The 58,216-nt window shown below is 31.6% G+C and overlaps 1 protein-coding gene across 1 annotated transcript; it reads right to left on the minus strand.

Annotated features, from left to right (window-relative positions):
- Nucleotides 1–22,660: 22,660 nt before the first annotated feature.
- Nucleotides 22,661–47,062, minus strand: LOC143083579 (uncharacterized). The gene is made up of 8 exons (XM_076259843.1): nt 46,877–47,062; nt 39,235–39,464; nt 33,299–33,607; nt 32,700–33,005; nt 30,986–31,206; nt 27,022–27,136; nt 26,360–26,447; nt 22,661–25,252 (listed from the first exon to the last, which is right to left on the minus strand). Exons 2-7 carry the CDS (start codon nt 39,434–39,436, stop codon nt 26,416–26,418), a joined length of 1,185 nt encoding a protein of 394 aa, XP_076115958.1. The 5' UTR covers nt 39,437–39,464; nt 46,877–47,062; the 3' UTR covers nt 22,661–25,252; nt 26,360–26,415.
- Nucleotides 47,063–58,216: the final 11,154 nt, after the last annotated feature.

Here is a 58,216-nt window from a genome sequence, read left to right on the forward strand (position 1 = left end):
CTTTCATCTGCCTTTTAAATTACAAATTTTTACATTAGCTGTTCTTTGTTTTATGTATGCAATTGTATAAATCAATTATAATACTTTTAATTATGAATCAACTGTTTACATCATGCCATTTGACTATTTGATGTCAATTGGTTAATTCATGAATAAAAAAAACATAAACAGAATATCTTCAGAATTCAGTATTCACAACGTTTTCCCGGATAGTTTTATGCAATGAAGATTTGTCCTTTTCACGATATTGATAAGAATAAACACTTTTTTCCGTTTAATATACCTTCCAGCAATTATATGTCATGCTGGCATTGGCAGCGTCTCCTTCTACACATGCTTTCAATTTCACACACAGTCACAATTGAAAATTGGACATAATTGGTAAAATTACAAATCAACCGAATTGTGTAGTGTATGTATCCAGACTAAGATTGGGGATTTTCATCGTTTTTTTTTGTGATTTTTACAGATGATAAAATGGCATTTTTCATATCAGACCCGTTATCAGCCCAAGACCCGACAAGCTTCAATGATGATTTTGACAATGGACTGATAAGATGTCTGATATGAAAATTGATATGTTATGTTCCTTTTATCATATAGGTAAACAGAAGATATACAGACAACGACTATTTTTAAATCTTTGAAACTACATTTATTGTATTATTTGTTTTGCATCTTTTAATAATATATTTTGCTGATTCCTAATATTTGTTTATCTATCTTAGTAATGTGTTTCACTAAAACATTCCATTAAGGCGAATTTTCTAAAATTTGCCGAATGACGTCGAAATGCCATACTATAATAGTCGGAAGCAGTTGATATAATTGATATAAACCGGAAGCAGTTGATATCAAAAGTCATATCACACGGCTCAGGCAGTTCTTCATATTTAATAAATAAATACAATTACATAAGTATAAGTACAATTATGCCACTATTTGCTATAAGTATATGATAATACAATTGTACCAAAAGAAAGAACGTGATATAAAGAATCGATATTGTGTAAAACATACAATCTTTAGATATCAATGTTTTATGTCATGGTCGTGTGGGAAGAAAACAAACAGCAAACAAAACATACTATTCAAGAAGAAAAACAAGAAATATAATAAATATAATAGATGCTACATTATTCATTTTTATTTTTTTCTTATTTTTATTTTTGTAAAACTTTTTCATTTAATATTATTTTAAACGAAACACATCTTTCCATAAACAATATTTCCTTTTTGTAATTTTTTTCAAATTATCAAACAGTTAGTTTGAATATGTTTTTATAACAGTGCAAGTAACAATTACTCTGAACACAAATGATGTCAAACGGACGCAAACTCTTTTCAACTATATGGATGTAATATAGTCGGATATGATTCATGTCTGAATAATATAGGGTTATTTCATGAATATTGGGGAATAATGTCTTGAGTAGAATTGCATATTGCACGAGCTTGCGAGTGCAATATATGTTCTACTAGGGACAATAGTCCCCAATATTCATGCAATAACCCTTTTGTTGTATAGCAATATAATATTTGAAAGTAAAAATTGGTTGAACTAAGATTTTGTCGTTATTGACGTCATGAATTTTGAAGATTGATTGCACTAGTGCAATATTAGAATTTATTGAACGCTTACTTTTTGTTACTTTCTGTGGGAAATATAATATTGCTATACAATAATAATAAATATAAACTTAGGTTGTAAACGTAAAACAAATATTCGACAAACTTTCTATTTGCAGTGTATATTATTTTGTCAGTCTCCCATGTCTATTTGTATGTCGAGACAGTTGATATTGATGTTCTATTTGTTCAAGTGAATGAGAAACAATTATGATTGTTAAATACTAGATTTACAAGACGTGTACATACTTTTTTTTATATTATGATAAATAAATAAAGATTTGAGGTAACCAGTATAAATCTGAAACAACTGATGTGTTTTTCTATTTTAAAATATTTGTATGCGAATTTTTAAATTTAAAAATAATATAAAATTGATAAATCATCAATGATGCATCTCTAATAACGAAATATTCATGATTTTTCCGGATGTTCATCTTTTATATCCAAATGCTTAAAGGTTTGAAAAAGAGACTTCATTATACATATCGTCAGATAATATCTCTTAACTTAGAAAAAATGCTTTTCTCGGAATTTGATGAGATTGTTGTACAAAGTGAGAGGTTTAGCACTATAAAACCAGGTTTAATCCACCATTTTCTACATTTGAAAATGCTGTACCAAGGCAGGAATATGACATTTATTGTCCATTCGTTTTTTTATAATTTTTGTCATTTGGTTTTGCCATGTGATTAGGGACTTTTCGATTTGATTTAATTTGCTCAGAGTTCAGTATTTTGGGGATTTTACTTTTTTTTAGACCCTTGATCTAAACATGATATAAAGTTAATAATAAGAATGCAAAAAAAAAAGAAATTCATGTTCTGTCAAAGCAGCTGTCACGTTTGATAAATGTATTATTGAAAGTTCAAAGCATACTAATTTTTATCAGTAGTTTAATTTTTTACCCGTGTTTTCGATTATTTGAAATTAATAATTTATTATCAAAACGAATAGTGTCCATTACAACATTCGCTTTAATCAAGCATAATATATTATTTCAGATCTGCTCATGGTACATAGATTTCAATTGATATATTGTATTTGAAAAATTATAGTCTTTATATGAATTTTTGAATAATTCTTTATTGTTTGTTTGATGTCTTGAACATTATTTCAATATTTAAATAATGTCTGCTCAACCTTTTTTGCAATATAATTGTTTTCTTTGTATCAGAGTCACACATGTGACAAAAGGAATGTATTATATGCATTATTTTGTAAAATATAAAACTTTCTACGTTTCATAAAGCGTACTTAGGTCCTGGCATGAAAATATGAATTTGTTTTATCCAAATTTGCTATTTTGGACAAAACATGAATTACTTTGAATAAAGGAAGGTGTCTCCTCATCCTAAAGATTTTACTAAGACTATCCCTTTTGTGTTATTTTTTGGTTTACTAACTCGTCATATCTTTAATAGCCTAAAGATTTGACTTAGACTATCCCTTTTGTGTTATTTTTGTTTGGTTAACTGACTCGCTATATCTTTAATAACCTAAAGATTTGACTTAAGACTGCCCCTTTTGTGTTATTTTTGGTTTACTGACTCGTCATATCTTTAATAACCTAAAGATTTGACTAGGACTATCCCTTTGTGTTATTTTTGTTTAATGACTCGTCATATCTTTAATAACCTTAAGATTTGACTTAGACTATCCATTTTGTGTTATTTTTGGTTATCTGACTAGTCATATCTTTAATAACCTAAGGATTTTCAAATATTTCTGTTTCGCTGTAGAGACATTTATTTGTAAAATTTCGAAATAGGAATTTTCTCACTCAAAAAAAAAAACAATCAAACCTTTTTTTTAAATGTTATGGGGGTTCGTGTTGCTTATTCTTTAGTTTTCTATGTTTTGTGTTCTATTGTTGTCTGTTTGTTTTTTTTTTTTCAGTTTTGGTCATGGCGTTGTCAGTTTATTTTCGATTTATGAGTTTGACTGTCCCTTTGGTATCTTTCGTCCCTCTTTTTTAACTATTGCATATGGCATAGTAGAAGGATTGCTCAACTAACTGTATTGTCCTTTCACGTCGAAGTATGGTTTATAATGTGTACATTGTAAGCTCTGATTCCTTTCACGGATTTGGCTATACTTTTTGGACCTTTTGGATTATAGCTCTTCATCCTGTATATAAGCTTTGGATTTCAAATATTTTGGCCACGAGCATCACTGAAGAGACATGTATTGTCGAAATGCGCATCTGGTGCAAGAAAATTTGTACCGTTAATTTTGTTACTACCACTGGGTCGATGCCTCTGCTGGTGGACTATTAGTCTTCGAGGGTATCACCAGCCCAGTAGCCAGTACTTCGGTATTGGCATGAAAATACGGATTTTTGTGTTATTAAAATTTGCTGTTACAAAATGATAGAAATTATTATAAATTAAGGAATGTATCTTCATCATGCAAAGCTCTGATTCCTTTCACGGATTTGGCTATACTTTTTTGGACCTTTTGGATTATAGCCCTTCATCTTTTATATAAGCTTTGGATTTCAAATATTTTGGCCACGAGCATCACTGAAGAGACATTTATTGTCGAGATGCGCATCTGGTGCAAGAAAATTTGTACCGTTAATTTTATTACTACCACTGGGTCGATGCCTCTGCTGGTGGACTATTAGTCCCCGAGGGTATCACCAGCCCAGTAGCCAGTACTTCGGTATTGGCATGGAAATACGGATTTTTGTCTTATTTAAATTTGCTGTAACAAAATGATAGAAATTATTATAAATTAAGGAATGTATCTCCCTCATGCAAAGCTCTGATTCCTTTCACGGATTTGGCTATACTTTTTGGACCTTTTGGATTATAGCTCTTCATCTTTTATATAAGCTTTGGATTTCGAATATTTTGGCCACGAGCATCACTGAAGAGACATGTACTGTCGAAATGTGCATTTGCTCCAAGAAAATTGGTACCGTTAATTTTATTGTAAATGTGTGAAATAAATTACTGTGAATTCCATTGTCAAACTAATTACAAATTTTCTACATGAATTAATGCACACTTTAGCAAAACAACGAAATCAAATATCCAAGAAAATAACAATATATCTTAATTCCACACAAAAGGATACCCTCGAAAACTAATAAATCCACATTAGTTGATAACTGAACACTCAGATATGATTATAGTGCTCGTAAATGTTCTACTACGAAAATAACAAGGAGAATTAATCATGTAAGTTTGAGACATAAAACCTGATTTTAAATAAAGGAAACAGTAGTATACTGCTGTTCAAAGGCATACATCGATTAAGGGAACACGGGTAATTAATCAAACCCGAATAAAACCACCATTTTAAAGAGGAAAACATCGAACAACAGAAACACTTAAGTGCAACAAAAACATTCCTGACTAAGTATAGGACATTTCATGAATTGTTGGTAGAAGTTGTTTTTATGAAGCCAAACCTCCCGCTTATATAGCAATGTTGAAAAATATCTTAAAATGACAACACTATCTGACAGGAATACTGTACAAACAAACGCACTCAGCAGATACAACAGATTCAAACAAAGCATTTGAAAAATTCTCGATAGAACTTTTAAGGTTTTCTCTCTCAACAAAATGCTTAATGTTAATTGTACTTGTGGGTTTCTGAGAAATAAAAACAAATTGAAGATAGATAATTATCGTTTGGGTCCAAAATGATCTGATGTAGCTGATAAAATTATTGTGACAAAAATATACCTTATTGTACATATTATATTGATTTACATTCTAATCATTTAAATAAAGCAATAACCATGTAAATGTGGATCAATAAATCATGTTTCGTCTGTAAGAAAAACAGTATAGTAAGACAAAGGTTAATCATCAGTTTGGATGTTATCAGAAATAGTTGATACATGTAGCATAAGGTAAATACTGCTTTCATATATCTTTTGTTGTTATTTGCGAGCATGCTTTGCATTATCTTTTTATTTGATTACATTTTTAAATTCTACTTGTCAAGAAAAAGTAGATTTTAAGAGGGAAACATCCGTAGCTGTCTTACATTAATTGTAGATATACAAAAAAGGTCATTACGTTTATACTTTAATCTGTTTACTGTTTGGAATTTATTCAACGTTTAATCGTATTGTTTTGTTGGTGATACGAGATGCAATCTGTGGATTTACATGTAGTATCAACAGTGGATTGTAGCTGTTGCTTAGGTAAGGTTTGTGCACTTTCTTCCTAGAATTCTGTCATTATAATAATTTAGCTCTGTTACATCTTGATCGTTGTAAAACTCTGTCATGTCATCTCCCAGGTTTTGTGTTGAAAAGTTTAATCACAATATGTATATTCAACTAATTCTCGTGAAATTCTACAAACATATTGTTTTATCTTTCACACATACATGTAGCCATAAAAAATAGCACATAAACGTATGCTTTTGTGTCAAAGACTACATTCGTGAAGGGATTATCTGGCATTATCAATCTGTTTTGAATATAAAACTGTTTTGATAAATTTTCCTCATGATGAGGCCCATAATATAAAATTTAAACTAATTTTGTAAGTTTTCTTTGCTGCTCTCGACAGAATATTATATCGGAGTATCTTTTAAAAGTAGCAGAAAACAACGTATCTAAAGTTAGAAAATATTTGATACCTACATGAAGCCAGGTTGAAACTTCCTGCCCGTTTTCTTCTTTCGATCCTATTTTAAGTTCTGATATATAAAATGCAGTTGAAGTGGTAATAGCAAGGACACTTATCACTACATCATTCATTGCATTGTTAAACTACATACATTGTACTTATACCAATTATAAAAAAGGTGGAACAATTGCTGTTTGTCAACTCAATAACGGTATTTGTATTCTGTTATTTGTCTTTGTAAATTATTACTTTTACTGTTTAGTATATGTTCGGTAATATCAATTTGACGTGGCTTAGTACTTATACATCCCGTCATTGTGTAATATCCATTTGACGTGGCTCAGTACTTATACATACAACCATTGTGTTATTTTGCTATGGTACAATTTTGTATTCCTGTATTTCGTTTTTGCTACTTTTTTTTTTTATCTATATGGCTTTTGCCTACCTTTTCTATACATTTGGTTTTAAGTTTATAAAACATTATTGACTACTGTACTCCAATATTTTACATTTTACCTGTTATCGCTGTTAAATTTGTCCATACATCAAATAATTGAATTTAAGAGAGAGGTATAGCTAGATTAAGAACCAGGTTTATTCCATCGTTTTATACCTACGAAAATACTTGTTCCAAATCAGAAATATTACAGTTTTTATCCATTCGTGTGATATGCTAAAGCGAATTTGGCATTTGCCTAAGAACTTTCCTAATAGATTTGTCCTCGTAGTTCTTTTTATTTTTGTAATTTGCTATTGACGATGAATAATGAAGCATGACGTGTTGACCTAAACATTGTAGATTGTCGGGTGTTATAATCATCATGGCAAATTTAATGCTTATTCAGCAAAATAACATATAAAATGTTACCTTTACAAGATAACATGCTGGATCAAAAGGTAACAGTTTGTAAAAACATATGTCTCATAACCATTACACTATACAATAAATAAAATGTCCATGTCTATGATTTTACCTGTTGGTCTTGCAAAGAACAGAATATTGCTGCAGATTGTGTACCCTTAATTGTTTATTTTCACTTAAATCTATTGAACAGTAAAAGAAACATAGTTTTATGTATTCAAGTTTCATGGTGTATCATATCATAAATAATTTACGATGTTTGCGCCATCTGTTACATTGTATGTAAACATGTCATTCTATTTTCATTAACCTCTGGATTTTCATTTGTTACATACCATTTTTTTGTGGATTTCTGCGGTAAAGGTTAAGTATGGAATTTTAAATGTGCAACAAATGACAAATTTCCTATAGGCGTAAATGCAGAGTTCAGCAAAATTTAAACTAGATATTAAAAAAAAAAAGCAAAAGACACCAGACGACATTCAAACCCAAGTAAAAAAAAATGACAACGCCATGCCTCTATAGAGAAAAGGCGAACAGACAAACAATAGTACACAACACACAATAAAGAAAAAATGGAAAACAAGACGGTGCAACAAAAACATATAGATTGATTTGTACCTAAATTTTATTTTAGCGTCAATGATGCTATGTAATTAAAATAAGCATTTGCCTGTATTGATTCTAAGTTGGTAAAAGAGACAGCCGTTTCCATTAGTTATGCATAGTGACCAATAGGTCATTTCAAAACTTGGACATAATAGAGTGTAATACATTGACTGATTGTGGTATTGATAAAATTGAATGTTTAAATGACCTCAAAAAAAAATGTTGAAAAACCTCAACTATGCCAAGTTTGTCATTATTTTTCGAGAAAACGTTTCTGTACAGGTAAGTTACAACATGTGGAAAGACTATGTTTAGCTTTCCTGAGCACCTGAGATCAACCCCAGTTTTAGATGTGATTTCTGACTTAAGATTTTTATGTTGTGTCTTGTGTACTATTTATTTGTCTGAGTTTATTCTCCTTTTTAACCATGCGTTGTCAGTTTATTTTCAATCTATGGGTTTGACTGTCCCTCTGGTATCTTTCTCCCCTCTTCTTTTACAACAAGTGAACAGTCAACGTAGAGCTGAAACCGATCATGGTTGACTGCAGGCAAAATGTTGGAGCGGTGCTTAGCTTAACACAGTTTATGCATCTTAACATGACTTTCAAACTATTTTTGTGTTCTTAGGTCTGAGACAAGTTATGTCGTCTTATCCATGTTATCTGTTTTGTTACCGTTAGTATCTTATTATTTTCTAGATTGTCCAAGGTTTACCCAATGTTTATTAGTTTGGTGGTAATGAGATACAAGGCTGTGACTGCTTGATCTGGTGATGCAACTGATTACACTCCATTTGTAGTTTATACAATTCCCTCAGTGTTTATGTTTTTTTTCAATTTATTGTTTAGCTATATTTCAGATGTATTTGGACGGTAAATTCTACAAGTGCATATTGCTGCCTTATTTTTATAAAGAGATATTGAATATTTGCAGTGTTCATAGTATCCTTTATTTCAAACACAATGGGGAAGATGCAATTCTTATATGAGAGAAAAACTAAAGACAAGATTGAGGTTATATGGAAAACTAAATGTTTGTTTAAGTAATGTAGACATATATGTATTTAGCTGCTACAAATATTTTATTTGTGTGTCAATATAGATGAGTGTTCCGAATGATGAGCAGGATCTGCCCACCTTTTCGGACCACTTAAGATCATCCCACAATGATATAACTATATCAAAATGTCTGTTAAAAATGAAATGGTCACTTGAATATGTAGTTAATTATCATGCATTCTTCATGAATTCTTAGTCTATAACGACTTCGATTGTTTATACATGTAGGTGCGATTAAATCATCCATACACCGTACAATATTTCTGTCAGCTTTGTTACAGATTTACATGATTTGTAATTAGTTTTATAAAACTGTCAATACTCTGGTAACTTTTGTAATACATTTGTACGCAGATGTATTTATTAATAATTACAACTGTTTGATGAATTGTTCAAGCCCTAAATGATACTAAATAATTGCAGTAAGCAGTTGTATGCAAGCAATTGTCATGATCATGTATGACGACATCAATGTGCTTATTTTTTACAGTTGCTGTTGAAGATTTCTTCATAACAACTTGATGAATACCAAATTTGAGTAAATATTTGCTAGAATGATAGAAAAGTTGTTCCTGCTTTTAGTCATACAAATAGTAATATTTGTAATATTTGTAATGGAGAAACCAGATCTCTTAGAGTTACACAGCCGTAAAGAACACAAACGGAACATACTCTTCTTCGAAAGTGGAAAATATCTGCCTTCAATGCAAATTGTTCGTAAATATCCAATAAGCTGTGCCAATATTGATCAAATCAAAATTATTGAAACACATACCGGATCTGGAAGGTCTAAAACGTCCAATATTGGAATTTTCAATGGTTCAAAAGTTGTAATTAAGAGGCTTTCTGATATTCAGAACGTAATAGGGTATGACACAGCACATATGTATTTCATGAAAGATATCTTAATGCGTGACCAGATAGAACATTCCAATTTGATACGTCTACTTGGGTACTGTTTACGACATTTACACCGAGAACACCAGTGGTGGAATCATGGTGATCTCACAGCCGTTTATGAATACGGTGAAAAAGTCACAATGGAAATGCTTACATCGGATATGAAATCCCGTTTGAGACATGCCATGGATATAGCTGATTTTCTCTTATATTTGAAACTTTCTCCTTTGGGACCTCTGCGATGGGGAGATTTGAAACTTGAACATGTTCTGATGATTAACAATAAAATAAAAATCATTGATTTCGATTATTTTAATAATATTGAGAAGGGATGCAGTAACATTGCAACAGAAAAATTTCAGAAATGTGAATTCAATTTAACTTGTCAAAAAGTTAATGAAAGGAATTTTCAAATAAGCGAATGTCATTCTGTTGATGACTGTAACATTGGTATATGCATTGGTTATAATGCTAAGCAGAACATATATTATGCCAATAACATACTTTTCAGGCATTTACTAGAGCCGGATTCATTTCCAAGGGAGGTTAAATTCGACATTCTACAGCTAAGGAAACTGCTAGACGAAAATAGAACTGATGCAGAAAATATAATCGGAAGGTTGAAATATATACATGATGCTATCCATCTGACAAACAAAGATACTTTGAATCAAGATGTCCTTTCAGATCCGCATTGATTATCATGTTCTACATTTGTTTCAGTAAATCAAATGCTACATTGCTATTGTAGTGTACATTATACCTCTCATCGTCAATATAAAAAGATAGTTTTCATATATTAACAAAATAACGCATCATAACATTGGAGTTACTATATTTGCTTCCTTGATAGACTAGAAAATAGTTAAATGGACATTGCATGCCTCATACAATTGACAATCTAAAAAAAGATCCCTTATACCATTAAGCATTTTATAGCCAATTACAAATAATGGTATTTTCTGTCAGAACAGTCGTAATAAAAAAACATCTGAGACACAATTTTGTTTAATTAAATGACAAGCCTGTTAAATTAAAGTATTCGACATCGCAAAGCATTACAATTATATTTATATAACAATGACTAATTTGTTGATCAATTGGTGGTAGCTCGACTATCTTAGGAAAGTACTAAATGCGTTCTATCATGCACCAGCTGTAGATTATATGAGAAATCCTAGATGGGCACATTATGTTCTCCCGTTTAGTAAAGAACTTGCTGTTATTCCCACGTCGCCACAACTGCCAGATACATATACATTAATGTCTTCTGCATATCGAAGGCAAGACATCAACAAATTATATATAGATGTAAATATTACTACATTGAAATGTAGCCAAGCCCAATCTACCTGCTCATTTCTTTTTAAAACTCCACCTGTGAAAATGGAAGTTGAAGGTATCATATATATGTATATCTATTATGAAGTTGAACTTGTAATTTCTAGGGAAAATTCAAGGTTACACCCAGCATACATGTAATGATGAAAATAAACAGCGAGCCGGCATATTATATGCATATCTGAGACACGAAATTATTGAAAGTAACTTTGTAACTAATGAATATTTAACTAGGCATGTTCAAAATTGACATCTTTCGTTATCTCGTTCATTCAGTAGTCAAAAAATATGTCGCTTAATCTTGGCAAAATACAATTAATGCAAATATCCACGTCTATTAATTGTTTAACTACTGTCATTGTATCGAACATAACAACCTTGTATTGCCCAATTTTGTGCAACCTCGTTTCTCTCTCTTTTTAAATCCATCAGGTCCATCGAACAATTTCTCTTTTATTTATAGATTCTTGAGAAAAAGACATTCAGTGATTGACTGAATGACTATAACCAACTTTTTCTCTCCATAATGCAAAATATTATTATAGTAGGGAATTGCATGGGAGTACCACTTTTATTTTTGCCTAGCTCAGCAGTGGTCACCTTTTCTTGGCCTGTCTTACCCTCAAATCACCAAAAGCTATTTTTCAAGTTCAATTTAGGTTCAGTTAGAACCTTCTTTAATTAGTCTTATGCTGAGGTTGGGGAGTGTGGAATCAACATATTTTTGGTTAATTGCAATAGCATAATGGTTCCACAAATTTTTGCAAATGTTTACTAGTACCAAGCAATCGTACTTCAGATGTGTGAAACTATACAAGAATACATTCACTATCAGAATGTTAACAACTATTTTTGAACTATTCAGTGACAAGGTATTTTTAAACGTTTATCAATCTTTATCGAAATAGTCTACATATTCTAAAATTAACACTGTACCTATACATAAGTATTATTTTGTTTTAAATATGTATTAACTTCAAGTATGTTTTTTTTCATCGAGTCCGATTTTTCAACAGTTCTATACAAATCAATTGCGTTTTTTCATATATAGTGTCCTGCAAAGTTATCCAACGTGACCCGTTGTTGTCTACATTTGTATTGCTGTTCAACGTTGCAAATAGATTTACGGGAAAATTTATTACAGTTATATACGCTATTTTATTTCTAGATAAGCTATATATAATTTATTTCACGACTTAGTTCTGTAATTCATAATTGGCGCAGAATCATCATTTTGCAAATATTTCCATAGTATAAGTCTCAAACTTGAGGTGAGAGTTTTAGCTCCGTTTAGAATGCTTCATAATAATTTGGACAATATAAGGACCTTCCTATGCTGTTTTGTGTTCTTTTTTTTATTTTGCATATAACACTTTTTGACATAGAAATGATAGATTGATAGCAAATTTAATTTCGACAATTTCTTTTTTAATACTGAATTACTATCAAAGCCTGGAAGATGAAACTAGATTTTAATTAACCATAATACACCGTTTCTTGTATCAAGTGTATAAGTGAAACTGTCATAAACCCTTTTTGTACAAAGGACTGTTTTTCATAATTGTTCGTCTACAGAACAGACATTCAAAACAAAATGAATACAGTTTGAATGATTGCTCCCGTCTTTTTTCAAAGATTAAACTCCTCAAAAAGTTACGTGTATCCAAGATAAAATACAAGAACTATTGATCTTGTATGTGTGTGCATGATTTTTTAGGTGGATTAGAAAACAAGTATTTAAATCCATTGGGGAGCATGGTTTTAAATAGTAACTTTATAAATTAATAATCTCATTGGCACTCATACCACATCTTCCTATATCTCCTTTGTTTTCAAACTACCATCAACCCAATTTTATTTTTAAATCTTACACATTCGAAACAGTTTTTTAAAAATGAGACTTTTTAGGTGTGCCTTACTATTTGTTTTATTGCCTTTGTATGATGGTCTTCCATTCCAATATATTTTTTTTGTTTATTGTTGTCGACAGTTTTGATAGTGTTTAAGGTCAACGTACACACTATTAAAGAAGATCAATTAAATATTTGAATGCCAATTTAGCATGAGTGAACTACATGATATATTTCGTGGTTCAATCAGGGTTTTTTTCTTCTTATTTTACTTAACACATACAGACATATTCATCTTTCATAATTTTGCGAATTCAAACTATTCTATTATGTCAACTGTCCAATGTGAAGCATCATCACTGGATATAGATTCCTTATTTGACCTTTTCGTAGATTTTTTTTATCGTATGTAAGCTTAAACAATACTGAAAATGATTGGAATCCACACCCTTATACTTTATATTTTGTTGCGTTTCATATCAAATGCAAATTTATAATCTAAAGATTGAGTCCCTAGGTGTCTGCTTAATTCCTGCCATTGAAAATGTTGTACACAAACTTTGATTTTTTTTTCAGATTTTGATTAAAATGTTACCTAACATATCACTTCAGGTTGGATCAGCATTTCTAAGCTAGTAAATAATAACATCTTGTTCTTTATGATTTCTAAGATTTTTGTGTGTGTGTGAGGGTGAAAGTGTGGGCAAAACATAATTCTTATTGAAAGACACGTTAATGCCAGACATAAGAAAATACATTTAGTTCGAAAACGATTGTAGAAAAAATATATTTCCTTTCTACGATAAAAAATGCTGTGAAAACGAACAGCATATCATCCCCGCTTTTATTAACTAATTTGATACAATAATTTACTGACAAAGTGACTTGTATTTTACATACAACATAACAATTCTAACATGTCTTGCTTCATGTATTTACAGTAATACTATTATTGAAAATACGTTTAGGTATTCAACATCCAATTTTTTATGTGACTATTAAAAACAAAGCACAAAAATGTCTTAATTCACTTAAAAGCTAATCAAACCTTTAATCAGATTTATTTACTAGTAGTAGGGTGCTCAGTGTGCAAAAACATGAAATAGTCCTCTAGTGAATGAGTTTTAGCTATCGGTTAACACATGGCTACTTGTATTTGTACATTTCGTAGTTTTATAGGGTACCCTAGATCTCGAATTATACGGGTAATCTTGAATACGAATTGTTGGTGGTTAAAATAGTAAACTATAGTATAGTCAATATATAAAACAAATATTATAGTATATCACATAAATAAAGCGGATAGTATTTAACTGATTTTTAATAAGACTAAATATGTATTCGAAATTTCATCGCAGTTAAAGACAAAAATTAAGTTAACATTTTGGCATCGGTTAAACACGAATTATCTCGTGCCATAATCATTTTTTAGCTTACACTTTTAGGTTATGTTAACAAGGACAGTAATCACTTTATTCATTTTGCTTGTTTTGTGGTTAATTTATTTCTTTTGAAAAGCTAGTGCACTATGTAGATTTTTTTTCTGGGGAATATGTTTGTGTCTGTTTTTCAAAACTTTTTCTTTAACTGGATAGTTTTCTAATAATTGTATTATTAGGATTTTATCGGCCAGTTTCGTTTCAAACCAGGAATATAGCATATCAATGTATGGTTTGTTCTTGTATGATATTTTGTACCTAGATCCTACTTTGTATGAACAACAATAAAAATGTATCACTGATCGTGCTATGAATTATACACCAGAAGACACAACTGTGCATTAATTTTAACGGTGAATTGGCAATTGGTTTGTCAAATCAAACTCCTTCGGCCAATGACCTACATGCGCCCAGCATACATGTTCAATCGTTTTACCGTGTTTCAAATAGGAATGTTTTGTTATGTATATGATTATGATACAATTAAAAAAGATAAATAGTTCAAATTATAGGATCAGCTATCAAAGGCACATGACAAGAAAAATTGTGAAACAATCCAAATGTAAAAAAACGAAAATGTAACAGACAGCGAAAAACGACAACCACTGTATCACAGGCTCCTGCTTATGAACAGACACATACAGAATTGGTGGGGCAAAACATGCTGGTGATCCTTCCACCCTCCACTTACAAGGACAATGGTATAACAACACAACATACGAACAATTTGCCAAAAAAAACTGTTGACAATGGCTGATTTATCAAATCGTTATGAATCATAAAAAACGACTCACATTGAGACGAAAAACACAAAGTACCGATCTATAAGTACTCGCCGTTCGGATGAGACCCTTTTTATATCCGGTTATTTGGGACTAAAAGGGGGAGACACTCGCGGCAGGACATTTTTTTTTGCTGATTGACCTTTCTTTTAATTTATTTATGTGCATGTTTATTTTGTCTGCGGCTTTCTGTGCGAATATTATTTTCACTCTTGAACACATTTAGATACTCAACTACCATGCATTTTATTTTGCAGAGTATTCATTTTATCCTGTTTTGTGCAAAGTAATTTATTTTCGTTTCTCTCCAGGAAGTGTTTCATTTTCAACATCCTCCTCCACTCCTCCCTTTCGAAATCAAGTCGTCCTCCCCTACCGAAAGCTTTCGAAAGGATGTCATCAATAGTCGGAGAAAATATGATCATACAAAAAAAATACTGTAAAAACTGGGATCTACTGGTACAGCATGTTTTACTAGCCGACTGAATTATGTAGAAATTCTTACGGAAAAACATTGTTCCTTCTTATGTCTGTCCAAAGACAGGATCGAGTCGGTATTTGGGTGGCTGCCGTTGGAATAAGCCTGTCATATTCATTCATTTTTGTTAAAATCGTTTTGTTATTAATTGGGCTACTAAATTGCTCAAATGCAGTGATTCAAATTTTGCAAATCGTTACTCTTTCAATCCGAACATACGGTATGAATTTTTCTCATTGTTAAAGGCGGTTCAGTTGCCTAAACTTGTTTACTTCGACATCTCCTTAGTTCTATATTATATAACGAGATTTACTTCAAATTAACTTTATCAGTGTTACATATAAATTAGGTAGGTATTATGTATGCCCTGCATTCTGCAACTTACTCCGAAGCGATGAACAACTGCAATTAGCTCTCTAACCCAAATCTAGTAGGTAGGCTTCCAACTTAACAGTAGACAATGAAACGTTATAGCTACTCCTAGCTTCGGCTATTTTTCTATGTTGTTTCAATCTGATCAACATTTATTTTAACTATCATGCAGTTACGATACTGTTGTCAGGTCATTAAAGATTGCATATTTTGGCGTTTATATTGATTTACTTATAGGGTCTTTGCATCGGAACTAAACACATTTATTCAAAAACCAGTTGTTGGCATGACACGGGTTATGTTCTTCTCATATATGTTATGATGGTATGATACTAAACCCCTAACTGGAAGGATTGTGCCTGATGTTCATATGATGAAATCATAATCTTTCAGTCAGTTTAATTGAAGTCTGGAGCGGACATGTCAGTTAACTGCTACAATGGGGACAAGGACGCCATCAATATTTCGAAGGAGCTTGTTTTTTCTCTCCATAATGATATTAAAATGCAGCCATGTTTTATTCTCAAATCGATAAAATTGTTGACTGATCACCCTACTAAAGAGATATAGTTACGATACAATTGTTACAATAAATAAGCACATTTATTCTAACACCAGTTGTTGGCATGATATGGTCATACTTTTCTCGTATGAATCATCCATAGTGTGTTTTCATTTCGTTTAAAAAACCAGTTGTGGGCATAATACAGATGTTCTTCTCGTATGATTCGCTTTTAGAGTATTTTCATCGGAGGTATACACATTTATTCTAAAACCAGTAGTTGGCAAACGGGTTATGCTATGTTCGTGTAATTTATAATGGCATGATACTAAACCCTTAAGGGAAGATATTTTGTACCTGGCTAGTTTCCAAGTTAAATTAACAACAACAATCAATTATTATATTTCCCTGTTTCGTGAGGACAAATATACATCAGTAAAGATTGAATACGTAAAGTTTCCAAAATAAAACGATTTTAAGTGTTTAACAATGAAATGTGTATGTTTTTCCCAATGACGTGTTCGTGGTCTTATTTATTTTTGAAATAATTCTGTTTTATACGAAAACAAGAGAAATATTTCTGGTGTTTCACTTTCGAATATCATAATTATTTGTGAAATAATCTCAAATAAAACTTGTAAAATTTGAAAGAGTTCTACCATTTCTAGAATTAATGTTATTTAGGAAACTATGTGTTTGCCAACATTGCATATGGAGGAAAGTTGATTTTTTTGTTGTTTAAGAGAATTTCCTCATTTAACAAATTAAACAACTTTTTGTATACATGTTACATCAATTTCAGGACCAAATGAAACATTGACTTCTTAAATTAGCGTATTATATAATAACCAAGAGAATGGAAACAGGGATTGTGTCAAAAAGATAACAGTATTCAAGACAGTAAGAAAATTCGACCCGGGGCCAGGCTTTAGCTTGCCCCCAAACAATAATGTATATTATTTCTAAATGGACACCATATTAAACTAAAAAAATATATAAAAATATAAAACATAGACAAGAGGTTCCTGGCTTTAGACAGATGCAAAAATGATGTTGAACATGTTTTGTGTGATCTCAATAAACAATAACAAGCTATACCCAAAATGAAACTCAGTTCAAAGAAGTTCGAGTCTGATTTTAGAATAGGTAACAGAAAAAATAAGCTAAATAGCAATGATTAATATAAATAAAAAGGACTATCATCAATTAATGCAATGTCAGCTCCAGACTTAAAGTCAACTGTTCGAAAAATTATTTCTTCATCATGAAAATTCAAAACATGCCGTCCCGTTGAGGGCATATCCAACAGTTTCAGGGGAGGTAATAACAGACGTAAACGTCGTCTATTGTTTCCCGTAATTTAACGTTGTTTCAACCACGTCATAACGGAATCACCATCGGAATTGCTATGGCCGTCTGGAAAGGGCGGGTTCTTTCATCAAAAGAAAGGGCACGGCGGGAATCGGCAAAAAACTCATACAGAATATTAACAGAAATAGAACTCAAATCTTTAAAGATATCTTTGTCGTCTTAGTCTATTATAAAAGAACCGCAATTATCTTGATCATTATAGACCATATTCACTTAAGTTTCCGTTTTATTGAAATTATCTTCAGTACAGTAGAGAACAACGAGAACAAATGCGTAATGATTTATTTTTGCATTAGAATGCAAATTGTAATTAATTCTTTAACAAACTTTTCCAAGATTTTGTCATTCAGGATAGAAAACTCAAAGTTTGGTTTAACTTAAGAAAGATGAAAAAAAAACTGGTTTCTTGAAAAAATTAGATACAGCGTAAACTAACATTTATCATGCATCTAGCTTTGCGTTGAAGTCCTAATGTACAGTACATACATATAGTAGATCTTTAAATGAATACGACCTTTAACTGGTAAACAATGTAAAACAAAAAATGACACTGTAATAAAAACAAAATTGAAATAGGAAAACATTGTAGTCAGGGTTTCCGCTGGCGGTCGCCATTTTCGCAATTTGCGAAAAAATAATAATTGTGGCGATAAAAATTCGTCATTTGCGAAAGAATTTGGCGAAAGAAATATATCAACCGATTTATTTTCCTCCATCTTGTTTATTGACTTTTTTTCGAGTTTCTCAGGCTTTACCCGATCAGACAATACTCGGAATTCACCTTGACCTCATTAAGATTTAGACAGAAAATCAATAATCAGCTGATTGCATTTTATAGCTATCGACAACAAAGGACTAATTAATAAAGGTGTTGATTGAATTGTTTCACAAAATGATATGGTCAAATGGCTTCCGCTATAAATGTCACATACAGAAATTTTATTTACATCTTTGCGACGCACGTGTTTGAAGCAAACTTTTGACATCTCTCCCTTTAAAGATAGTTTTGAAAAGAAAACTGTTGTTGTGACGAAAATTGTTCAAAAGCAAGAAAAATCTCCGATTTAAAACTTTAATACTTTTATCCTTTGACTTTAATAAAGTCGTTTGAGTGACACATGCACGTGTTTCAAGCATAGTTGTACGTCTCAACTTTTTCATTTACGATGGTTAAGAAAAGAAAACTGTCGTTATGAAAAAATCTATCCAAAAGGCTGGGAACAACCCCTCGAATGAGAGTAACCCTTCAATGTAATGACTACACATGAAATGAGGGACCAATTTCATGTGATAAAAGCTTTTGTTTTGTTGTAAAAATTACTTCTTAGTACAAAAGGGCACAACAGGTAAAATATATTTATGTTACTTGGCGAAAAAAATAATAAAGTGGCGAAAAATATATTGTTTTGGCGAAAGAGGTGGCGAAAAAAATAATTGACCCAGGGGAAACCCTGATTGTAGTATATAAATATACACTGACATACACGTAGAAAAGATCTGACGATTTTGATGTTTACTTATGTAGAAGAAAACAAATATAATTTAGCAAAAAAAAAACGGTGTAGGTCTTGACTAATAAGACACGCTCTCATAAATTCAACGGGTCCATAATAGGATAGGAAAAAAAAACAGCCATCGAAATACCATAATTTAAAATTGAGGAATAAAGGGGGGGGCTAATAGCTTTACTCACGATTTTGAGTTTATTCAACTTTATTCTAGTACGGCATACGTTATACCGCTAGCAAACTCTTTATCTTAATAATGTATCAATGATTTACTTCAGATCCACTTTCGCCTCGTCCTAATTATGTGTGATATATTTGCCACGGGAAAACGGGAGCAATCAATTTATCAGTTTCATATAGTGATGCATAATCATCAGTTTTCAACGGATAGTTGTCTGAAACAGGGTTCCAGTTTTGGTATTTTATTTTTATTTACATTTTGTTTTTAAACGAAAATTTTAGAATTTCTTTCCGCATCTTTCTCTTTGAATTCATTTGTTTGCATAATCAAAAATAATATAGTAGTCTACATCAGTGGTTACATTGTATGCAGTCAAACTAGGTGGAGGGCAGTAGAACAGAAAACAATCTCCTTTGTGTATATGCAGTAGCTCATATATTGAAGAGTAAAACAACGGCAGTCACGGTCGTTTTTCGGCCCTTTCGTTTATTATCAAGCTTTTGTCTTACTGATCTGGGTTTTTTTTTTTAAATAAAGCTGTTTTTTTTTACCGTCAACTGCTATAGGCACAACAGATGTGTTAAAATCAGCCATGTGACTTATTTGAAGATTCATGTGATCTTTGTTGTTGTTTAGAGATTTTATTCGAAGTTCGTATATCCCTTCAACCATTTATTTAGATGTTTTTTTAATGTATAGATAGCGCGAAACTCACTGCACTATGCATCGGATATACATTTTTATTTCGACTAAACGAGGCTGCAAATTTATACATCCAAGCAGCTAAACGGCCGCACCAAATTTTAGCAAAGATATACTGTCGGATGGGAGACGTCCAGAGATGTGAATATTTCTATACTCAATCAATCCTTTTGTTTTGAAAAAGATTTTAAAGGTATACATTAATACGACAGCAACCCAACGACCCATATAATTCAAAACACTAAGAGTCAACATACAGATTTTTGTTATAGCTAGAAGCCTATAAAGAATAAAAAGCCCGAAATTGCAAAATGAATTAATACGGAGTCATTGAGGTTTTCACTATCAGGTTTCCCAATTTTGACAAACACAATTGTAAAACTATCTGAATTGTTATCTCGTCCAGATACTGGTTCATTATAAATAAGAAAATGCGATACGATTGCTATCGAGACAACTATCCAACAAAGTCAAATTGTATAACTACATTTGTCTACCACACCGTCGCACTGCCTTTGAAAAATTAGCGGGGAAATATAACGTTATTTTCCGAAACGTCTTAATTTTTGGTGCAATTTGTGAGGCTTACGGGAGGGATTGAGTAAACAGTATATATTACTCAATTTTTCTCAAAAACGAGCATGGTGACATATATTTTTCAAAACGTTATGAAGTTCCATTTTTTAAAAAAAATAACATATCTCACTTTTGCCAAATCGACACCGTTAGAAATATTTCAAAAAATCAAAAATGTGCATTTCAAATGTTCATTACTTGCCGTTGTTTGGGTCCACCATAACGTTTTGGCTTTTATTTGAGTAAGAATTAATGCTTTAAATGGTAAAGTTAGATTTTTCTAACCATCTTGAATTATTTTGCATCAATTTGAGCCCAATTATATAAGTATATGTTGATTAAAATATCATATTTATTTTTTTCAATAAAAAACGTTTTTTACTCAAAAATTGCAAAAAATGTTCAATTTTCAGCAGTAATTTTTGCAAAAACGAAATCGACAACATATATTTTTTTTGGCAAAATTCGATTCTCTGTCAACTGAAGAATGAAATATCTTAAGGGGGAAAATTTCTCACCGTCAGAAATAAACTGTTGGATATGTCCTTAAGTGTTTAGTATCACACCTGTTTTAATTAACGACGAATGACATGTAATTCACCTGTATCATGCCAACACCTGGATTAAGAAAAAAATGTGTTCTTTTCCGATGCAAAGAACCTAATATATCAATTAAAAAAAACTTTAATAACAACAGTATCGTAATGGAAAATGACATAATTGTAGAATGTGTATACAATGGGTTTTACCAAATACCTTTAGTCCGTTCATGTTTTAAAATTGAGTTCATGGTATTAACCTACTTGTCATCCAATATTAATGGTAAATGGATAGGACATAACAGCTGCATTGAAATAGTTTTTCGCGCTTTTCAAAAAAAATGCAAATTTTGCAGGATTCATTTTTCAAAAACATAAGTTTTGAATAAATACAGATTTTTTACGCATTAAACTCTGTCAGAACTGTTTGAAATGCCTTGTTTCACACACATTTTCTGTGTCAGATGTTTAGTTTTCTGTAAAAATAACTTTTATGAAATATCGGTATAGAAGACAAGACAAAGCTTGAATAACCTTTTTAGTACAGCTCTAATGATGCGTCTCTCTAGTCTTAATTTTGCATGAAATGTAAATTAATAACACAAATTCCATTTTAAACCATAAACGGATTAAAAGTATTTGTTTAAACCCAAATTATACACATTCTACAATCATGTCATTTTACATTGTTTTCAATGAGAGTGTTGCAATACTTTTTTTCCATATGTATATGTCATTTGGTCTCTGGTTGAGAGTTGTCTCATTGGCAATTAGACATTTTCGTATTATTTTTTTTAGACAGATTTTAACTGACTACAAGCGATGTTTCTGGACAGTTTATATCTTTATCTCACATCTAAAGATTACCTGTCCTAAGTCAGGAACCTGATGTTAAATGATTGTCTTTTGTTGATGTGGTTCATCAATGTTTTTCGTTTCTTCCTTTTTATATAGATAAGACATGTTACTATAAACGTATGAATGGTTTTAGACTAGTCATTTTGGGAGCCCTTTATAGCTTGCTGTTCGGTGTGAGTCAAGGCTCCACGTTAAAGACAGTATTTTACAAAAGGCGACATGAATGGAAAGTTGTTTCTTTGGCACTCATACCACATCTTCTAAAATGTATTAAAGACTGTGAGTGGACTGCTTATATTGTTTAGTATTTTGAGACCTGTACAGACAAAACAAAAACAATTCAGTTACAATATATCAAAACTTGATATATTACACTGAATTGATATATTTGTTTAAACAGGTTCTGACTAGTTATGATTTTTGTATGTATATGTTTTTCGACAAATCTTTACGAAACGCATTACCAGAGATTTGTTATGAAAAAATTAACTATGGCATGGTGTTCAAATATGTTTTTAAAAATAAAATTCAAAATGTTCAAATTCAAAATTTTCAAAATAAGACCTTGAATATTTCGAATGGAAGCGGTTCATCCGCACATGGTATAATGGTAGACAATATGTTCAGTTATTGAAAAACGATGTATGCAAGAACACATGATATGACAATTAAACATATACAAATAGTTGAAAAGAAGGCAATGCGATTCCTCCAAAATGTGTATGTCCACTTTGGTCTTATGCTTTCATTAGCACCATGCTCTACCAATAAAACAACAATTTTACGGTGTCTATTTTGTGAAGCTACAAAAAGAGGTGATCTATGAAACGAATCGATTATATTAGGGTCAGCATTATTTTGCAAAAACATTTTTGCAAGTTCATATTGTCCTTTTTGTGATGCCAGAAACAAAGGTGATCGATTGTATTTGTCAGTAGTATTTACTAGAGCGCCATTGTTCAAGAGCAGTTCTACAACTTGACATTGTTGTTCTTTTATGACTTTAAATTCAATCTGACGAAATCCTTGTATTGACGCTCCATGCAATGGTGATTTTTTTAATGTATCACAAAGGTTAACATTCGCTCCATTTTCTATTAGATATCTAGCGATTTCTAGATTGCCTCTCTCCGCCGTTCTGAAAAGTGGCGTCGTATTGTCACTTTTACCTTTATTCACAGAAGCACCGAATTCTATTAACATTCTAACTGCATCCAAGTGGTTCAAGGATACTGCTGTGAACAATGGAGATGATTTCCCATTATTACCATAATTGATGTCAGCGTTACCATCTAGTAAAGCCTTAAGAACAGCCTTATTTCCAGAATATGCAGCATTTAAAATTGGCACATGTCCTAACTCATCCATTTTGTGTACGTCAGAACCCATCTCTATGAGCTTCGAAATGCATCTTGATGCTACGCCAACATCCATGTAGGCAGCCGTGAGTGGTGTTTTGCATCGATGTTTGTTTCTTTTCTTGGTCTCAAAATCCTCCTTGGTCTGCAACAATGTGGCATTTAGACATTCATGCTTTACATTATTCAGTATTATATCTAATGTAGCTAGATCCCCGCTGCAACATCCCAAAATTAGAAGTCTGGTTTGTTCACTTGTTGTTTTACCAAATATTTCGCATGGCGAATCATTGTGTTTCAAAACGAGATGTAATATGTAGCGTAACAGATTATTGTGACCATGGAAAACTATCCAACTTAGGACTCTGATATGATATGTGACCGAACTATCTTTATTTATTATTTTGTTCATTAGTGTGTCCTGGCTTCTTGTCAAGGCCCTACCTACGAACACATCTTCTGTATTTAATTTTTTGAGCAGTTTTTCTCCTTGATCAACAATGTTTGTACAATTTTTCTCGGATTGATTTTGAAGAAATATATCTTTTATTTCCCTATATGGTTTGTTTTCTAACATTTGTTTAAAAATTTCAAAAAACTTAATGTACTTTAACGCCGTATTTCTAAAAACGTAATTCAATTCCATATGCTGTATGTCGTTGTATATTCTCTCGGCTAACAAATGATACTCATGTTCTTGCAGCTGAATACAAAGAGTAGTATGCGCTTCTCCTACGGTAACCATGTTTGCGATATAACTGGTTGACGAATATTTTAATATTTGATCCGGATACTGTATCCCGTAGTGATAACCTATTACTTCGAATAAACTATCATGAATGAATGAGAACTGGTTCGCAGATTTTTCAGTGTATGTGCCAATCAATTGATCTAATGCTTTCAAAACGGTGGCACGTGAGGTTCCCTCATCTATTTCACAATGCTCATAAACGTCTTCTTTGATTACAGTCGGAGGAAAATTTGTCATTGAAAGGTTGCCACCATTTATCATGCACATAACCAAAGCTGCATAGTGTACTTTACTTCTTTCCTGATTTTTTTTAAGTTCGTCGAGTAAACACTCGTAAGGATGAGTAAAAAATCGAGCGCCAATCATTTGGTATGTTTTGTTGTTTGAGAAAAGCTGACATAATAATGGAAACATGATCACAGCAGAATCCAGGGATAAGGAAGCATACATGTCAGGGCTTACGCCTTCTTTCATGCAATGACTTTCTAGAATTGCCTTCTTGTCCTCGTTTGATAGCTTGTTTTTTTCATGATCTAGATCAAACGCATTTCCCGCAACTAGCGATGTAGTTAGTGTTATAGTATTGAAAACAGCTTTTCTACATGTCATGATAAGTTTTGAACCACTAGTCTTCAATAGGTTGAAAATAGCATCAGCTGTGGATTCTAAATGGTTAATCTTGCTCATATCAACACCAAAAACGCCTAAAATATTGTCAATTACAAACACTTGTTTTGATTTAATTTCTCCATACAGTAATATCGCATCTGCACTATTGATAGGTACAATTTGATACTTCTCGTTTTGAATTAACTTTAGTGCAACATGGCGTGCAATTGAAGTTTTTCCTGACCCTGGACTGCCAACAATTGTTATTTGGCTTTTTTCCTTTACACTTTGCATTATTCTTTCTGTTGATTGAGTAACAGAAAAAACCTCATCATTTCTTTTCCATTCATTTATAACAGCATAATGCTGTTCTGAAATGTAGGAAATACTAGAATATGAAGTACTTTTTTGTGGTTATTCAGATTGCCCCATCTTCACTATCATTTTCTATGTTCAGTTGACCGTGAAAATGAGATTTAATCTCTAATTTGGCATTAAAATTAAAACGATCATATCATAGGGAACATGACTGAACTTCAACTTCATCAAAACTACCTCATATATATTCTTGATACTGATGTTGTGCATCATCTTAATAACGTTTGGTAGTGTTTTTTTTATTTGTCTTTGTATTATATATATTTAACCTTAACTGTTAATCCATTTTGGTGTGGTTCGATACTTAAACATCCCGCCATTATGTTTATGTGCTATGATTAATTTCTGTATTTTTGTCAAATTTATTTCCTTATGTACCTTGTCTTTTTTCTGTTTTTAAATAGTTATTTGTTTTTATCATTATGAAGACTTTAACACAATGTTATGTCTGTTTGATTTGCTCACACATTGTGGTAAATTTGATAGCATTTTATCAGATTGTGATACAAGTGAGACGTTTAGCTAAATATAAAACCAGGATCCCGCCTCATTATTTATGTATGTGCCTGTCCCAAGTCAGTAGCCTGTAATTCAGTGGTTGTCGTTTGTTTATGTGTTACATATTTGTTTTTCGTTCATTTTTTTTATATGAATGATGCCGTTAGTTTTCTCGTTTAAATTGTTTTACATTGTCATATCGGGGCCTTTTATAGCTGACTATGCGGTATGGGCTTTGCTCATTGTTGAAGGCCGTATGGTGACCTATAGTTGTTAATGTCTGTGTCATTTTGGTCTCTTGTGGACAGTTGTCTCATTGGCAATCATACCACATCTTTTTTTTATATTAATCTACCATGTTCTATATAAGGAAATGCCTGTACCAAGAAAAAAAAAGTAACAGTTGTTTTCCATTCTCATATGTTTGAACTTTGTATATTTGTCATTTTGATAAAGAAGTTCGCGTTTAGAATTTTACTTTGAGTTCAGTTTTTTTGCTATTTAAATGTTCAATTCTACTATATAAGTACACAATTGTGATACATGTACAATGTCAGAACTCGTTTCTAATATCAACAAAAGCAATTGTACGTAAATTTTACCTCTGATATTTTTCGGAATTATCATTTCCTCCTCAAGTTTCTTTGTGATTTGTCTGCTAATGCTTGCTTTTCCTTAAATACATGAGTTCTATAATGCAACATTGTTTTATGTTGATATTCATTGGATAAGTAATAAATATCGCGGTATCAGTTCAACGATTTATGGTCTGCCAACGCGCTCGCAAGTGTGACGATTTTTTAAAGTTTTAAAGATGTATATGAAGCTAGGTTTTCTCTTATCTTGCATTAAAATGAAGAAAGCAGAAAATATATTTAATCACTACGACATAGCCTTGTTACGTTGATGCGACATACGGCAAACATTAACTTTAATTTGATATTGCGAGTATCAATTTTCGATATGCTGGTTTACCAAATTGCTTTGCCGTATAAAATTTTTAATTTGCTGCTGTAAAAAAAAGAACAAACAACACAGAAAAAAGACACTGAGCAAGGGACAACTGATTTAAAGAGTTTTTTATTGAGACAATGTTGACTTGCAATTCTCACAGGACTTTCTGACAGTTTTAGAGTAAGGTCGATGCATGTAAAAACTGACAATTTCTTCTTTTTTTTTATATAATCTATATTATTTATGTGTTGTTGTCTGGGTTAATGTTTTAGCAGTGTCTTGCATGTTTATACATTAGACTGTAACTTACGTTTTTGCTTCTGTATTTTATCCAATAAACAGTTCATCTCATTTACGCAACATGATTTCATGAAATACTTTTTGCAACTTCGTTTGACATCTTCTCCACCAAGTCTCTGAATGATCTAAGTTAATAAAATAATTTCGAAAATATTATCTTATTAAAAGCGGCATGTCAAATCGAAATAAAATATGTATGTAGACTTAAATCTAAGGTAGGTGTCAGATCTATAGCAAATTACAAATCTATGGTAAATATGATGTCATGCCCTCACAAACCAATGGCAGATTTGTTTAAATCCTAATCGATGGCAAGTTTTGTAATTTCCTAATCATGCTTATCTACGATGGATTTTTATTGTGTCCAAATCTGTGGCATTGTTTGTGCAAATGTAGAACAAGGCAGTACAAATACAATCAATGACTTGTCATAGATTTGGTGAAAACAAAAATGTGCTATAGATTAGATTTGTTTGGCGTTGGTAACGTAATATTTCCCATAGATTCGGAATGATACAGCTATCCAAAAAACTTCAAACTAAGTAGATGTAAGCAATTATGGGCAACCGTACGGCCTTCAACAAAACAAAAAAGACCTACCGTCTAGTCGACCAATATACAAACGAAAATACAGACGAAAAACAACCACGACCACTGCATGAATTACAGTCTACTGACTTGGGACGTGCACATAAATAATGTGGTAGAGCTCAATCCTCCCATAAATGGAACAATGGTGTAATATCAGATATTGAAAAAGTACAGAACCGTGGAAGTGCATATTTGTAAATTATTTTAACCGTGCCACCATTTGTATGTGCCTCAGCCTGTAATTCAGTGATTGTTGTTTGTTTCTTTGTATTATATTTGTTTTTCGTTCATTGTGTTGTATGTACACCACGCCGTTAGGTTCTTGAACTGTTTTACATTTGTCATTTGTGGGCCCTTTGTGGATGATTATTCGGAACTATTTTTGTTCAATGTTGAAGGCCGCACGGTTACCTATATTTTTTAATGTCTGTGTCATTTGGTCCTTGTGGAGAGTTGTCTCATTAGCAAACATTCGCATCTTTTTATCTGGGATGGTATTTTTATTTCTGGTTTCGGTAAACAACATCTTTGTTAAAATTCATTATGTGCTATTTCATGTAAAATAAGGTACAGTTACCCTTGCAAATGCAAACCAAATCTTTCTATCTATTGAGAGTTGTCTCATTGACACTCATACCACATTTTGATAGTTTAAGTATTTCATTCCTAGGGTGTTTCTATTAAAGAGATCACAAAGCAGTCAACAATCAGTTGTCAATCAGTCAAGTTCATGTCATCAATCCGTCAGTAAAATTCGCGGGAATAATCAGACTGATCTGACGAAATGGTATATCTGCCGAATATTCCTTGACTGACACGTGCTGACCTCTTTTAAATTACTTTATCGTACTTTTCGTTTCATTTAATTATTTTGTTTTTGTTTTCAGCAGTTACATATTCTTTTTTAATGAATGACCTGCTTCGTGCAGTTCTCGAATGCTGTGACGTTCCAAAAATTTAAAGCGTTTGGTGAAATGGAAACTGTATCACTACAAACCAGTAAAAGTCTTCAATGGCCTATATCCGTTTTTGACTGTACTGATTTTTACTCGACCAGTCTGAATTGGTCTGCAATTTACTTGATAATACTCGACTGTAGTCTGAACCACACTTAATAGTCTGAACTTGTACTTCAACATTTAAACCGAGTCTGAACCATACTCCACCAAGTCGTAACCAACCTAGACATATTTTGTGTGTCTATACATTGTATTTAATCAATTTAGGAACTATAAGTTTGAACAGTAATTTCAAATTACAAATGTATTCATTACAGCATTTAACCCAAAATTTCACATAAAAACATAAAATTACTTTAACATATTTATCAACAGTTACACACATATATATAACCTTTAAAATTGAAATAAAACAAGCTTATCAAATTATCTCAAAACTGAATTGTGACTAATATTTTCAATGTTGTTCAAACATTTTATTCTTTCAGATGTATTTTATGGATACTGGACAATTTTAATCATTTGAACTTAAGCTTAGTATGGATTTAGAGTGTCAGTTGAGTAAAGTAAATAATGCAGTGATTTTAAAAAAAAAGAAAATTCCGATACATGTAAAATAGTATATAAAACAACTTAATCAATTTAAAAAAGACATCTTTGTGTGTAAACCATGCATTTATATAATCATTATCATTAAACTTCCACAGCAATCCTTGATAACCTTTTAAAAAATAAAGTAAAAAAAAATAAAATGTGTCTTAAAGTTGCAGTAATTTAAAACAAAATATATTTGTGTCATTTAAATTTAAATATTTTTTGTCAAAATTAAAGACTTGACTTACAAGAAGGACTTAATAAGATTTAATTGCATTAGTACTTGTGTGTTTTACAGGTAAAAAAAACTACTTTTCTTAAACTCGTGTATTACTTATCTAGTGAATTCAAAAGCCCTTGCGATTTAAGTTGTACAGGATGTTGCAATTTTGTATGAATGTTATTTAGAATTCAATACTCTGACTAAGTGTGATCTGTTTAATGAGTTTGCCCCAAGCAGGTATTAATCTATACACTAATCAGAAGAACAATTTCATTAATTATATTCATTTCTTTAATTTTTTTATTCTTTTTTTCAATTTGATATATATCCCAAATGATGATGAAAGATATATTTTTAAATTAAGGTTGAACAATTTAAGTGATTGTATTGGCTGTTGCTACATGTACCTCATTAAAAAGATAATTACATTACTATAGTATGTAACCATGAAACCTATGTATTTTTTTTTTAGATATTTTGGAAAATGAAGAATTAAAAAAACCCATGCCAAACAAGAACAGATTAATAAGGTTTTATTACCCTCAGTATAAGTGTAGTTTTTAGGTAAAAGAAAATCTTTTATTTATCTAAACTCTAAAACTTTAGAATTAATGAAATTAAATTATTATATAAGCTAATCTGATGTAACCTTCTCGTATTGATAAATCATAGAATCATGTAAGGATGTAAAAATCGTGATTTTATTTATATCCTTGTTTTATTTTTGCTGTTGTCATGCCAGTTAAAAGAAATTTATTTTAACCGTAAAAATTTAAAAAAGGTTATTTGGTCAAGTATGGATCAGACAGGTCGAGTAATGTTCAGATCTTCGGTTGAGTATGCTTAAGACTGAAAAATATAGATCGAGTACAGGCCGAGAACGGGTAATGACTGTTTCAGACTGGTCGAGTAATACTTCAAACTATTTTCAATATCAAAGATAAGGGTCAAGTACAAATCAGTACAGTCGAGTACGGTTAAGACTGGGGTCGAGTAGTGTCAAGTAAAATTCAGACAAGTTCAGACTGGTCGAGTAAAAATCAGTAGAGTCAAGTACGGATATAGGCCATTTCAGATTGTTACTGGTGTGAAGTGTATATGATGCTAGTGGGAAGTTACACAAGAACTATTTCGTATCTGATAATTACAAGATGAGTACAAAAAATAATATATAAAATGATTCTGTTGTCTTATATTTGCAGTAATACATCAAAGATAAACATTCACAATTGTAAAAAAGGAATGTTATTGTACATTGCTTTAATATTTTAGTATTTATAAAATGTTATTATGCTACATGTACAACTGTTGGTTTCTTCTGCTGAGCATTTCATTTTATCAAACCGACAACAGATTATATATGACCATAGTTATCAATAAAATAGAAGTGATATTAACGCGTAAATAAAGGCAATATAGGTATACCACAGTTGAAAAGTCATAAATCGATTAAGAGAAAATTATTCCGTATTACAAACTAAAACCGAGGGAAACACATCTCAACTGAACGAGGAAAACAACGGAACATTATAAACTCATATCTCCAACAAAAACAACCGCTACGACATACAAATCAATCAAACATTTGTTATAATTCAGATACTTACATCTGTTAACTCAACAGCCAGACGACTGTATTTTTCTTCGCAAATTTCCTCTTCTTCGACAATAAAGTTCATGTGTTCCTTCAAAAGTGTCAGGTCTTCCTGAATTATATTATTTTCTTTGATTGGTTCAACCTTTGGTAGCTCCGCTCTGCCAATAGCCTCACACAATGATATCATGATGGACAATCCTAGACTGGTACCAAAACTTTGATGTTGTGAAGCTAACATACAAGTAGAGGTTAATTTGTAATCCAAAAGTATAAAGGAATTAAATTTTGAGTAAAATGGCAGTAATTTTCACATGAAAATACATAGATAAAGGGTACGTTTTAGAAAGGTTAAAAGACACAAAAAGGATATCACATTTTTAAAACTGGGAAAAAATAAAATAAAGTAAAAATTTAAGAAGTTCAACTACAGAAATGGGGTATGATAACGTGCCCTTGGGATGTCAGTGATACATATTTTTCTAATTCTTATGACTTTTCCTACTTCTGAGGTGTAAAATTTGAAGAATTAAAACATTGCACTCTTTTATTAATCACCTTTATGACAACAGACTTTCTTATATAAACATGCTTTATCTGTAGTGTAGGACATAAAAGTATAACAAAAAGCTACAAAAAGTATAAAAGAGTAGACCTGACTACATCAAACAACAACTACTGGCTCTTTCCGGAATGTAAACATACTAAAACAAACAACAACGATCTGTACATAGCACACATAGCTACAATTTGTAAATACAAATGTAACTACTACCCATGCAAGGTGCTTGGATTACGAAAAACAACAATCATTTTGTATATTTATACTTTATCATTGTATATCTAGTGAAATAAATAACGCAATAAAAAAACTGCACAGTTTTAACGGATTGGCCACTGATATGCATATGTTAAGCCCTGTTAGCAATGTTACATAATGTGCATAACAAATATCACATTTAGAATTGACATCTGTAGAACAAGTTACATTCTTTATGAATGAAGCATATAAAGTAACATGTCAATATACTTGCTTGCTAAACTTTTCTTACGCATTTGAAATTGTCCCACTAAAATCTTAGTGTTATTTGTTGTTGAACATTGGCATAAGAAGATCTTGCATTTTCAACAGAATTTCAAAACCAGTCGGGAAAGTAGATGCATCTAATATTTAATTAATATTTCTATTAGGGAAGTACGAAATGTGTTTACGGAACTGCGAACATGATTTTAAAAGGGTGGGGCTGACAAATCTCTGAAATTATAGAACTGCCCTATTTTGTGTATTCATGCTTACAAACTATAAGACAAAGGTTTGTTGGAATATGTTTGTGATATTTGCCGTAAGTATATCAAAGGCGGTTGGTAGACGTAAAAAAGGGTGTAAAAATACTCTTTTCACTTTTAAGGCGTTTCGTTATGCGGAATGCGATTTGTAAAACTGAATTCATTTTTCGTTTACATAGTAGTATTTGTAAGGTATTATTAACTATTACAAGATACTTTGTATTGCTTGAATAGGAAAAGGAAATAACTTTGTGGTGATATTATGAACGTCCTTCTAAATTATTACAAAAGAATTGTTAACCGAATAGGCTGACCCTATTTAAATTGCCAATCAAGACATCATGAATGATCATGATCATGATAGAACAATTTATAGTGAAGTCGTTCAGATCCCATATGCCGTTTTAATTTCAATCTTATAACGTATACATTTTCCTTACTTGGTTTATAACACTCCATATCCTCCTCTGTCACCAGTGTGCTTTCTATTTTATCAACAAGCGTACTATTTACAACATCGGCTTTCAAAGCCACTAGAAGCTCAGAATAACCACGTGCAGCAGCAATATTAATCCTTGAAATTAACTTCCTGTTTATTTCAGATTGTACAGCTGAAGATTTGATTTCTTCCATATCATCAATGTCTAAAACTTCCTTCGATATCAAATGGTCAATAATGTCTACAGTATTTGACATTTCCCGTATTAACATATCATAGTTCTTCGTTATACGAATACCAATGTGACCTGTGAATGAAATAATTGATAAACAGCATTACATAACAAAAAACAAAAAACAAAAAGCATACAAGAATATCTCACATCAGATTATTTTGTCAAGATTGTTTATAAAGACAAACGATTGTTTAACTCATAATTATGTTGCTTACGCCGACAGATATATCAGATATAATGATAACAGATCAAACTTGAATGGTAAGCTACATTTATCAAACAACTTTTTCATTTTGAAAAAAACACGATTTAATCAATATACAAGGAAAGGTCATAAACAGCAAAAAAGAAAATAAATTTCTAACCAATTTCTTGGTTTACTATTTGTTCTCCCATATCAACCTCCGGTCCTATTTCCACGCAAATCTCTTCAAAATTGTCATAGTATCTTTGAACAGCATTCAGAAAAAGTTCGCATGCATTTTCTGATTGGTCCATCATTTTCTCCATTATTAATTTGTTCTTTCTTGTCTGACTTGCACATTGGTCCACTTCGTCCCGGTCTCCGACAGTCATTATACCCATTGTTATTAAAAAATCCATGATAGATGTATCAAGTTTTGTATTCTGTACAATACCGTGGTAATACGGATATAAACGGTGGTTGTACAGCCCTGAAAATCACAATTGATATAATTATAACGAGAGGCTCTCACCTATGTCTCTCACCGGTATTTACTGATGCTACGCAAATCATCTACTAAATTTAAAGTCATAAGTAATAGTATTAGATATAAGATATTATTAGATACTATAATGATATCTCAGATAATACATGTAACAGAAAACTGCAAAATTTCCGTAAAATTATTAACTCAGGGGCAGCAACATAACCATGGGTTGTAGGACTCGTCTGAAAATTTCAAGGCAGATAAATCTAAATCTGATGAACATTTTTGCCACCTGTCAGTTTTACTCTAAATGCTTTGGAGATATTCATGATATTATCGGACATATTTTTTAAACTATATACCCTAATGATGATTGTGGCCAAGTTTGGTTAAATTTGACAATGTAGTTTCAGAGAAGAAGATTTTTGTAAAAGATTACATAAATTCACGAAATATTGTTAAAAATTGACTATAAGGGGCAATTACTCCTTAAGGGGTCAATTGACAATTTTGGTTATTATTGACTTATTTGTAGATCTTACTTGGCTGAACATTATTGCTGTTTTAAGAGTATCCCTATCTATAATAACACTCAAGATAATTTCTAAAAACGGCAAAATTTCATTACAATCACCAATTCAGGTGCAGCAACCCAACAACTGGTTGTCGAAATGATCTGGAAATTTCAAGGCGGATAGATCTTAACATGATTAACATTTTACCCATGTCATGTTTGCTCTAAATGCTTTAGTTTCCGAGATATAAGCCACAAACTGCATTTTACTCCTATGTTCTATTTTTAGCCATGGCGGCAGTCTTGGATGGCAGGCTGGGTCATCGGACACATTTTATAGTTGATACTCTAGTGATGATAGTGGCCATGATTGGTTTAATTTTGCCCAGTAGTGTCAGAGGAGAAGACTTTTATAAAAGACATAAATTCACGAAAACTTGTTAAAAATTGTTGATAAAGGGCAATAACTACTTAAGGGGTCAACTGACAATTCTATTTATGTTGACTTATTTGTAGATTTTACTTTGCCGAACATTATTGGAATCTTAAGTTTATCTATATCTATATCAATAAAAATATTCAAGACAAAAACCAAAAACTGCAAAATTTCCTTAAAATCATCAATTCAGGGGCAGCAACCCAACAACTGGTTGTCGGATTCGTCTAAAAATTTCAGGGTGGATAGATTTAAACATGATAAAAAAATTTACCATATGTCAGATTTGCTCTGAATGCTTCAGTCTCCGAGATATAAACCAAAAACTGCATTTTACCCCTATGTTCTATTTTAGCCATGGCGGCCATCTTGGTTGGTTGGTGGAATCATTGGACACATTTCAAAACTAGATACCCCAGTGATGATGATGGCCAAGTTTGATTAAATTTGGCCCAGTAGTTTCAGAGGAGAAGATTTTTGTAAAAGTTAACGACGGACGACGGACGACAGACGAGGACGACGACGGACGACGGACGACAGACGAAGACGACGACGGACGACGAACGCCAAGTTATTAGAAAAGCTCACTTGGCCCTTCGGGCGAGGTGAGCTAAAAAGAGTTTACTTCACGATACAGTTATAGTCCACTTTTGTTCTAAAATCTTCACAAATACTTGTAAATTTTAAAAACTATGCATACAAATTAGATAATAGAAACAATTTTTTGGAATAAGCCCGATAAAAACAATTGCTTTAGTTTGAATGTAGACATATCGTTTTGCACACTCGTTAAAGTCAATTGACTTACGACTTTAAAGTAGACAAGACCTATGACAAGGTAGATATACTATCCTTTTTATATGCCCACGTTACCATAACAAGTGTGAAACGTTTCAGTTACTCAAAGTCGACATCATTTACTAAAAAACGATGGCTACAAGACGGCACTGCGAGGACTTTACCTAGTGGAGGGATCTTCTTAAGACAATCGAGAAGATTCTTCTTTCCTTCGTATTGTCTGAGTGAAGCAAAAACGCCAGACATCACCAAAGATCACAAGAAGTTGAAACAAAGATTACACGATTTGATATATATGCCCTCACGATAGCCTTACAATGGGCAAAAAAGACATACGAATGCAAAACACAAAAATAACCTTTGGATGGTCTTTTGGAAATGTGTTGGCATGCCAAAGACTTGGCCATCGATCACAAAGTTGTTGCCGGAGATTAAAATTCATCCACCACTCGTACGGTAGCTAAAGATACCCTAATGAATGGTACGATATTTTTACTAGCAAACCCGAATTTGAACATTTTCTTTGTCGTGTGTCCCTCTGGTGCCTATCTTTGGATAGTATGACGCCTGGATAAGATATCAAATGAATTGTAATTTTGCGTCTACCTTTTAATTTCATCAATTTTAAACTTTCAAGAAAAACGAATTTTATCACGGATCATATATATTGAAGACAACTCGTACAGTTGTGTTGGAAGTCATTTGTGCGTTTACACCTAGCAAATATTCAAACAATGATTTAAGCATTTATATTGATTACATGTGTATACGAAAATGATGCACTGCATCTACGAAAAGTTTTAAATTAGGATTAATAATTGAGCATTAATTTAGGATTTACATTATTATTAAATAGATTGAAAAAATCGAAAATTTACATTTTCATATGAAATGCTAAGCACACAAAAATAATGAAATATATAACTCCAGATGTTTTAATAGAAAAAAAAAATGAATTTGTAAAAAAACAAATCCGAGGAAAATTCATAACGGAAAGTCTCTAATTAAATGGCAAAATCAAAAGCTCAAACACATCAAACAAATGGATAATAACTGTCATATTCCTGACTTTGTTTTAAGAATTTTTTAAGTTTAAACATTCAAATTCCATTTAAACTTATAATTCTCAAAGTTTATACACAATACATGTAGTTGTTTCAACAGTTTTTTGCAGGAATTAACCCATTTCTCTGACGTCAGTCTATTGTTCTAACAGTGGATTATTTTTCAAGAATCCACTGACCACCATGTTAACTTAAGATAACTTATATCATGACTTTTAACTTACGATATTTTGTCCTCTCAAAAACGAGTGACTCTTATAGGTTCGAACTCGCGCGTATTTTCGACAGTTAGGTCTGTAGTCTATGCATGATACCACTAGACCACGAGTACTGATATAAATAGTTATTTAAATATCACTCTTATAGCGTATATCTGTCAATGCATGTCAATAAACTGTATTTCTGTCTTTTTGTTATCTAATGAAATACATAAACACTATAAAATCAAGGAACTGTAGATATTACTTACTAGTACAATTCCTTGGTAAAATAAACATCCATGTACACATTACACTTATCCCTTTTAAGGTACAAGGCCTTTCCCTTTTCATCATCTTTTGTTTTTATGATTATAATGATATCATACTATGATCACTTAATATTTGTTTGATTATAAATGGTCCAAATATACATCATCATTTAACTGACTCTTATGTGAATAAAGAGTGATTAAATATGACTGTAAAACTATTTCTTTGACTGTGAAACCAGAAGCAAAATCGTCAAATTTAGAGTAAAAATGAAATATAGATACCTCTAAGATTAAAAACAATATTTTGGTAGAGAAAAAACATTACAAAAATATCATTCCGGGTACTGGGCTTGAACTTGGCACTGTTAATATCACAGTTTTTTTTTCTTTCGGTGCCAGCGACTAGACGATCACGGCTATGAACAGCTTACTTCAAACAATGCAAAATTGACATAATTATATATTGTACATTTGAAGCAAAAGCAATTCTGCTTGGGTTTTAGGATGCATACCACAAATAATACTAGTTCATTAACTTATTGACGATGGATGACAAATGCAATAACGTTAAAAAAAATCAAAACAAAATGAAAGGGAACCAGTTTAAACAAAACGTATATATAATATTTCAATTATGACCAATCATAGTATCTATTGTACCAACAACTGGTGAAGTGGTGTTAATGTGAATGTTACACTTCATTTAGTTTTAAAATTTTTATAGAATGTGTGGGTTTTTTCCATATCTTTATTATTGAATGTGTGTTCTAAATTCAATAAATCAAATAAAGTGGTATTATCATTGGGTTGCTTAATACTATATATGTAAATATTAAAGGTTTCTAATGTTGGTAATTAAAAAGTTTTAACTTTCCAATTTTTTTTTTTTAAATCCATATATTAGTTATATGTCTTTTTGAATGAATTATAAATACTAAAATCTAATCAATATATATTATTTGTAAACATTCAGCATTGAATTAATTAATCATTTACAAATACAATATCTGGTAACAAAAAGGGAAGATAACTACACATTTAAGTTAAATTGAACTTATATTAAGTTAAATATAAATGTGAACCGTGTGGATCTAGTCAGTTCCAGCTATTAGACAATAAAAAATACAAAATACGGAATTATTTTCATGAAATTCAGTTGATTCATTGTCAGATCATGAAACAGATAGTCGTTTTACTAGGAATGGGTTAAGCTAGAGAATTGATAAGAAGTAGTGGATTCGAAAACGATAACCAACTCGCGACTAAAGTCGCTCGTTGATTATCGTTTACGAATCCACTACTTCTTATCAATTCTCTAATACTTAATCTATTAATATTTTTTTCTCAAACTGTATATGAATGTGAATTTGTTATGTAAGTGCGCTTTTTTTACTTAATTGTATATTTGTTCAAAAATGTTAACCATTAATTTATATTCATGCTATAAATACAGGCAACAGTAGTATTTCGCTGTTCGAAACTCATAAATCGATAGAGAAAAAACAAATCCGGGTCACAAACTAAAACCGAGGGAAACGCATCAAATACAAGAGAACCACGCAACAACAAAAATATAACATCAAAACAATGGCCAAACAATGGCCACTTTACTGACTAGGTACAGGGCATTTTAAGAAAAAAAATGGTGGGTTGAACCTGGTTTTGTGGCATGCCAAACCTCCTGCTTTAATGGCAATGTTAATTATAACATTAAAATGACAACATTACATGACAGGACTACAATACAAATAAATGGGAGAAAATATACGACAGAAAAACAAACGAATAGTAGCCAACAAAAGGTACCAGGTTAAAAATTCAATACGCCAGACGTCCTAACAAGACTATCAAGTGACGCTCAGATGAAAAAAGTTTGAAATATTACCAAGACGTTTCAAATTTCCCTTTAAATATGTGTCTTCTGTGCATCTAAAAATCCATTGATGTTCTTATTGAGAAAATATACTCAAGTATGATTGCCCACTTTAGTTTTTATAAGTTTTAAGGGTACCCAAAAAGAAGTCATATTCAATATACCCTTATATGAAGAAAAAAAACGGTGAATCTCAGCGAGTGTTTGACAGACTGAATATGGACCCTTTCCCATTCAATTGTTTAAAGATAATAAATATAATACGAGAGAAAAATATTGGTGTTACCAATGCCTATCCCTTTAGCTGTCAAACAATTTTGGTCTAAAGAGTTCTTTCCCATTCAATTATTTAAAGATAATAAATATAATACAAGAGAGAAAATATTGGTGTTACCAAGGTCTATCCCTTAAACTGTCAAACAACTCTGATCTAAAGAGTTGTCTCCCTTTATTATGCAGAAAGTCAATCTTACTGTTCATATGATACAGATCACTGAATTCCTCTTCTGTTAAAATTCTTCTTAGATCTTCCTGCGTGCTCTCAATCGCGACTTGGAGGCCAATGTTATGTGTTCTCTTGACATGTTTCTCAAGTACTTGTGGGACTATTTGAAACAATATGTATGCTGCTTTCAAGTAGTTTGTTCTCTTCTTATGATATTTTATCGTATCCATGTTTGACGTATATACAATAATTTGTTTTCTGAAAGAAAGAAAAAACCAAGGGCGTAATTGTTTAATCTATTTATTTTTTAAAAGGCAAAGTTCCATGATTGGAAAAGTTGATACTTCTTACAGCCACTTCATATTAAAGTGGAAATATATTCTAATATGGATTTTAATTACTACAAAAAGCTTAATTGAAACCAAAATGTCTTTTATAACGAGTAGTAATTCTTGCTAACATAATTGATTTTTATGACTACTTTGCCAATGTTTAAATTCGTAAATTGATAAAGAAGAGACAAATCAAGTTCACAAACAGGGGCGAAACCTGGTTTGACGACAATGTTATCGTCTTTTACAGGAATCTCCCATCATTCGAATCCGCACTGATTCGAAATATCACAATCTGGAGTAGGACGCAATCAATAAAATTGATAAGACAAATAAACATGCTACATTAAATCTTTTATTTAAAAGTCACAGACCGCGAAAACACATCGTATCGGTCAACCAATTCCTGATAGTGACCGAAATGGGTCCTTTTTATTCGTATTATTTCGAATGTGTTTGGGTTAATAACGTTCGTATAGTGGAAACTTGCATGCATGAGCATAACGTATTAACAGAGACATGTAAACGCCAAACAATAGATCTGATGATATTTTTATTCTGAGAAATGGAAAATTCAAACATTTTGTTTTCTATCATATTTGGTGTATTTGTTGTGGTTATTACTTGATATTTCACTTGACTTTGCGGAGTTTAACTGGTTCTTTCATTATAGGCCAGTCCATCTATAGACAGGTGTCCATGTATTCGTCCCATATCTCACATTCAGTTCTTTTGTATATACGTTTGGTGACGCTGATATAGGTGATTAGAAATCAACAATAATTATAACGTCAATTCCTTATCGCACACATCTTTAAATAGACTGTCCTTATGCAAATTGAAACGTAAGCTCCGCCCGATCAGTTGAAATAACATTGGTAATACCTGTGGTGTTTTTTTTTACAAAATAAGTTTAATTAAACAGCATTTAATCATCATGAAGGATGTTTTCTTTGTAACAACAATTTCGTCCATGGCAAACATATATGTTTAAATAATCAATTGCAGTCATCTAAGAAAGAAGGCTTCTTTTTAAATATATTTTGGGTTGTTAAATAGTTGAACGACGCAATTTTGTATGGCAATCGCTTCACATAAACACTGTGCACACGATCAACGCTGTCACAACCTTAAAGAATTATATATAGCAGGAGTCAGTTCTTGTGTACGCTATTATGAACGTGAATTAAAGTTATATCATTTCATTTCGTTTGTTTTTCAAAACATAGTTTGAACATCGTCAAAGATAGCAATATTCACTTTTCTTTAATTACTTTTATCATGTTTCTCTATCGTTTTTTTCCCCACCAATTAGTCTCTATCCATCAAGACCATATATTATGCATATCTAAGGTTTAACAATAGAAGTAAACAAATATGGCCGTGTTCACGATACACCTTGTAAATGTTTACAAGTTCAGTCAAACTTGTGTTTCTGCAAATTTTTAAGGCATTACAAGACTGAGGAAAGTAAGATTTGAATACATTTCAAGTTCCAGAATATTCGAAAAATTCCTTTATCATGAGAAATTAGCAGGTAAAAAAAGATGCGAAATGCATACAAATACAACCTTTTGTTTAGGTTTATATGTTCTTCAAGTGTGTAAATTGTTCGTGGATATTATATAACTATTATCCTATATAATGACCCTTTTAAACAGTAGCTCTACTTGAACACAATAGACACCAATAAAGTACAGTTAAAGGTAAACGACATTAGTCGATAAATATACACGAGGACACAGTGCATGTGTATCATACTTTTTGTATGCGCTACCTTCAAACGCGTTTGACATCTCGAAATAGACCAAGAAGGTGAGAGTATATTCGTAACGCAACACAAGAGAAAAAAGTGACGCCATTAATAGTGATTGTGTTGTTTTGGATTAAAATCAAATGTGTATTCAGATATATCCGATTTCAGTGCGGACAAAGATGATGATATAGTTATCATAGCTAACAATTGCAAGTTTGATATATAGTTTAAAATGCTGTTTTCTCCTATTACTTCATTATTGCGTCTTTGGTTTAATTTCTTATTAATTTAGTGAGACCAACTAAAGAAAAAAAAACACATGATGTTAGAAGACAGAATTAAGGTTCAACCATATCAAGTGCACTGCGGTTGATTTTATTTCAAATAAAAGACTATTAAATGTAATGAATGCATGTTGTGATAGTAAGTGTGCACACAATTTAATATGTTTTTCTGTTTTGAGGAACTACATGTACATGCCAATCTTATATTAATCTAATGAGTTTTAAGCAAATTATGATCCAAATTTAATGTCTTTTTATTTGAAAAAAACATTATCAATATAGTAACTGTTATAATATCAGGAAAACAAGAAATTGATCAAAATTTGTCGCCTACTATACAAGAAAAAAACTGATTTACACTCTAAGGTTGTATCATCCGAAATCGTACCATCTGAATATCCACCTTTCCATTTGGAAGGTTCGTTTCGCACTTTTTTTAGTTTATTTGCGTATTGATGGCGTTTGTGCTCTTTTTATGTAACCGAACACAATTTTTTTTTTTTAGATTTTCTTTTGCAAATAACACTTTCTTTCTTCTTCTTTTTTCTTTCAGAACAATGCATTGTTAGTATATATATCTTTTTTCCGTGCTTAATTTATAATTAGTGCAGTCAATCGGTTTGACCTTGAAGTTTCGATCTAAACTGAAGTGAAGTGTTTGAAACTGTCATACATATATTTGAAAGAAATAAATTGGTTTTCGTATTTTGAAGTTATGCATGTATATAGTTAAAATATTTTTGTTAATAGTTCCCCTCCCTCCCCTTGTCAATCAATTCAATTTAGGAACTGCTCTAATTATCAAATAGATATAACAAAATCATTAATTTTTAAACTTATTTAACAATTATGTTATTAAATCTAGCCCTCATTTATTAAATTTCAAGAGAGTCGATTGGTTTCTAGAAAAAAACGATCACTTCGAACAAATTTTGAATCGTACACACGATTGATTTATTAAACCTACAATAACGTGTTCCATTTTCTTTTTATCTTTAATTGTCGTTGATAGGAGAAGGGTTGTATTATATTCCTTAAAGGGCAATAATTTTAGGTAACAACAAAAGTAGCAATGATGGCATCTGAAAATTTAGAAAACCAATAGTGCATGAAACAAGTGTCCGATTTGTACTTTGTACACAAGGTGATGTCTAGGTTGTTAATCAATTTGCTGACTAGGTATATTGTCCAAGGAACAATGTGTGGCTTGCAATCAACCATTGGTATAACATCTACTTCAGATGGCCGATTGTCTCCTAATTATAATATTACAATTAGTTTACGTGTGGTCATTGTATTGCGACATGATCTGTCAAGCGTTAGAAGCCTAATTTCATTTTGGTTTTTTTTATAGCTGAAAAATGATGGTAGGAAGAATAAGAGCAAAATCAGATGACGATTTTTTATCCAATGACAGGCGAAGACGAATCTTTTGCAAAAAGAAATACCTAAAAGTACCAAAATCACAACTTACTTCTAGCATTATAAACCAAATTAATGCTAAAGGAGACAACCCAAAGAATTTAAAAAAAGAATTGCCGTCAAATAAGTATTGACACTGGATGTGTTAAAATCCATTTTCAAGTACTTTATTAAGAACTTTCTTAATGAGCGACGAAATCACTGTATTTGAAGGTGACCTGAATAAAATGTTTTTGTTTAATTGTCCTTTGTTCTGTCGTTATGATTTATTTTGCATATGAAGAAACACATTGTGTGAATTGATTGATGTTTTGTTCAGTCCTTTAACTATCATTTCCCTGTAACAATCAATTATGCTACCTTCACATGTTCAATAATTTAAAGAAAATGGAGAGCAATTATTAAAAATATTGGACAGTAAAAGGTAACATGCACTGATTAGCATGGATAATAGATATATGCAACAATGAAATATGTGAATAAGTAGACAGTATCAAATAAAATACAGGTATTTGTTTATTTCTACTTAAGTTTTAACAAAGAAATCTATACACAATTTTTATTCTTTAAAACACGCAATCCATATAACTTTTTATATATATTTGCTTTGTCATGAATTAAAACAATAGCAGATGCATACAAAGTCTGAGGTCTGAGGTCAGTGAATACTATTTAAGGGAACACGATACAGTAGCAGGGGATGATAATAATGATTTCAAAACTTTGCGTGTTGTTTTCGCGACGTTGGTTATCAGAACGTTGAAGTTTCGCGACGTTTCTAATAAGAACGTTTACATTTCGCGACCTCGTTTTAAATGAAGTCATATTTTTGCGGAATATTCTCTGACGTCATAAATCCGGTTGCGCGAATTAAAAAAAATACGGAGAAATCCGCCGAAGAGCAGGGAGATCAAAGAAAATACTTGAGATGAACAAAAATAAATTAAATACAAAGAATTTTTCATATTTTGTCAAAATTAATTCAGTTGTAAAGGTTTTTTTGATACCTTGCCATTGTTTAAAAAAGCAATCTCCGGGTTTTCCAAACTATAAGCAGACTACTGGTGTATGAAAATGTTTTTGGAGAACAGTTTGATGTTCAGCGCAATAGAAGATGTTTAAGCATTGAACTGTTTATTTAAAAATTCGGACATTGGTAGGAACGAACTCCTTTTATATTCTTTCAGTATTGAATCCCTAATGTAGCAACAGTAATTTGACACAGAAACTTAAAGAAATGAGAAAACGTATGAACTCGTGATTAATGAGAAATTGTCAACGAAATCTATGGCGCGTAAGGTGACTGAATCGGATCGGGTGTTGGAAGATTTGAAATACATACAAAAAGGTCATTACTACCGTGGTGTACAGCAGGTCTTCAATTTAAAACGTATAAATGGAACTCTAAGAGTTACAGACAAAACAACTATCTTCCACAAATTTATGCAATATTTTTCATGACGAGAACAGTTATTTACATTCAGTGATAATGAAGTCAATAATACTATCATCAATTGAAAATAATCAGAATCAAAATAGTTTGTGTCGTTATTTATCTATTTATTTTTTTGATAGCATTTGCCAAGCTGAATAGAGAATTGTCATTGTACGACAAATTTCAGACTATCAACAAAACTGATTGCATGTTCGAGACCCTCATGGGTAGAAAAGGTCTTATAACAACCCTATTCGTAAATAAAATAATAAATAAAGTGAGTGTCTCATCCTGTCTTGGACTTGAAATCGGTTAATTAAAAAAACAATGCCGAGTTTAATTGATCTTTTAAAAATATATAATATTATGTGAATGTAGAAAAACTGTCAACGAAATTCCGTTAAAAGATGTTTCCAAAAAAAACTATATTGGTGTCATTTTTAATTTGATTTTAAGCAAATTGGTACCAATAGATGGTGAATTGTCACAGGTTAGTTTGTGTAAGGATGTACACCTCTGAGGAGCCAAAAAAATATAGATTTTAACTTTTTTTAACCTGATTTTTGGGTTTATAAGACTGTAAAAAAAAACAATTGGCGAAGAAAAATTAATATGGTGGTGCACTTCTTTTTTTTTTGCTACGGGCCTTTAGTCATTTGGTCTCTGGTTGAGAATTGTCTCATGGTAATCATACCACGTCTTCTTATTTGTGTAAGCAAATTCCTATTGTACTTCAACATATAGAGAAATGAAAATTGAAACATCGGCAGATGTACACTAATTGCAGAAATACAGATCAGAAAGTGTACACACGTTTAAAATTGTCGCTGTCAAGCTGATGAGCAAATATGAAGCCATTCAGTAAGGCTGTTTCTGAGAAAAATATCAAACATATTGTAAGACGATCGGACAGAGGAACAAACAAAGTGTTTGCAAAATAGCTCTGCTCCTAGACAAACAAGTAAGCCAATAAACATACATATACGCCGTTTAAACGGTAATGTAATTTATCTATTGATTAATACATCGTTCAATATTATTATCTAATACCGGCTGCTGTACTTCCTACGAAATGTCATACTACAACTTCATTTTCAGTAGATTGAGGCAATAATGACACAAAATTGCACGAAACAGCTCTAACTATAAAACAATAAGATCTCCTTGTAATGAAAGTTTGAAAGATGATTATCTTTTGAATGTAAAAAGACAAAAAATCAAAGCACTTTTATGACGGTATCAGTTTTGTCACTGTTGAAGGTTAAACGGTTGTCAATTGATGGTATTACCTAACTTAATTTATAGTTGGTTCACATTTTGAAATAAAGTTGTATATCCTCTCTAAGAACATGAAGCAATTTAGAAATAATGTCGGATGGAGATGCACATTTATACTTCTATCATATTTTTCTTTTTTTCCGTACATCTAACAAAGTCACTGGAATCCTTGTTTATATACTTGTTTTATTATGAAAAGGTTCATGTCCAAATTTCATTTCGAAAATGTTTAGCACAAATGTTTTTCCTATTTTACGAGTAACCATCTTATGGATTACGCTTTGGGAAAAAACCTGCATATACTTGACAGCATAGTCATGTACGGCGGGAATGATTACACAACGTTGTTGCCATTAAAACTTAATATAGCGTAGTTTAGCGCCATACTGACAAACGTCGTAAAAATCAAGGTATATTGCTTTTATTTAAAAAACAAGCACATGAAGCCCTATTTTTTATTTTGCAATCAATCAAGTACTGTTTCAAAAACACTTTGCCAAAATTTCAAGAAAAAATTAACGATCAAATGTTTTCTACACTTCTGAATAGACGCAAAAATGTGGTTAAATTCTTTATTTCGCATATAGAAATCCAAATCCGAAAAATAAAAATTTGGTTTTACCTTGAACTTGTTTCATCGTGTTGATGCCATGGATCAAGAGAACATTTTACAAAAAATAACGGTTAGGTTATGGCTTTTCGTTCAAAAATATTGTTACTTTCTTTAAAAGGCCTTATTTATGAAATTTCAGGAATGTTCATCCAAACATGCAAATTTTGAACCAAATTATCTCAAATAGTAAGTCATGAAGGTACTTTCTTTCTTTGCATATTTTAAAAGTACACATTGAAATTTACTGTGTACCAATATTTTAAGAAAAATCAACGAGGGATCTCTATTGTTTCGTATGCCCTTAAGTGTAAACAGGGCCATATTAAATAAGCATCTATGCATGATATGTGTATTTATACTACTACAAGAGAAAGTTCTGAAAGTACTTGAATGCGGATTGAAAAACTGAAATTGTCTTCAGCAATTTTATAGTTACATAAATCTATTTTGATCAATCAAATTGATCTTTTTATGACAAAAAGCTGTTTATATTGGTATTATATGAGGTTTAAGCAGTCATTTCAATCACTTGACATCTAATTATACTCACAATAAAATATGCAACTGTTGTCCATTCCTTTTCCCAACTTATCATAGACAGTACATCACAAATTTGATATATTTAACATACGTAATAAGCACACATAGTATTTGTAATTTTTTTTAACTATAACCTTGAGTTTCTTTTTCTTTTTAAAACGAAATACACACCCTTCCACGAATGTTAACTAAGTTTGTTTCTATAAGTAACTATATCCTCAATGACTAACACCTCTTACGTAATACCAGTATTTGTTGGTTTAATTTGTTGAACGATAACTATTATATGAATAAGGTTCTACCTGTTGGCACAATAAGAATAAGGAAATTTACTTGAACAGATTTAAACTTTTGAAAAGAATTTAAAAAATAATTGAATAAGTTATATATAGCATTGTGTGTATTATGTATTGACTACGTATGCAAAAGTATAAAATATTTACGTATCATTTCATGTCGTTTTCTATATCTGACATAGCGTCAAGCCTTAAAAAAGTTACAGCTGTGAAAGAACATTAGTCAAGATCTCATACAAAGAATGACATAGCATATTTTATATAATAATCTCTACAATTGAATCCCTTAAAACCAGCTCTAAGGTACAATATACAAAACTGTTCTAAGGGACGTCATCAAAAGTTCAATGTAGGATAAAAAAAAAACTTAATTCACATAGTTTTTCATTGACCCCCCTACCCCCTTTCCTAACTTAGTTTGGGAAAAATTGATTGACCAATAAGGATATATGTAAAATCGATGTTAATTATACAAAACTTGCAGCATCTTTTATCCCACACCCCAAACTATTTGAACTAAATTTTTTATCCTTCATTGATCTTTTGATGTCGTCCCTAAGGAAGAACTATCGACAATTGATCAAGGGTTTACAATTTTCAGATACTGTACTGATGGTTTCAAAATAACTATTTAATTGTAAATTATTACAGCTTGCCTGACAGTTCCTGACCAATTGTAAGTAAGGGTAAGAATCACATTTGGATGCTCCTGGATGAGCACTAATGAGACAGCATTCAAGAGGCAAAGATTTCTAAGACACGTATAGGGAAGTTCCTGGATTTTTTTTTTCAGATATATTACCATATGATGACATGGTGCACCTCCTTTTTGTTTTTGGTCTGTAAAATGTATTATAGAATTCTATGAAATGGTACAAAATTTGAAGAGCCCCTCCCCCCACCCCCCGCCCTCCAAGCGAATAACTTTCCAAGGCATGATTGTCATCATGTATGATTTCAGTTTTAAATACAGCAAATCGCTTTTGAATATTTTTTTCTCGATTTTTTCCATAACTCCAGACACCAGTTTAGCTGTATTTGGCAAAACTTTTAGGAAATTTTGGTCGTCAATGCTCTTCAACTTCGTACTTTATTTGGCCTTTTTAACAAATTATTTTATTAGAGCGTCACTGGTGAGTCTTTTGTAGACGAAACGCGCGTTTGGCGTAAGTGAATAATTTTAGTCATGGTATCTATGATGAGTTTATTTGCATTAAAATGTCCACTTGCAAGACAATTGATTAAAACTTTGTGCAAAAGGGTATCCAAATGATATCATGGAATATGCATGTTTAAAACAACTTTCAATAATTGACGTTTATTTAATTTCAAGAGAGTCGATTGGTTTGTATACGCCCGTCTTTAAGACGGGACGTATTATGGTATACCGTTGTCCGTCCGTCCGTCCGTCGTCCACACTTCGGACAATAACTCAAAAACACAATTTCCATGAAACTAAAGTGAATTGTTTATATCTATTGACGTAAGCTCCCTTTCGTTTTTTTTTTTAATTTCAGATTTTAAGTTTTGGATTTATGGGGCTTTATTCATAAAAAAAAAAAGGTGGGATTTTCAACACTTCGGACAATTACTCAAAAAGGCTTTCACCAATGTCCATGAAACTTTGGTGAATTGTTTATATCTATTGATGTAAACTCCCTTTCAATTTTTATAAATTTCAGATTTTAAATTTTGGATTTATGGGGCTTTATTCATAAAAAAGGGGGATTTTCAACACTTCGGACAATAACTCAAAAAGACTTTCACCAATGTCCATGAAACTTAGGTGAATTGTTTATATCTATTGATGTAAGCTACCTTTCAATTTTTATAAATTTCAGAATTTAAGTTTTGAATTTATGGGGCTTTATTCATAAAAAAGGGGGATTGTCAACACTTCGTACAATAACTCAAAAAGGCTTTCATCAATGTCCATGAAACTTTGGTGAATTGTTTATATCTATTGATGTAAACTCCCTTTCAATTTTTATAAATTTCAGATTTTACATTTCCGTGTTATGAATTTTTATGCTTAAAAAAAAGGGGGGTTTTCCAATTTTGGGACAATAACTAACACTTTCACAAAATTTTATGCAACTTTGATAAATTATTTATATCTATTGACATAAGCTCCCTTTCCATTTTTATAAATTTTAGATTTTACGTTTTCTTAAGTAATGAATTTTAATACTTTAAAAAGGGGGATTTTATGAATATATTAATGTAACATCCCTTTTGATTTGTATATATATTTCTAGTTGATCATATAAATTCATTCAAAGCATAAAAGACAAGTTAAAAGAGCAACGGGCGTATCATGTGCTGAAGTGCAGCCCTTTATTAAATAAAATTATCACTTTGAACACATTTCGAATCGTACACACATGCACGATTGATTTCTTGAACATACGGTAACGTGTTCCTTTTTCTCTTTACCTTTCAATGTCGTTGATGAGCAAATTGTTGCATTATGTTCCTTAACAGGCAATAATATTAGATAACAAAAACTAGCAAATATTGCACTTTTATCGATAAAAGATTTAGATTGACAAAACAAACAAAAAATCGGTTCACAAAAAGTTAATTGTGAGGTTGATCTTTGTTATATAAGTTGATAAAATAAGTTGAAAACTATATTTTCTTAAAATGATACATTGAACTGCCTTTAAAAAAACTTATGACAGACGGTGCAAAACCAGTTTTAATCGATTACAAATGTGTGCACACATTGTATAGTTATTTGATTCTAAGTACTATTTTTAGTTTTAGTAGAAATACATAATGTGACGATTGTTAACTTTAGTCTGTCATTCAAAAGGTAAACTAACTAAATTATACAATCCAGAATGATCATTGTAAAAATGATATTTGACGAATGACATTTTTCAACAATATCAACATATAAATAAAAGAGGAATCATTAATACAAAGTTTTTTTTATAGCAGATTGACAAAAAAGATTAATGAAAATTACAAGGATTACGATCGTTTTTTGAATTTGTGTATAAGTTCAGTGTGATTTAAAAAATAATGTATTTGGTTATAAAGTAAGGACAATTGAAGTGAAGAAATGAACGGTTAGGTAACATTTAAAATTCGTGCAACATTATAATTTAATTACCTAGTATGAAGGAAGTGAAAACTAAACTAATAAGTGTCATACTATTCCGGTGTGTGTTGTTATTGTAATAAAGGTTAACATATTCACGTATAATTCTTATATGATTTGCATATCTATAAATACTTGAACTGGATTGGGCAGTTACAATTTTTCTCTTGGTTTACACTTCGATAAACTATGTTTGCGAAACTACTTTCGTAATCTATTTATTCGCGATACACATGCTTGCAGATCCCCGGGATTTTCAGCAAATTGAAATTGAAAAATAAATGCATAACTTATGTATCTATCCTAATGCATATATAATACATATAAAAAAAGAGATGTTTAAAATTTAAGTTTTAATAAATTACCGAGACATTTTATGAATGATTTTGCTATTTTCCGTCATGTCAAAACACGAGTCATACGAATGAAAACTTTCAAGGGAATTAGTATTTTGTTACTTGTACGCTTCAAATTCGCAAAATATCTCATTAAAATGAAGTTTTTTGGAGGTAAGATCTATTTATTTTTATATTCCGTTGCATTTATCGAACATTTATGGAATTTAAAGTCAATATAGCGGCCAACTCCTTAATCACGACCTGCCAATTGTGCATTTGATAGTAAGTATTGTAGCCTGTACACAAAAAATGTCAATTAAAAATCGTGAATATTTTGTTAAAGAATTATAAGGATTAAACACATTTTTTCTAGAGGTTATTGATGTATAAACCGGGTCTCTTACAGCTTTACAAGAGGTACATGTTAATTGTGATGAAATATATTTAGTGTGAGCTGAAACCCTCGCTTTATAGCTAGCTGCACCTCCAACTTGTCTTATAGTTGCTTATTGTTCGTTTGCATTTATTTCCACTTTTTGTAATTTACACATAATTTTTTTAAATCGCATGTGTCAATATAGCTTACATTTTGAAGAAGATTGCCATTGCCAATTAAAACATGCATATGAATAGATTCTGTGATTTCCACTGAATATTAGCTAGCAAAACATACAGACAGGAAATACAGAGGAACGGAACATTTTATTTATGAAATCTTCAGATTTTATAATTTCACTGAATCCTAGGTATAATTAAAATCATTGACTTTACACATTGTAAGGTTGTAACAAAACCAAACAATGAATCGATGATGGCATTTTCAGTCTTTTAGTCAATTTTTAGAACGTCAGACAATCATGCCACAACATTTTATATCTATTATCAACTACGATAATTTGAGTACTTTTCATACAACTCACTTTCATTTATTTAAACTCTGTTCAGTCGATGTTGATACTGTTCAGTAGTTGGTATCTACCTGTGCAAATAACCGTTAAATACTGAATTGTCTGAAAAGCTACTGAATAGTAGTGAATTGACTGCAGGCTGGCTAATTGTAGGCCTGTCATGAATTTACCGCCATGGATAACTCTCACAATTTGACGAAAGACTAAACAGGACTCACTTATACATTGTTTAGACTTTTCACATGAAGTCAAGACTTAAATATGACCAGTTAGGACTGAAATTCGTTCACTTGTGAAAGTCCATTACATCAATTTAACGCAAATACAAAACTGTTATCATCAAGGAGAAAACTGTACATAGAAATTTATTCTGCAATAGGGTGTCTTATCATACATATACAGCCCAACAGATTTCGTTATGATGTATATGTATACTATACAGATATCGCTTTAAGCTACGACCATTGCCGGACTACGTTTATGTATTGCTGTTGACGAGTGTTGTATAAACCTTTGTGACATCAGAATGTGTATTGCAGTCGCATTCCAATAACGTATTACTTGACCTTATGCGAACTATAATAGATTTACGTTCCGTTTGTTTTCAAGCATTTCTTTAAAGCAATGTGAATTAAAACCATTTTATTCTAACAAACATGAACATGCAGCAGGATGATTTTGATTTGCTACAACGCCAATTATCAGAACAAACAAAATCAATCATGCATCATACATCAATGTCAATTTCAGCGTGTTAAGCTGAATGTGTGATTTTAATATTACTGCGCGGGCCTCAAAGGATTTCAAATTGAAAATAAATGCAATAAATATGCGTTTGTTTGTCTTTAAAACAACAAAAAACAATATACGAAATAAAAAAATCAGCAGAATTTGTACTCGGCTCGAAACAGGTGTAATAGCTCGCTAAAACTCGCATTACACCTCTTTCTAAGCCTCGTACAAATACAGCTGATAATTAAAGACACTAGACAGTTTTTGTCTATATATAAAGTCGGTTTTAAGTATAAATACTGAAAATTGTTGTATTAATGCATTTATAAATTTATCATGATAAAGTTGGTGTTAAGGAGTCCTGTGTTCAAGCTGACTAAATCAAAGGTATATTATAAATGTTTGATACAATCAAGCTTTGATAACAATTTGTCATTCACATAATATTTTGTCGATTTCTATTTTCAGTAAATGCGGCAGTCATGTTTAAATGTATTAGAATCAATTGATTCATAAATCAACCACAATTCCTAAAGGGTGTGATAAATGTATCATTTGACCAATAAATTGGTAACAGTTGGTCTTGTGTGTGGGTTTTTCTCGGAAATTGTGTATTGATTATTTGTTTAAATTTCAATTTTATGTAATGGTGACGACCGTTTTTCAAAATGAATACCGTCTTCAACCACAAATCGCATAAAAGATCATTTTATATAAAAGAAAAGAACCGGTCATTCATTGTTCCCAATATTGCTTTTAAACTTTTTTTTAATTCTTTATCACGCTGTTATCCAATTTTCAATCTTAAAGCCAATTACAGCCCTTGGCTAATGTAAGCTTCCCAAAAAAAAACGTGTAAAGTGTTATGTTGTATGGTGTAAGAAACATGGTGTACTTATGTATGAAGAATGGTGTGAAATAGTAATGTGTATATAAAGTGTGGTTATCAAAGTTTAAAACTAAGCAATGTATTTATAAGAACTATTTTCTTTTTTCATTCATTGATTTAAAATATTGTGATCAAAATTCGTTTTTTAAATAAGTACATAACTTTGAAGTCGCATGATTTCTTTGAAATTAAATTGATTTATGGATAATGTTTGATGGCGTAGATGGAATGTGTAAGTTGTATGGTTCAAAGGTGTAACGTGTATTGTGTAATGGTACAGGGTTTACGGTGAAATGGTGTATGGTAAATAGTGTAATGGTGTATGGTGTTAGTGGGAAGACTGTATGTTGTATGCAGAAAGGTCATCGGTAACAACTACTTAAAGCCATCATACAAATTAATGTTTCATTTTAAAAGTTGGTTAGCATTAAATTATGATCTCTATATATTCATTGTTTTGCCGTCATGACATAATTGAGATGACTAGGATGTTGATGAACGAACGTACGAATTCGTAACTTGACAATCGTACGAAACGGGAGCTGCTGTACATACATAGTGCATAAAATCATAAATATAACATAAAAACGCATTTTACAGTTAATTTATTATTAGCATCGTCTGCAATAAATTTACATGAGATATATCGCGTCTCTGTAGATTATTTATCACGTTGAATTGATGATTTATAATGAAATAATTTCTACAATAGAAAACAGTGCATTCTATATACAAGACTCTGCTATGGCTTGAGTTCCAGAGTTAAAACAAGGGTGATAGCATAGATATTGACGCGTTTAATATTGATATGACTGATAATCGATATCAAATCGGTATTTTTTTAAACCAAATTTAGTTGGCTTATGCCCCAAGACCAATCGAATTAGGCTGGATGCAGAGAACACCTGCCAAAACAAATGTGTAGCCAAATGAGTTTTTTAACGAAATATCTTGTGTTAAAAGTTTATACTTCAAAACACATTAAAGTTAGGTATGTTAATAGATTGATTATTAAATTGGAGTTGTTATTCGGCTATTGGATCTTTGATGCTTATTACATGTTCTGGTTGCAGATTTAAACGGAAATCAACGAGTTTACAGACTGAAAACAACAACAGAGTCATGTTCATGATGTACTAACGCTCAATGTATCCAACATTTTACACCAGATAAGCTGCATACTGGTTAGAGTCTAACTTTCAGAATAAAAAATGATATAACTATAGGAAAGTTTGAACGGGTCATCCTACACTCGCGTGCAGGTCGATCAAAAGTTCATTTCACCTTGATGAATATCACTTTATGAAGAAAGGTAAGAAGTTAGCAATATCTTTAACTCTTGTTTCTGCTATATAGATGATGTTCTTTCACTAAATAATTCAAAATTTGGTGACTATCTTGAACGCATATATCCCATCGAACTAGAGATAAAGGATACTAAAGATACAGTTAATTCGGCCTTATATCTTGACTTACATATAGAAATTGACAATGAGGGTCGGTTGAAAACAAAACTTTACGAGAGATGATTTTAGCTTTCCAATTGTGAACTTTCCATTTCTAAGTAGCAACATTGCAGCAGCACCTGTATACGGGGTATTTCTATCCCAATTGATACGATATTCCCGTGCTTGCATTTCCCATCATGATTTTCTTGATACGAGGGTTGCTGCTCACAAGAATGCTATTAAACCAAAAGTTCCAAATGGTGAAGTTGAAATCATCCCTTCGTAAATTTTACGGATGCCATCACGAGTTGGTCGACCGTTATGGAATAACCGTTTCACAAATGATATCCCTATCATGAATTTGACCTACCAAATTAGAGTGTTTACCGGATTTGTTATCACATAAAAAACGACGGGTGTCACATGTGAAGCTGGGTCTGCTTACCCTTCCAGAGCACCTGAGATCACCCCTAGTTTTTAGTGGGGTTCGTGTTGCTTATTCTTTAGTTTTCTACATGTATGTTGTGTCATGTGTACTTTGTTTGTCTGTTTGTCTTTTTTCAAGTTTAGCCATGGCGTTTTCAGTTTATTTTCGATTGATGAGTTTGACTGTCCGTCTGGTTTCGTTCGTCCCTCTTTATTGGTAAAATCTGATAATATAACGAGCAAGATATTTTGAAATCTTTAATTTTAAAATACTTATGGCAACCAATTTTTGTGACATGTCTCCAACTACTCTTGCTTATAAAAAAAGAAGATGTGGTATGATTGCAAATGAGACAACTGTCCACAAGAGACCAAAATGACAAAAACATTAACAACTATAGGTCACCGTATAGCCTTCAACAATAAGCAAACCGAATACCGCATTGTCAGCTATAAAAGGCCCCGATATGACAATGTGAAACAATTCAAACGAGAAAATTAACGGCCTTATTTATATAAAAAAATGAACGAAAAACAAATATGTAACACATAAACAAACGAAAACCACTAAATTACAGGCTCCTGACTTGGGACAGGCACATACATAAATAATGTGGCGGCTTTAAACATGTGATCGGGATTCCAACCCTCCCCCTAACCTGGGGTATAACAGTACAACATAAGAACGAACTATAAAAAATCAGTTGAAAAAGGCTTAACTCATCAGATGCACAAAAATGCAAGTGGACGTGGCCGGGTACTTGTACATCCCGACAACAAAAAGACACTAGGAACAGATCTGAGAGTACTCGCAGTTATCTGACAGCTAGTTCAAAGCCGTTAACAACTAATAAAAAAAGCATGCATCTAAGACTAAACTATCAATCCGTACACATCAAACATCCAATGGATTTAGTGTAAAGACGTCAATAACAGTCAGAGAAAAACATGCCCTTGTGCAATGCCAATTTACAGGTATCGACAGATTGTAGATCCACGAATGTGTATATGTATAGCTTTGTTCACTACACATGTGGAAAGTTTGGGGACAAAGATTTAGTTTTTGATAGATACAAGGTAACTGATTTGCCAGTGATAGCATGTTACCTATTTTCTACAATATATCATAAAGTATACAACCAGCTCAAACCGTTTCTACATTTTAAAAGTTAATAAAAAAAAATACCTATAGGTTTATTACTAGGATGACAGAAATACCTTATTTTCCCACGGGAGCGTAGCAAAACAACAGGCAATATGTCAACCTTTCGAATTAAAAAAAGGTTGACGTACCATCATATAAACGGTATTTATAATCGATCATAGCATTGACTTCTGTGTATTTTATAAAATAAATGAGACTTGAAAAACTTTAATGATTGAAACGTATTTCCAAAATTGCCAAAAAAACCAAAACCAAAAGCATGTCAAAGCTGCCATGAGTATGTGCATACTGGTTAAAGTTGTCTTCGTGTGCGTTGTAAATGGTCCCTTGTTTAATTTAAATCCTATTAAAAAAAATTATTTACTCATGACTTGTATTCTTTTTCTCTGAATACAATTGGGGTCTATAACTCAGTTTGACAGCTTCAGCCAAAGCTAATCGAAAAATCATAAACTGACAGACTAGCACAACGGAAACAATTAAAATGGTTCCAACCCAAACTGGTGTCTTTTTTGGCATCATAACATGTACGAACAAAGGAAGACAGTTCAAGTGTTAGGTTGAAGTAAAAACAAAAAAGGTTGATGATTTGATATAATATTGTACGACCGATGGTCGAAAGTAAGTGTGAAAACCTTGAAAACATAGTATACCCCTTATTTATGGTTCCACTACTTTCTGTGTTTAACTCTCAATTTTAGGCAGGCATATTGGTTAGGAATCTGATGTTCAGTGGTTGTCGTCTGTTTATGTGTTCATATGTGATTCTCGTTTCTTGTTTTTGTATAGATAATACCGTTGGTTTTCCCGTTTGAATGGTTTTACATTTTTAAATTTTTGAGGCCCTTTATAGATTACTGTTCGGTGCGAGCCAACACTCCGTGTTGAAGGCCGTACCTTGACCTATCATGGTTTACTTTTATAAATTGTTACTTGGATGGAGAGTTATCTTATTGGTACTCATACCACATCTTCCTATATACTTAGTATATAGCTCTTTTGTTTAAAGTTAAAATAAAGTGACAAACCAACACTTCCAGGTGTCTTGTACTGAAAACAAGCAGCGTAACTTTAATTGCATATAAGAAAGGTCTTGTTTCCGGAACTGTGGAAGTTCCTAATATAGATATTTCTGATATACCTAATATATGGCAAAATATTCCCTCTTTTAAAAAATTCATTATAACCTAAACTAGTCAGAAGATTATACATATTTTAAAAATTACGAGCATGCATATGAACTATATTGTGTTAAAAATGTACTTCTTTTAGTTATGTGATTCAGGTATACTGATAAATGTTGTCACCAATTTGCATGAAATGTTAGTGAGTTATTTATATATATTGACGTGAGCTCCCTTTTGTTTTTAATAAATTTTAAATTTAACGTTTCCGAGTTATGGACTTTTAATTCACTATAAAAGAGGGACGAAAGATACCAAAGGGACAGTCAAACTCATAAATCTAAAACAAACTGACAACGCCATGGCTAAAAATGAAAAAGACAAACAGAAAAACAATAGTACACATGACACAACATAGAAAACTAAAGAATAAACAACACGAACCCCACCAAAAAATAAGGGCGATCTCAGGTGCTCCGGAAGGGTAAGCAGATCCTGCTCCACATGTGGCACCCGGGGATGTGAACACATAAAAAGGGGGATTTTTCAGTTGTCGGACAATAACTCTAAAACACTTTCGCCAAATTGCATGACAATTTGGTAAATCATTTAAATTTATTGTCGTGAGCTTCCTTTCGTTTTTTTTTTTTATTTTTACATTTTACCTTTCCGAATTTTTCGGGGGTTTATCTATTTAAAAATGTGAATTTCTAGTTTTCGGACAATATCTCAAAAACTCATTCAATAATTTTCAAGACACTTTGGTGAATTGTTTATATCGATTGGCCTGAGCTTCTTTTTTATGTTTATAAAATAACGATTTTACGTATCCGAGTTATGGGTATTTCTGCATTAAAAAGGGGGATTTTCCAGTTTCCCAACAATAACAGCTGAATAAAGAAAAAATGTTTTATG

Source organism: Mytilus galloprovincialis, chromosome 7 (assembly GCF_965363235.1).
Source record: "Mytilus galloprovincialis chromosome 7, xbMytGall1.hap1.1, whole genome shotgun sequence".
Taxonomy (NCBI): Eukaryota; Metazoa; Mollusca; class Bivalvia; order Mytilida; family Mytilidae; genus Mytilus; species Mytilus galloprovincialis.

What these genes read in the sequence shown, in the direction of transcription:
- LOC143083579 (XM_076259843.1), bottom strand. Translation starts at nt 39,436, where the DNA reads ATGGATACGATAAAATATCATAAGAAGAGAACAAACTACTTGAAAGCA. An exon ending in TGGCTGTTGAGTTAACAGAT is followed by an intron (nt 27,137 to 30,985) that starts GTAAGTATCTGA and finishes TTATTAACTTAG; the next exon opens with ATCATTCAGAGACTTGGTGG. An exon ending in TAAAATACAGAAGCAAAAAC is followed by an intron (nt 26,448 to 27,021) that starts GTAAGTTACAGT and finishes GTTGCATTATAG; the next exon opens with AACTCATGTATTTAAGGAAA.